The sequence below is a fragment of the Parasteatoda tepidariorum genome, chromosome 2 (assembly GCF_982258835.1).
Source record: "Parasteatoda tepidariorum strain Cologne lab strain chromosome 2, Ptep-v5.0, whole genome shotgun sequence".
In the NCBI taxonomy this organism is placed as follows: domain Eukaryota; kingdom Metazoa; phylum Arthropoda; class Arachnida; order Araneae; family Theridiidae; genus Parasteatoda; species Parasteatoda tepidariorum.
In genome coordinates this window covers 27,073,273-27,145,361 of record NC_141756.1, presented here as the reverse complement: position 1 = coordinate 27,145,361, position 72,089 = coordinate 27,073,273, and the positions used below count along the sequence as shown (strand labels likewise).

The following is a 72,089-nucleotide window of genomic DNA, read 5'->3' as shown; positions in this document are numbered from 1 at the left end:
GTAACAGTTGAAAACTCAGAGCAGTTAAAAAATAGCATATTATTCTCGCGAAAATCATCATTTCATATTATGACGGAGCCTTCGAAAAACAGCCTTAATATCGTTTGTGATGGATGGTGAATAATTATAGCAAAAATCAAATATTTAAAATTTACTTCATCTTCTTCCAGTCATTTAAATCCTACAACCTATGCAAACCAAATCTTGCTTAGTTTGAAATTGAATCGGAAAAAAGCATAAAACAGCTATTTTTTTCACCATCCATTTTACGGTTCCCTTCTTCGCAATGTTATTCTCGGGAGGTATCAAGGCTGCAGGCGATATGTGACACCTCACCCCTTCGTGTCACATATCACAAGGCGACGCGAACTTTACAACGGATTCTCATTAAAAAGAAGGAATAACCACCACAACGAATGAAGAAAAGTATAATAAAAAAAAAATCGTCTGCGGTAATTGCATAGAAGGGAACGACTAGCAACTCAACTCCACTCACTTTCTTTTCCACGTGAGTATGATTCATGTTCTCCTATAGTTAATTGACTGATTTAATGGCTATCTAGAGATTTTTTTTTTTCTCCCTTCATTTCTTTCAGAGCGAAGAGTAATGATGGATTTCGATAACTTTATAAAGATTTTGCCCGGCTAGCGAGAGCTAATAAGAAACTAAAGTTATTAGCTTACAAAAAGAAGGTAACTCTATATTTTCAATGGGAACCCTAATTATAGATTGATTGAATTTTCAGTAAAAGTATCTGATTGAATTTCCAGTAAGATTGAGTAGAAATAAAAACAAATTATTTTTAACAGAATGAAGAAAAAAGTTTCTTTTACATGTTGTATTGCTAAGGCGTTTCTTGGGTTTTTAATGTAACAAAATAATTATTTTAAGCAAACATCAAAGGTTTAAAAGAACAAAATTTGAGCAATAATTTATAAAATTTTTCGCAAGATTCATGATGACTCAAGGTATAGAACTGTTACCTATAAATCGGTTGATCCAGATTCGAATCCCAGCGATGGTTCTTCGATTCGAATTCTGCACCTGGCTCGCACCATCCACAGTGCTGACGTAAAATATCCTCAGTGGTCATTTTTTAACCTTCGTGTTATCGAACAGTGAAAAGTGTTCGTGATTTTTATCTTCGTATAACGGAAATTCAGGTTAGTTACATCGAAAAATCTCCACCAAGACAATATGCCTCGCTGCTTGATCCAGGAATTCCTTTGTCTTCTGAGATGGTTTCAAAAGTATAAGACCACGAAATTGAATATTGATAATCGTAAACTCAAAATTGGTTCGACATTCAACGCTGGTTATAAAAATAAAATAAAAATATGAAATTTTACTCAACAATTAAAAAAACTCTAGGAAACTAACTACTATGAGAATAAATTCTTAAAGATATAAAAGAAATATACCTAACCACGTCTTAATTTTTCAAAAACAATTTCTGTAGAAATTTTAAAAGCCCTGAAATCAATTACAAAGTTACTAAAACAAATTCTGGTTTAACTCTTTTAGTTTAAAGCGTAAAATTTAAATACCTAAATCAGAACTATAGAAAAACGCTATAAAAATTAGAAATGCAAAGAAAAGGTATTTTAAATTTTATTTAGGCTTTCAAGATTTAAAAAAAAAAGTAAATAACTAAATTAATTAAACACAAAAATCTCTTTCAAAGCTCTTGGAAAAAATCTGGATGCCAAAAAAAATTTTAATCATAAAATTTCAGTAAAAAAATACTTAGTTACTTGAAAGGCCTCCTTTTTAACATACTTAAAAATATAGGCTTGGACATTTTTATTTTATTATACAATTCAAGCCTCTGCTGTCCCACTTAGAGTTCCAGTTAAAATTTAAGTGCTCCAGCTAGTCTGAAAATATTCAAAATGTTTATTAAAACTGAATTTCCAATGGCTGTAGTATTGTGATAAATTTTGCTTGTAGCTGTCAGGAAACGACTGAAGCGTGCTTTGTCCACAGGTACAAAAAAATTGTTCATTCACGATTTAATTGCTCTAGCTAACTGAAAAGTGGGCGAAATTTCGATTCAAAATTCCATTCTACCGTCACACACTTATAAAAGAGAATTTTCTATACTTCACTTTAAAATTATAATATCTTTTATTATTCAACAAAGGATAATACTTGTGAAGCACGCTCATTCAAAAATAAATCTATTTTTATTTAATTTTGTAGCAAACTTTCCTTCAAATAACATGTTTCTTTTAAGTATAGAGTCGTTTTTATTAAAAAAATACTTACATTTGTTTTCCCATTTCTATTGCAATATGAAAAAACGCTTCAATTTCTTACAGAATAATAATATTTATTTTTACAATACCCAGGCATCTTGTCAAAATATTTTCACTTACACCATTACAATACCTCTCCACACAATAGAAATGAAATAGGAATTTCAACATGAAAATAAAATCAGCAGCAAGGCTAGGCTGCCTATGTAAATGTCATATCAGCTTATCATCCCAGGCCATTCGCCTAATCCGTGATTCGCTCTGCTAAAAAAAGGCATCCTTAATCCCTTTTTAGTGGCTTATCCTCAAACCCAAACTAAGCGAGATCCTTTTGTGGAAAAGGGAGAAAAATTTTGATGTTTTCAACAACCCTCCTTCAGCATTTGTGGAGGCGCTTTACAAGAGTCAAATTAGAAAAGACTAATCTTTTATTCCAATAGATGCGATCGGGGAGTACTTATAGAATACTTAAGCTTTATGGGGTAGTTCGTAAAGTAAGAAAGTTTTAAATGAGTTAACTCAGTATTTAATATTTAATGAAAAAGGTGCTTTGAAAGTTTCCAATTTATATAAAGCTTTTTTTTTTTTTGAAGTTTTGTCATTATACACAGATTGCCTTATTTAATGAAACTCAATTCACTCGAATTATTAACTCTCAAATTCAAAACCAGCTCCAGTTACTGATTTTTATCGGGTTTATTTTAAATTTAAATTGAATCTTTTTCAAATTATTAAAAGTAAATGTAAGTTGCAAAATAAAAAGCCCAAACACATTTTATAACTTTGGCACAATTTACAATCTTTGTAAATCTACACTTGGGCACCTGCAACTCGGAAAGAAGACTGTTGAAATCAGCTGGTTCTGTATAAAAAAGAAGGCGCGTGTTAACGTTGCAGTTATTAGGTTTGGTTTATTATAACGATTAATTGGCTTTCGGATAAGATTTAATTGGTTATCTGCAAGTGACGTCATGAACAAATATTACGATTCAGTAACCAATCAGGTGTGACACCAACGTGTGACGTAACTTAAAGTTGCCCAATTATCCCTATGATATTTTTCAATCAACCAGTAATTACAATTAAAATATTTAAAACAGTAAGACATGATACATCTCACTCAGAAAAATAGTCACGCAACTTTTATCCTTATTTAGTTGATAATATAATCATGAAACATAAAAATTCGACACAGAAATCTAAATAGCTATGTTTATTTTTATATAATTGAAGGTTTTTCGAAACTGTTTTTAACTAAGAGTATTGGAATATAATTTGGTTTTTCCTTTAATTACTGAATCACTAGGCAACGTTGCATCAATATTACTCCTACAAAATGTTAATTGAGAAAAAAGTCAAAACACTGTAAATAACTTTTGCCCAAATTATTGGATTTTAACCATCAAATTACAATCCTCGTGGATCAGCAACCTTACAGTCTTATTAATTAACAATCAACAGCAGTTGCATTGAAAATAACTGAAACAATGAAACACGCATGCAAAACAATACTGGATTAAAAGTTGTTGAATTCATCGAACCATAATATCATTTAAAATTGAATTTTACAAGTTGAATTAAACTATTAAACTTTTTGAACTTTATTAAATGATACTATACGAATGGAACAAAAATATAGCTCATTTTAATACCCTATTATAGTTGCAGCAACTTGGCACGATTAGGAAAATTATGGCGAGGGTGCTAATATTACATCTAAACGTTGAGCCTATTTTTCTAAAAGTGTTAACACTTAACTCTTATATTTGTTTTCTAGATATTTTTCTAGATTTGTTTTCTAGTTTTCTAGAAATGCATTAGGTGCAAAAAAAAAAACAAAGTTTACATGCATATTTATATATGCATTTGACTTTTAAATTTATAGTTTTTTTAAAAATAAACTTAGTGCTTCTTATAATTTACGCATCACTAAATGAAGCAAAAGAAACATTCATTGCTTATAATAGTTAGTTAAAAAAATTGAAGTAAAATGGCAATTAATAACATTTGCTCAAATTATTGAACTTTCTCCCATTAGCTTACAGTTATTATGTATACAGACAAGTAAACCTTCGCTCTGTTAAGTGACAAGAAACTAAAACTGCATTTAAAATGTTCTAAACAATGGCACGTTTTATAGTACACACATAACGTTTCACAGTTAAAAGTTTTGGTTCCATTTGAGAAATAATATCATTTAAATTTGCTGCAATATTACTCGGTGTCAAATTGAACCAAATTATCATATTTCCTGAATTTGATTACTCGGTACTGTGGTACGACTTCGCCTAAATTAGGGTTTATTTTAACACTCTAATAAGTTGGTGGTTGCATGATAGTTATTATCCAGGTTATAAGACTGCTAATTATGGTTTTCAGAAACTTTGCATGATAATTATGGTTCAGGTTGCAGCAACTTTGATAATTATAATTCAGAATACAGCAACTTTTCATGGTAATTATGGTTCAGGTTGTTATAATTTTGCATGACAATTATAGTTTATGTTACAGCAACTTTGATAATTATAATTCAGATTGCCGCAATTTTTCATGATAATTATGGTTCGGATTACTCATATTACGATTCAACATTGAGGCGACTTTTTTGACAATATAAACAAGTCGATTTTAGGTTTGTTTCGAAGATAAAAAAAAAACACATTAAACATAAAAATAAAGCTAATTTGTTTAACTGCTTTTGCATTTAAATCAAAGATCTGTTTAAAACTTATTTTAATTAATAGATTTTAAAATAAATTAAAAACTTTTTTTTCTATTTGCGCATTACAAGATGACGTCACATCAACGTCATTACTTTAATATGTATGTAGTATACCTCCTCGATTTATTCAAGCAAAAAACTAAATAAACTGAAAAATATTAACTTTCAACACCGATCGAAGACTTGAAATGGAAGTGAAGCACACACTTTCGAATGACCCCAAGGCATTATTAGAAAATGTCGTCTTGCTATTGGTCTTCCACAAGAGCGTTTCAGCGCTTTTTATTTCACTTCGAAATAAGAAATAACGGGCGCAAGTTAAAAATAACAATAGTCAAGAACCCTCAGGGAACATTTTAACTTTTAGATATTTTACGAACGAATCGTAAAGTTAACTTTTCGTTTTGCGAACGAAATTATTGTATGCCTCCAGAGGTTTAGAAAAGATGAGTATTCTGAAAGTTCCACTTCTGTTTTGATTGAATTTGTCGTTTTTTGTTTATTTATTTCCGCTTGATAGATCTCGAAAAAAACTTTTTGTGAAAGAACAAAAAGCTAATAAAATATAACGTTCATATTTTGGTTTTTAGAAGTAAACAGACAAATTGAAAACTCGAAATTGAATTGGGATTAAAATTTTTATGGAGTAACGTATAAAAATGCATGAGTAAAAAAAATTTATTTTATGCGGCATTAAAAATAAAGTCTTTTTCTCAATAACTTTTTGTTTCTATAAATGTTAAATTATTTTTCAAGAAAAAAATTATAAGTACCCTTTAAAGGGCCCTACAAGAAATTAAACTATTTTTCGTGTGAACATAACCTATACAAATAACAGTTCATTTATTTGCCCTGCCATCATCACTACAGCTCGGTAGTGTGTTGGAATTTCGAAATAAAAAGACTTAATGAAGGTGAGTGCATTCCAATTTGTTCCATTTATTTCAAACCAGTTAAGTTTTGAATTTGCTTTGTATTTATAATTTGTCGTTGGAGACTTTATGAACTAAAGTCTCAAAGTGCTAAATATGTGTGCTAAAGTGCCCAAAGTGCTAAATATTTCAAAACGAAAGTTAAGGACACTCAACATGGTATTTAAAACTAATCTTATTTAATGATATGAGTTAAACTCCAGTCATGTGAAAGAAATATAAAGTGATAAAGTAGGGAACAGATATTCCTGATTTTTGGTTCAAGATTTACCTATTTTTAATCAGTTCTCTCTATATCATTTTGAAAAATTGTGCAAAGTGACAATATAAGGAAAAGCCATAGTTTTGTTTGAATTAAAACGTTTTGAATCTCTAAAAAAGTACTCAAATGCTGCATTATCTGAGCTCATTAAAATCTGAGAAATGTTTATTGATTTTGATAATTTTCAACTAGGTGAATAATTTCTCGCCATATTTTTACGTGATTTCTCTGTTTTGATGTCTAAACCGTTATAATTTAAAATTATTGTCTTTCACTTTTTTTAAGGGAATAAAAATACGTTTTTACCCATTGGAAAAAAAGGGTTTCGTTTCGGGTTTGATGGCGTGCGCACCTTATTTGGACGTCATCACACTTTTCAACTGTGTGCAAGAGTAATAGTTAACAGTGCGCATGCGTCGTCATTGCATGCGTTGCTATGGCGACCGCTGCTGATTGATAATTTTCTTTTGAATTCAACCCAAAAAAATTAAACTAGACTTCACATTAAATTATACAGAAAAAAAAATCGACAACAACCATTTTGCCAATGGGGAACCTGTGATCGCCGGCAGCCGTTGTCTAATTTTTTTCTCCTATCTTAACTTTTATAATATTTCGCTTTTATGATATACATTATATTTTATTTTTTCCATTTTCTTCAGTGAAAGAGCATTCAAGAATATTCTTAAATAAGATTGACAGGCATACTCTGCAATCCATTGACTTTTATTTCAAGAAATAAGAACTGGTATCATTCACAAGTTGCGCTACTCCATTCCGCAAATCATGGGTTGACAGTACTCCTTTTATTAAAAAAAAATTTCCATGTCCATTCTAATTTGTGGTCACAATTTCAAGTCTGAAACACACCCTATACGAATGTCAACTCAGAAAAAAGAAAAACTACAAATTCTTAATCCCGTCCGTTCATTCAAATAAGATTAGGACAGGAGGACCCGCATGATTCGTCACTGGCGATCGGATCTGAATCATTGAGTTTCGGGATCTGAATTGTCCTCGCTACGCCTTTCACTCCCAGTGATTCGTTATCAAATGAACCCCCCCTTTTCCCATTCTTCACGCATCATTTCATCCCCTCCCTCTATCCCACCCAAGACTCATTGCCATTTACTATCAATCATACCCGAAAATTTGACGACTCCACCCCACATAAAATCTGACTTTGACTCAAGGGAAAAACTGGATCAGAAAATTTCATTTTCTCTCTCACTTTCCTTCTTTTTTAATGAGATTGAGAGGTGATTCGACAAATTGGAGAAGAGTTTGGTGAAAAGGGACAAAGATTCGGTATTTATTGCTCAAATATTTGATAGAGGGGTGATTGGTTGCATGTTTATTAATTGTATGCGTGTGTGTGGATATTGCTACTTGTGGAATCTGAGCACTTTGCTTCGGATTTTTTATTCTTTTGTTTAGTTTAGGTTAGTCTTCGTTTATTTTTTAATGGAAAAAAATATATAGACTGAATTTTCTTCAACATTTTTCTTTTATTATGTTTATTGAGGATGGTAGATCCAAAAGTGAAGTTCATGTTGAGTACGTTTCTAGCTAATTATAAATACTTATTGGATCGTGCACTATTAAAAATTTTCGTTTTTGGTAAACCAGCGATTCCCAATAGGTGTTCCGTGGAAACCTAAAGTGTCGGGGGAGGGTTGCTAGGCATCAGAAAGTTCGAATGTTTTTGACCCATAATGATTTCTGTTCCCCTCTCAATGAGGTAGCCCAGGTTTGGATCCCAGAGGGGGCTGGTTGATACAAATTCTGCTCCAGGTTCTCACCACATTTCTGAGAGAAAATTTCCTCAGGGGTAGACAGAGCATTGAGTAGAATCCTCTTTCCAGTTGACCTATCAGTGAGAGGTTTCGGGATTTTCCTCTCAGTGTGACGCAAAAGCGAATTAGTTCCATCGAAAAGTTCTCCACGAGGACTAGTTTTTCCCAATGCTTGATCAAAGAGTTCCCTTGTCTTCTGGATTGAGTTCAGAATTACATGGCTACAGAGTTAAGCATTGATATCCGAGAACTCAAAATTGGGCCCTTTGTTCAACGCCGGTTATATATACATGTAGACCCAGAAAAATATGTAGTTAAAAAATATCTATAAAATGTAAAGCATAGACACAACAATCCTAACTAAGGGAACTTTTCACTATGTCACGCAAAATAACATACATATGTAACTAGCTTAGAGAAACAATATAAAAAGCACAAATAAGCATTCAATTTCAGTACCTAAAGTGAAATAATTTAGCGAAATAACGTATAATACCCGCATAAACGATTTGAGAAATTTTGTTGTAAGAACAAGGTATGCATGGAGAGAGACACATAATACTCGCATAGGCAAATTCGACAAAATGTATAATACGAGCATAAACAAATGGAAAGGTTTTGTGGTAAGAACAAGGTATGCTTGGAGCGAGGCGTCTAATACTCGAATAAACAAATTGAAAAAAATGTATATTACTCGCAAAAACAAAGGGAGAGGTTTTGTTGTAAGAATAAGTTATGCTTGGAGAGAGACTAATACTCTCATAAACAAAGTGAGAGTTTTTGTTGTAAGAATAAGTTATGCTTGGAGAGAGACTAATACTCTCATAAACAAATTGAGAGGTTTTGTTGTAAGAATAAGTTATACTTGGAGTTAAGAAAACTCATCTCGTGAATTAAAAAAAGAATTAATATAAAAAAGAACTTTTCAGAATGCTATTGCATAAAGTTAATGACAAAACATGTATAATTATCTAAAAAAGGATAATTTAAAGAAAAGATGCTTTAAAAATAGGAGAAAGTGGAAAAGAAATTCTATCGGAAAGTTAAATCCCAGTCATTTTAGTTTTTTTTTTTTTTTTTTTTTTTTTCTTATGAAAAACAGTAGAATATTCCGAAGTAAAACTCTAATGCTGCACACAAACTACATGTAATTCCATCAAAGAAATCATTTCAAAAAAGTACTGATTTGGAATTGTATTGTATCAAAAAAATCTTTGAATGTGACTGAAACATTTTTCAAATTTCAGAAACGTTAATTTATGTCGTCAACGGTCATCACAGCATTTTTTTTTTTTTCATTTTTGCTATTTATGTAGACGTGCATTATTTTTACCCTTCAAGTGGAATAATAATTAATTTCCATATAAATTAATTATCACTCAAAGAAGATTTTGATTAAGATACACCTGCATGATCTAAAAAAATTCCACTAATCTAATCGTCTAAGAAGTAAGACTTTTTTTTTGTTTAGCGATAACTAAGGTTTATATTTGGCTGTGACGCATAGTTCTGCTTGGCGTGGTATTATTCCTGAGTACCTCCCACCCTGTGTATCTTATAGATTGATCACGAATGTGGTACATGAAGAAGGATGTACCCGCAATCCGAAAGGCTTGTTGTTTTTTCTTACCTCATTTTTCTTTCTTCGGTCATTTGACAAACACAGCCATAACAATCAGGCATGGATGACACACGATAAGAGCTTACAAGAAAATACCAAGGTTCTGATAATTTTTTTCTTCTTTTTTTTTCCCTTCTTTTTTTTGTTGAAGTAATTAAATAAAGAAATGTTTCAAAAGATTTTCTACGCTTTTCCTTATAATTAATAGCAGTAAAACATCTTCATTCAAATAAAGTGGAGTATACTAAGGGAAATTGTCACCAAGGATATTTTTTACTTTTTTATTATATTATATTATATTATATTATATTATATTATATTATATTATATTATATTATATTATATTATATTATATTATATTATATTATATTATATTATATTATATTATATTATATTATATTATATTATATTATATTATATTATATTATATTATATTATATCATATTATATTATATTATATTATCCCTTACAGAAGTTTAAGGTATTTTTGAGGTTTATTTGAGGTTGTTTCGAGGTTGATGGAAATCTACTTTAGAGCAACCCAACTAGGGGAAGTTGCTTTTGAGGTGTACGGATTATGTTTTCTACAATTCAAGCAAGTGCGTATATTTGAGGAGTGAATAATTTCACCCGTCTAAAAAATATTTTTGAGTTAATATGAGGATGATTTTGTGAGTGTAAATGAGGTTGAAATTCAGTTTTGTCAATGAGGTGCTTTTTTTTATGCAAAACATAACCTCAATTTCCATCTCAGATGTATTTTTTTTTTTTTTACATTTCATCTGTCAATCTCAGAACAGACTCAAAAACATAATGTAAGGAATATTATTTTTGTAAGGAATATTATATTATATCCAATATTTATATTATATTTATTTTCTTACTACATATTATTTTTTGACTGGCACTGAAAATCTGATCTAATTTGTACTTGCAGCTATGAAAGCGCAACTCTATAGCCTTGTATTTTGAATTTAACCTAGAAGACAGGGGAACTGTCAGATGAAGTATTTGGAACAAACACACCTTCGTAAAGGAATTTTCGACAACTTGCATTTGCGCTTTATGGAAAAGAAAATGACAAAGACTTCGCACCGTTAGCCCGATGTCAAAAGGATTCTAACTTATAATCTAACTACCACTAGAGATATTTTACATCAGTAATGTGGAGAAAGTGTGAGTTGGTATCAAGATTCAAACCTGAATCTCCTCATTGCTTAGTAAAATAGACTTTCGGTGACTAAGTGGTTTTGATATTTAATTATATAAAAGGATGCATTCTAGATTTTAAGAAAAGTGCAAGACTTTTTTTTACATAGTTTGACAGATGATAGGGTTTCGTGAATCTGACAATCTTCTATGAATGTCGTGGTGAAAGAGGAGTTGGTCAATAAAGTATTATTGGAGAAAAAAAGCTTTTTCTTCATATATTTATTTAAAAAAATTCATTTATTTTTAAATTATGTAGCCTTTTTTTTCTAGAGTATTCTAACAATTATTAAAGTTTGTCGATCGTTACTTTTTATTAAAATCCAAATTGCCTATGGTGAAAAAATTATGCATTTGTATCAAATTTTTGTAAAGTTTTTCATTTAATCAGAATAGATTTAAAGCCCAATTTCTTATCATATTCATATATTTTTGAAGCATTTTTCAAATATACAGCCAACACCTTCTTGGAAGAGAGAAGGCCTCAGTACGAATCAATTTAGTAGAATGTTATACTGCGAACATAAACTACGCAGTTGAGGAAAATAAGAATAATGTCATTACGTAAGGGTTAAAAAGCTGAGCAGTAGGAGAAAATACAAAGGATGTCAACGCGTTTGAACAGCTAAAGGATCAAATTTCTTGTTTATGGTAACCCTTGCTGATGCCTTCGCTCTTTTAGGAGATATTGCTACAGCGGAAACAGTTGCATAGTAAGCACTTTAATTGGTCAAAAAAAATATTATATAATATTATATTTATCTCCAACAAAAGACCTTTACAATTGGCATAATTTTCAAAATTTTGAAATTTTAGCCCTTTAAAGAAGACTTTTTACTAAACGTATTTTTAAAAACGAAAGTCATTTTAAATTTATTTTATTTTATTTTACACGACTACGGAGTTTTTAAGGAGTGAGACTAAATTGTAAAAGAATGAAGCAGCATATAACCGCCAATGTGCACCGAAAAACTAAAACTTTTTTAAAAACTAACTTCAGGAAGATGCAGTGTACCGGCTGCGCAAAAAACCTCAAATTTAAAGTCGAGCATTTTAGATAATATGAAAACAATTCAGTTCTCTATTGTGGATTTACTTTCAATCGGATCGGTTGGGACAGCTATGAATATTAATGTGCCCTTTAGAAAATATATGAGGAGGAAAAAAAAATCGAAACATTATTTCTTAAGTGATGACTTAATGTTGTCTAGTACAATGGTTCCCAATCAGTCACCGGAACCTTAAATGATTACGTTTCTTTTGGTGAAACCCTGGCTTTATAAACGAAATTTCATTAGTAGCTCTGAAGATACTGACAAAAAAATAAATACAGCTTTAAAAAAACCTGCTATTATAAGCGTTAAAAATAATAACGCAATACTTTTATTTTGGTTTTAATTATTTTATTTTTAACTGAAAGAATTATAATATTTATAATTTTCCATAAATGCAATTATTACTGGTCAAAAAACTCCCAACTCTCAAAACCTCAGTGATCATGCCATAGAACCCAGGGTTCGGCGAAACACTCGTAAAGACCGATGGTCCAAAAAATGTTTCATTAGTATTTGTAAATATACCAACAAAATAAATGCAATTTTTAAAAAAAACTGTCATTATAAACATTGAGAACAAAAACGCAATTTTTTTATCCTGGTATTAATTATTTTATTTTAAACTGAAAAGCTCAATGAGAAATACTTAAGGAATTTTTTATTTAGGCTCACTTTTTTAAACGTATTAAATACATAATTATTAAAAAATATATTTTTTGTTACTTTTCATTCATTGGCATTAAATAAATAATATCTTTTAAGTAACAGTAAGTAAATCATGGATTATTGATTGAATATAAATGCAATTTTTAATGGTTAAAAAAACTCCTAACTCTCAGAACCCTAGTGATCATGCCATGAAACCCCAGGATACCAAGGAACACCTTTAAAGACAGCTGGTCTATCATATGGGATGCATCTTAAGGGAATATATATGAGACATGGCACCGAATGGACAGAGAACTAAGCATAAAATTATTTAAAAGATAAAAAATAAAAAAAATTACTTCACAAATTAGATGCTCGAAAATTTTTGTTAATGCAAAAAATCGCTAATTAAAAAACTATATATCCTTTTAAAAAAACAAGGAGATTATTTCACAAGTGTGTTAACCTAATTAGCACAGTCCTTTTAAATTAGCAGAAGTCGTCAAAACATTATCGTCAGAGGACATTTTTTGCTCGCATCTCAGCTTGTTTTTTTTTTTCCACTTAAAAAACTAATTCGAAGGTTGAAGCTTTTAGGAAATTTTTAAACAGAATAAGAACAAGGTTCCTTTGATGGACTCTAAGTGGATGACTTCGCAATCTTTCAATTTCTGATTCTTCCTTTCTCGCCAAAATGTGTCGTTGAAAAAAGAACAAAAGGAACAAAAAGACATGCGGCTTGTAAAGTTCCATTCTATAAAGCCTCCCAAGTGCAAAACGCCACTTCCCTGTCTTTAAGTGAATTAAATGAAAGTGGATTTTCTGCTCAGACGATTTTCTCAGTCGAACATTCTTTCTTTTCATTCTGAACCCACCTTATACGTGGGTGGACAACCCCTTCTCTTCTCGCTCCTTTTTACAAGAATTTTATATCCCTTTTACGCCAATTTCCGCACTTCCTCTAACTTGGAACAAAAGAAAAGGTTTTAGAACCACTCGACAAGCCTATTTTTGAAGTGCTTCTTACCTTTTTTTCCTTTTTCAGTATTCTTTTGTTCTTTTCCTGGAACAAAGAAAGGAAGTTCCCTTAAAATCCGATCAAAAAAGAAAATTCCAGTTATTTCATTGATACGAATTTTCCTGTCCAAGTTTTATTTCATCGACGACGGACTTTCAGTCACCGGAAGCTTCTGTTGAAGTTCCGTTTCAAAAATTGCTGTTATCAATTAGATAGGCAACAAAGATTTCTTTTAGCTATTGTTGTTGATTCAACAAGAAAATGTTGACGCCTTTTAACAAGCCTTCATTCTAATTTAATAATGGTAGCTATTTAGAAAGCAAGAAACTTTTAATGAAGTAATGATTATAAATAATTACATGTAATAAATAAATTTAAATCAAGCCTAGTTGTTGAAAATATTTTTTTTAATGTTTAACTATTCATCAGAAATGAAAATAAATATTGAAAAAAATTGTGCACAAAATTTACTTCTCGTGCATATAAATTGGGTACTTGCTAATCGAGAAGAAGTAAAGTGAATATACTCAACCATGCGATTTAAATCAGACTTAATTGGATACCAGTAAGCGATTTTGCGTGTGTGTTTCGAACCTGATTGGCTTCTAAATCAACAAATACAACGATTTACAGACGATGACGTCATTTGCAGGTATCCAATTATATTAATTATATACATTGCTTTGAATTAAAAAAGTATGTCAGCAATAAATATTTTCAAATAAAATTACTTCTTATAAGTGTGAAACTTTTAAAAATAAGATTGTACTAAGTCATAATTAATTGTCACAGTACGAAGCTATAAATTTTTCATCGTGTTGAACTATAGTATCAATTTAATTTCCTGTTTTATCAATATGCTATTATTCCACCGCTTAAGCTTGTTGTTGTTGTTAATTATCTCCAAAGGTCTGACGGCGTCAGACCAGATCCATAAATTCGTTGACGAGTAAAAAATCGGAAACAAGGTGAGGAGAAGTGTCAATTTCTTCCCGAAGAAGTCCCAAGCAGCTTAAAATATGTTCAGCTGAAGCCTGGTGTTGGTGGCATTTTGGGCAAAGAGGGTAGGATTTTAAACCCTGAGAAAAAGTAAGACACAAGTAGCATAAGCTTAAGGGACCATTGTTAAAAGCTAAGGGCAATTAAAGGTACTGTCAATTTGACGTCCAAGATGGTGTTTGTTCACAAGACGTGCATTTGTCAAATATGAGTGTTTCTTATCGAATTTAATTAACAAACTGTTCATAGCCAAAAAATTATCATTCCTTTTTAATGAGTCTTGGTGGCTCAGGGGATAGAGCTTTCGCCTACCAATAAAGTGAACAGGGTTCGAACCCCGACAATGTCTGGTTGATTCGAATTTTACACCCGGTTCTTGCCGACCACAATACTAATGTAAAATATCCTCAGTTGCTGATGGATCATGAGTTAGATTCCTCTTGCCATGAGGGTAACCGTGGAGGTTTTAATGGTTTTCCTCTCCATGTAATGCAAATGTGTGTTAGTTAAATCAAAAAGTACTCGCCGAAGACTAATTTGCCCCAATGCTTGATCCAGGGAATTATCTTCTGGATCGGGTTCAAAATTACAAGGCAACAGAGTTGAATATTAATAGTCGTAAACCCGAAAAATTAACTCAGCTGTTCAACGACGGTTATAAAGTAAAATAAAATCCTCTTTAATGAACGATTAAAAAAGAGATTGTTGTTGATTATTTGGCAAACTTTTCATGATTTCTCTAGGAATGACTGATTATTTTTTATGTGAGGAGCGTATATTATTTATCCGTATGATACCAACATGCTGTTACTTTTCACAGGTACTTTTGAAATGCATTCTTTATTAACGCATACCGAAAAAAGTATTTAATATATGTTATTCTAAATTAAAAAATAGCTGACAAATTGTGCATTTTTCTTTCATACCCAGTTCCCAAAAAGGGGTATGTTTTCAAATCTTTTTGAATTGTAAAAGGAATTTATATTTTTTGGTACTTTTCAATCTGAGTAAGGGGTATTTCCTTGCTCTAAAACTATAGTGAGACTGCCACAAATTTTGATCATATCCTTAAAAAATCCATCGTTGTTATCTAAATCTGTGAGAAAAAATTCGATAAAAAAAGCTTCAAATTTTATTTTATGACATTTCTGCTCATCAACAGAAGGGAAGGAGTGAATATAAAATAAAGTTTTGCCTAAACGTAGTCATGATAAGATTTTTTTTATGTTTTTAAAACAAATTGCTGCCATTTTTTAAAATCCAAAACTGTTAGTTCGTTACAGTGGAATTGCCCCATAGCACTGTAGTGTCACAACTGACAGAAAAAACGTCGCGAGTTCTACAAATTTATTTCAAAACTTAATACACAAATTCCTAAAAGGAAAAAAAGTAACTATCACTTTAACAACTCAGAAAAGATAAGGAAAAGGAACATCATAGATCGTGCTTTAATCGATCAAGTTATCAAGGCATAGCTCAAGAAAATTTTTAATAAAATCTGCTCCGAGCTCTGTTTTATTAAAATATGCTCGTTACGTAACAGTACGAAATCAGAAAGAGAAAACATGCATAAAATTAAGAAATTCAATTGGCTTATTAATTGTATGAAAATATATTATATGAAAAACTAATTATTACTTCTCATTTTTCTTAGTCACACTGGCGAAATAATTTTAGGTATTCGACTGGTTTCGACCCATTTTTTTTCTAGAAGAGGCTTACATAAAATTTTAATTTTATTTTTTTAAGCAAGGGTCTTAAAATTATAAACTTAAAGTAAAGTTTCAAAATTAATTATAAATTTTTCCTTTAATTCTAACTGCTCTACAAGAAATCGTAGATCATAAATTTCAAAATATTTTCTTTTCTATATTAATAATGTGATTACCTGTGTTTTGAACTACACTCTAAAAAGGAAATTCCAAAAAAAAAATGAAATAGAACTAAATATATTGTTTAATATTGAAATTTTAAAGAAAAAGTCTAAATTTTCTTACTTAAAGCTTGATAAAAAGTAACAAATTCAAGCTTTAACCATAGCTTTTTGTTCAAAATTTCGCTACTATTATACAAAATCTATATACAAAATTATTTTTTATATGTATATATATATATCATGTGATGTGTGCTATCGTAAAGATTTCTCAAAATCAACGTTCTTCAGAAAATGCATTTAAAATGCAATGCAAGAAAATTCCAAGATCAAAAAAATGAATCATTGCGGAAATTTATTTCTGAAAAGGAAATTTTTATTTTAAAAAAATATAATTTACACAAATAAAAAAATTTTTAAATATACTTAAAGCACAACAAAAAAAAATTTATTTCATTTTCGGGAGTTTACTTTTGTCTTTGGTTCCGTCTGTCAGCATGTGAAAAAACTACTATTACTTCATTTCTAAAAAATGGAGATCGAAAATTTAAAAGGTTTCTGAAAGCTATTGAACTAAAGTTTAATTATGAATAATAAACAAATCAATACTTCTAAGGGTGCTCATCCTTGAGTTCCCTTGTCCTCTGGATTGGGTTCAAAATTACAAGGCTTAGGAGTTGATCATTGGAAGTCGTAAACTCAATTTCAGATCGGCTGTTCAACGAAGGTTATAAAATAAAATATGCTTAATAAAAAAAATCAAGATTTTCGTCAAAATTGCCGATTATCACCCAATCGGATATTTAAACAAAAAAAAAACGAAATATTTGAAGTTCAGCAAGGATGACGAAGAATTGAGTAGAATAGAATCAAGATAAAAATATGCAAGAACAAGCAATTTCAGAATATAAATAGAATTCCTGAGAACAATGTAGTGTCTCCGGGCGGGCTAGCATCATCGTGGAAAAAGACAGGGCTTTCTGGGAAGAGGGGAGGGGAAAGTCTGCCGGATTCGCAAGGACCCGGACTTCCTATCTGAGAGTGACGTTCGGCGGTCGCGTGCCACAACAAAGAACACTGTCTCGGTCGGATGGTCAGGCACAGGGGAGCACCTTCCTCCTCCTCTCTGTCTATTAATAAGGGACGTGATTTTTGCCCCTTTACATTCACCGGACTTCTCTCCCCCCTGTTTGATTGGGGGTGAGATCATCAAGTTCCATGCGCGATGAGTGGTGTAAAAATGATATTGTACCAGAATGCTGTAAAAAAGTGCATTCCTGGCATTTTGCACTTGATACTCTTCGGTGAGTTGGAATAGCACTCATAAATAACCACTGAGTATCACTTACTCGAACGCTTTTTGATAAATTCGAAATTCGATTAACTCTTCTAAAACTGCCTCAACGCATTTAGGTTTACATTTTGTTTTGTAGTTGAGTTGATATTAAAATTAGCTTAAAGTTCCTGTTTTTAAAATTAATAATAAATGTTTCTATGATTCAAGATTTATCTAAAATCTCCCAAAGACGAAATTAAGTTAAATTATTTAATTCAAATATTTTACTGTTTTTTCGAGTTTTTGAGGCAAAAATCTAATAATTATTGTCAACATTCATTTTATTTCAGAAACGATTTTTCTTTAAACTAATGCAAATTAAATTAATCTTATGTCATGAACCTTTTAATTTCGATTTTATTTTATTTTTTAACCGTTGTAGAGCAGACCTTTCAATTCTGAGTTTACGACTATCAATGATCAACTCGTTAGCCTTGCAATTTTGAATCCAACCCAGAAGACAAATAATTATTGGATCAAGCATTGGAACAAACTAGTTTTCATAAGGAACTTGTTTTATTTTCCTTACATGGAAAGGAATACCACAGAAACTTCCCACGGTTAGCCTGGAGACGAACCAGGGTCATTTGATTGGGTGGCGAATGCTCAATCCCCTGGGACACCGCGGTTCTTTTTTTAATTATTTATTTCTTTATGACCGTTGTTGAACAGCCGACCCAGTTTCGTTTACGACTACTAATGCTCAACTCCATAGCCTTGTAATTTTGAACCAATCCAGAAGACAAGGAAACTCCTAGACCAGTACCCCCAGAGGCATGATTTGTTATGGGAACAGAAAACTTTGTGACTCGCCAGATTTAACGTGCATCAGTCACCGTTCGCTACACGAGGAGTCTTCTGCCAACGGGGATCGAACCTACGACTTCTAGGACATGGGCCCAGTGCCCTACCAACCAGGCTATCCCTAATTTACTTTTTATTATAAAGTTTTCATTAAAATTTAAAATATCTTTTTCCAACAAAACTAAAAGTTTCACAAATGAAGGAGCCAAAATTTCAAAATATTTATTTTCACAATTATTACGCATATCGCAATAAATGATGCATGAAGTTAAAGAAAAATATACCATGTTACTTTTCAGTTACATTTGTTTGATGTGGGTTCGACTATAGATTGTATTAATATCTTGTTCTTTGGTGAATTTTAAATTAAAATTTTTTCATTGTTTATTTTTGTTTAATAAATTTTATTGCTATATTTCATGTTTTATCCATATAGTAGAATAAAAATACTAAACAAAAAATATGAAATAAAAAATATAATAAAATAATACTTTTATTTCGTCAATCAGAAAATTTTAAGAAAAAGTAGCAATAAATAAAAAAGTTTAAAAAATGCCCTTTAAAGTAGACAAAAAAGAGGAATTGATTTCATTTTAGTCACACTTACAACAAAAAACGCGGGGTGCACCAACATGGTGATAAATTTCTCTCACCCAAAAATTACCCATACGTATTCCGAACTGCGATGTGCTTTACCCATATCATTTTAAATGGGACAAAATATATATATTATGTATATTCTCCTTAGTCCAATTGAAGTTTTTAAAATTTTTATTCCTTACTTTTCAAATTCCAGTACCATTTGGTAAACTCTAATAGCTAGAATTATGTGTTAGTAGTAAAAAGTACAACTTCATACAAAGTTCGTTGTTTTAACAGCAATTTTCAAACTAATAATGGTTAAGTTAACATGGTTTTTCGAAGCACAGTTGCTAAAGAATATATCAGCAGTTTAAGTGCCTTACACTTGAAACAAAACTATGATTTTAAACTATATATATCATCTAACTATATAGAATTATCTGGGCTTTAGACACCTCCTAGAAGAAAGAAATCCTCAGCATGAATCATTTTAATAATCCGACGTGATGAACATAAACTGGGCAGAGGATAAAAATTAAGAAAGATGTCATTAGATTCGGTCTACTAAAGGATCAAATTTCTTGTTTATGTTAACCCGTGCTGAGGCCCTCCGTTTTCTAGGAGGTATTGCTTTAGAACGGAAAACTAACTTAAATATTTTGGAAGTGAATAAACTTTTTTAAAATTACCCATTTGGCGACTTTTTTCTACCTTAAAGAAAATTATCAAAATCACTACCTTATTCTCAGTTTTTGAAAATTTTTATAAGCCCAGATAATGCAGCAATGCAGTAAATTTTTAAATATTAAAAAGAAAGACCACAAATGTTTTTCATTTCCAGAAAACTTCGTTTTACTGAATATTGACGTTTTTCACCATTTTCAGAATAAGCATAGAGAGCGCTAGAATGTTATTAGCAAAAATGCATCATTTCATATGTCTGATATTTTTTTCAAGGACATGCAAAGAAAGTACTATTTAACTCAAAACCATTTTTCAGTTTTTATTTAAGAGGAATTATCGTAATTTCTGAACATTGGTCAGGATCATTGTATGGGCAGCAATCTGGGAACTCCCCGGGGCCTTTCTTTGTGTAGCCACAGGTAATTGATCCAACACAACTGAAAAAGAAAAAAATATATATATGTATTTCCAAGTAATAGCATAGCATAACCTACTTTAGGATATTTTACTAAAAGAAATTGTTTTATATCAAAAAGTGAACATATGGAGCGCGTGCCACAAAGTGGCACACGACAGATACTTCAAAAGTGTACGAGAAATATATATATGTAATTGTATATAATACGAAAAAAACACAACTACTGCCAATTCGAAAATTTTACTAGCAGTAACATTTAACTTTTAGTTTAATTGATAAACTGAGTTTGAAATATGCTTACTAAATACATAAACTCAGATAAAACAACAAAATGAATTATTTCAGAAAGAACTAAACTAATACAATTCCAACCTGGCGAGCAGCCGACTTATAACAACACTTCTTTTTATGTTTATTTGTTGCTAAAAGTCGGTTTAACAGAAAATGCCATTTACTGGTTAAATTTAGTAGGAATAACAAAACTTGTGACGTAGGTTATAGTATATCCAATTACTTTTATTCGCTAACATATTTTGAAGACATTACTTCGCACGATCTGTCTGGTCCCACAGTGAAAGAATAAACTGTTCATTGTACATTAGGATTCGATGAATTTATTCTCAAAATGTGGGATCAGTGATATCCAATGAAATACGTATTTCGTAGGATCTCTCTGGTCCCACATTTCAAGAATAAACTCATCAAATCTCAATGCATAATAAATTCGTGATCGCAACGAACTATAGGGGGCGTTGTCGTATGAAACGAATTCCTGCGATTTCCATATGAACAGTCATTCAGTTGCTCTGGAGATGTCTTTAATATAACGTGTAGCATTGTAACGTTCCTTCTTTATTGTGGCTTATTAAATTTAAAAAAGAAAAAGTTTGATATTCTTTCTTATGCAAGCGAAAACAAAATGGTATCTCCTTTTTTAGAGAAGAAACATCCAAAACACATGGGAGAAATATTTGTGAATAATCAGAAAAAAATATGTATCTTCTTATTAGAGTTAAAACCAAATGCCTGAGAAATAGTTTTACTAAATTTAATGATATAACATGAAAGGCCTATTTAAACTTTGCATTCCATAGTTTTAAGAATTATATTACTTCAAACATTAAAATAAGCAAAAAGTATACATAAGCTCATAATTTTATATCATTTAACTTTGCAAAAAAAGTTTTTTGACAACAATTTTTATCAAAAAATTTTAATTCTCAATAAAATTATTATTTAGAAACTAAAAAACGAAAAATGGAGAATGCTAACGAAGCAAACAAAAAAAAACAGTTCTAAAAATTCCACTCATTAAAATAAAAAACTTTCATGTTTTTTTCTTAAATTCATAATCGAACTTAGAAAATCGTCCTATAAAAAATTATCATCAAATAAGAAAGAAGAATTATTTACAATTAAAATTTTTTATTATGAAAATTATTACACTTACCTGCTTTATAAATCCGGGGTAATTTCAAAATTATCTGTTCCTCGCTTGATTACTTTAAGATGACATACCGCACAATAAAATTTTTTAATTGCAAGATCTCGATATGAATTTCAAGTATGTAACTTAAAAACAGAACAGCAGAATTCTAGTTGAAATTTATCACTCTCAAAATTAAAAAATACTTACCAAGAAAAAGATAAAAATTTATTAATAATCTACATAAATGATAATATTTCAAGTAACTCGGATGATTCTTTATTGTTTTTTTCCTAAATTAAATACATAGATTCAGAAATATATACTATTCTATAACTATTACAGTTTTGCACATACTGAAATCACATTTATTATCTATGACAATTTAAAAATATCTAGCATTAACTACATAAGTATAAATTTCAACTAACTTTTTATTACAAAGGGTGACAGCTTTATAGTATTTTATCTGAAATTGACAATAAACTGAAACGTTTTTTAAAATAATATTTATTCGATTTCGATTAGAAAAAAGTTACCAACCAAAAAGCAAGAATGTAATTCTATAGCTCAAAATCAAAGTATTGTGATTTAAAAAAAATTTTTTTTGAAGAATTACTAAGTACTACCACTGGCAAACTAAGAAATAGAAATTAATGAATCACAGTCTTACCCTTTAGTTACCACTGTTAGATGAGGCACAGATATCTCTTTTTCATATTTTTCGGATGATCAAATTGCTAGCAAAAATACATTTTGGGATTTTTTTATTATCAAAAACTGTCTAATAGTTACTTAAAGAATTTGATTTGTACTAAAACATATCAATATAAATTTATCAATAATTGTTTTTGTAAATTAAATAAATTTCAGTGATGAATTACTTTTTCTTTTAGATCTAAATAACTGCAAATTTGAAAAATTAATGTTTGGAAGTGAGCCTTGTTTAGAAGATTTTACCTATAAAGCAGAAAAAGACACTAGTGTTTCATACTGTATTTCATAACCACAAATTATTAAAATGCTGAATATGATATTTTCCACTTATTTTTGCCTTAATTAATACAAAATATTGAAAAAGTATGAATTATTTTTAATACAATTTCTGCATCAAAGAGTAAACTATTACCTTAATATAAAAAGTTAACCACCTCTGGTTTATATTCAGTTCAAATCATTTTGCTTGCAATAAAATAAAAATTGTTCTTAATTATTATATACTCACCGATTTATATGTATATTAGCATTTCCATTGCTTTTGTAAGGAGCGTGGCAGAAAGCTTGCCTGCAATCATTGGGGCTGTTGGCATATCCACCTGCTTCGATTTTTCCAAACTCTTCAGTTATGCAGTGACCTGAAAGTCAAATCGTCTGTAAGCGAGTTCTTCCCGAGAATACAACTTATCAAATTATACTGTTACAAATTTGTAAATGATTATATAACTTTGTTCACATATTCTTTTTTATATGGCTAAATATCTCAAACGGACATTAAATCATTAGGTTAATCAAAAAAATTGCTTAAAAAATTGCGTCACTCTAACTTAATTTAGGAAGTAAATAACGTTTCATGATATATGAATATCCTCATGAAACTGAAGCATAAGAGATAATACTTGATTCATTGGCTTAAGCAAATATGCAGATGGAAATGAAAGTCGGTAAATTTCAAGCTCTCAAAAATATGCGCACATTCTCAAGACTTTCCAGACGTGAATGAAGAAAAAAAAATTACATGAAATATAAAATGTAAAATTACCAACAAAAAATTGGAAAAACAGGTGTGAGAAACAAAACTGAAAAAACAGGTAGGTTAAACTAACCAGTGAAGGAACACTTAAGCTTCGCTTTCCTTTTAAAAAATCATATTAATTTAAAAATTCGTAATTTTAGCTAAATGACAGTATCAACATATTTGTTACTAATTGCAAATTATGTAAAAAAATTGCAGAAAACTAACAAAATATTGTTTTAAAGTTTTTGAGGTTCAAATAACAAGTAGTAAGAAGACCAAGTGAAGGAACAGCTCTTACCAGTGAAGAAACACAAAATTTCCCAGTAAAGGAACACTTAATTTTGGCTATTTTTTAATGCTCTTTATGAATTTATAAGTCATACAAATATTTAAAAACAAGCCTATTCTTGAAATTATGACATATAAATACTTGGAAAATGTTAACTTTATTTTGTAATCATGAACTGAAAATTAAAGTGTCAACATATTAACACATACTGTTCATTCACTGTGAAATCTATGCCAGGAACATGCCTGTTCCCTCACTGGTTAAAAATTGTTTTTCGTATTTTTAACATACTTTTGATGCGGAACATCACTAAAGGTACAAGAGAATTAAAGTTTATCTTTTATTTTCATTAACTTAGAAAACAACCCAGTAAAGGAACACTTGTTCTTTCACTGGTTTTTCATCGTTTGGTGATCAGTGAATAAACACCCCCTTATCTCAGTACTTTATTATGCTATGATGCTTAAAAAAAATAAAACATAACTTCAATAACTATATTTTGAATTCTCTTTTTCACAGTGAGAAAAATAAAACTATTACATGCAATTAATTCCACTTCAAACATATAAATACAAACACTCGCCTTATAATTTTTTCAAAGAAACAAGGTGTTGCAGAGCTAATAACAAATTCAAAAAATTTTCCAGAGAAGTCTATTCGACCAGGTAATCCAAAACATTGCTAGATGACTTCCTATTGTTTGGCAGTAACCTATTGCTACCAATCAGTCTAAAGAAAAACTTTCAAATTCTTATTTTTAATCAATATATATGAAATGTTCCTTCACTGGGTAGCTTTCCTTAACTGGTTGGTTTACCCTAGTCGAGATTGAAGCAAAAATAAAATGAAAAACAGAACATGAAAAACCGTTCTGAACGAAATGAACGAATCAGGGTAAAATGCATTTCCACTCTCTAATATGAGGAACTAATGTCGTTAATAAAGGATTAAGCTTTTATATGAATGGAGCAAGATTCTGGGTCATCAAGATTAGCTGATGTGGCTGGTGGGGAAATAATTTTGGCATTGTCGACAGTTAATTTATGCCCAAGATTCCAACTATGTGTAGCAACTGAAGATTTATCGTATTGTTGATAAAGGACGTAACTATCGTGTTCCAATTTTTAAATCTAAATTTTAAAGCGTGTCTTCTTTGTCTGATGAACCAAGGTCACGCTGGCAAGGTATGGGACAACAATCACAGCTAATTCCAAAACTGATGGGATCTGTGAAAGACTTAAATTTAATTTTGCTTACGTGACTAAAAAAATGACTTTAAAACCAAAAATTGAAAGGATACTAGAAATTTTTTAACAAACTAAGGATAAAAACGATAAAGTAGCCAGTTCCCTTTAAAGATTCGAAGATGAGAGGCGTTCAGCAAAAGCTAAATCAGTTGATTACTGTTGCTTTTTGGTATTTTCAAATGTGAAAGTAAAACGTCTTTTGTTGAAAATTAAATTTCTATATTCGGATGTTAAAGTGCGTTAAAATTAACTAGTACTTCTGAATATTTCAGAAAATGACTTCAAGTTTAAAAATACCTGAAAATTTCGAAAAATACCCAAAAATTAAAACAAAAAATGTTCCAAAACCTGAAAGAAAGTGCTCTAAAAAACTAATTTAAAAAATGCTTCAAAAATTTTTTTTAAAAATGCGGAGAAAAAAAAACCAAATGTTATCAAAATCTGAGCCATAGTGATTAGTATTCTTTTGTTCAATATTGTTTAAGTACATCTATATATATATTAGTGTTGCTGTTATAACATACATACCATCTTCAAACTTGACTTGTTTAGCTTGCGTGAATGCTCGCTCACTAGCACTATATACTGAAGAAATTAATCCAAGAAAAAACAGAATCATCCATTTAAGAAACATTTCTGAAACCATACACTATAATTAGTGATTCAGAATTTCCAAATATTAATTGCAGCACTAATTTATAATTAATTTGTAATTAATTTAAGAAAGCTAAAATAAAAACAATAGAAGATGAAATTAAAAAACGAAGATGGAGCTGGCTCGGACATATCCTTAGAAGGCCCAAAGAAAAAATTACATCTGTTGCGCTTACATGGGCTCCTGATGGTAAAAGAACAAGAGGAAGACCCAGACTTACCATCCAGCGCATGTTTTTGGGCGAATTAAAAGAATGTGGAATATCTGCCTGGGAGGAAGCAAGATCTATTATTGCTAGAGACAGGAGGCGTTGGAGGGATATGCTAGAGGCCTTAAGTGCCCAAAGGCACGTAGAGGATAAGTAAGTAAGTAAGTATAATTAATTTACAATTGTTTTTTTAATTAATTTATAATTAATTTACAATTGTTTTTTAATTAATTTATAATTAATTTACAACTGTTTTTTAATTAATTTATAATTAATTTATAATTTATTTGTCATTAATTTATAATTATTTTATAATTTATTTGTCATTAATTTATAATTAATTTATAATTTATGAATTCACTGTGAGAATTAGTGAATCAGTGCTTCTCAAAAAAAAATTTAACAAACGAAAAAGCGGAAAAGTATTATACTATTTGGTGCTTTAAAATTTCAGGGAACAATTCATCGACAAAATTAATGTAATACAATTCTGAAATGAGCATATATTCAGTATTGCGCATTTATCTGCTTATACAGGGTGTCTCAGTTAAGCGTTTCAGAACTTCTAAGAGGGGTAGGGGGCATCCTGACGACTCGAAATCCTTTAGCAATGTGGGGTCGGAAATGCTTTCCTGAAGCAGTGACGTACACAGAAGCACCATAAAGAAAAGAGACCCGTAAGTGAAAAATGGCCTCCTCAGTCACCCGACCTATCATGTCTTGATTTCTGGAGTCATATGAAAACACTACTTTATGACACCCCTGTTGATAATGCTGGTTGCAAGAATCGCAGTAGCTGCCTGCGAGATATGCCTGGAGTATTGCAGAATGTTCGAATGTCCTTGAACCGGAGATGTGAGGTGTACATTGTAGCCGGTGGCAGAAACTTCGAACACTTACTTTGACCCATGTACCATATAATTTTTTCAATGTATTATTATAGCGATTTTTCACTTACGGGTCTCTTTTCTTTATGGTGCTTCTGTGTACGTCACTGCTTCAGGAAAGCATTTCCGACCCCACATTACTAAAGGATTTCGAGTCGTCAGGATGCCCCTTACCCCTCTTAGAAGTTCTGAAACACTTAACTGAGACACCCTGTAGATGTTAAAAAAATCCTAGTCTTCGCTTAATTTAAGCAAAGGAGTTTTTTAGCTGTAACCGAATCAGCTCTTGTCAGTTAAAACAAATTTAAAAGTAAGTTTTTAAAATTCTAAACCGGATCATTACATAGATATAAGTTCTTAATGGTAAAACATTTAAAAGCTTTTTAAGTTATTTTCTTCACAGAATTTTCATTCGAATGAATCAAATCCTTTTCATTTCATTTTCTTATTTTATTACACTCGTTGAACCCAATTTAGGGTTTTCGACTACCAATGATCACCTCCGCAGCTTTGTAATTTTGAACCCAATCCAGAAGACAAGAAAACTCGTTGGAAAATTCATATCGATCAACCATCGGTGAGATTCAAACGCGTTCATCGCATTGGAAGGCGAACACTCTATCATTGAACCACCTGTTGCTCATGCTGATTATATTATGAAATTTAAAAAACGAAATTGTTGAATTCCAAGAGTAACAGAAGGGAAATCACACAAGTATTTTATGTTACTTCAGAGTACGATGCTCAATTAATTAGCATAAAATAATTAAAGAGCTTCATAATTAAATTGCAATTTAATTAAAAGTACTTGTAACAGGAGGGCAAATAAAATCTCACATTTTTGACATCCGCTGTTTTTTATGCTAAATTCCTTGATTTGGACCATCCTAAACTTTACCAGTAGATTTTTTTAAATTATCACATTTCAAGGTAAAATAAATTATTATAAGACTTTTAAAATTCCTATCCCCTTTTTTACATCCGAATAATGCATCATAACAGAGAGGACATGGAATGTAACAAAGGGGACGTCTTACAAATTTGACAAGAAGTTAAAGGGGAATATCAGTGTAGAGCGTGACACTTTGGTTATTAAAAGTTGGAGTTGGCAGCACTGCTATGATTGAAAAACATGCTACATCTTTGTAGTTATATTTGAAAGTTTTTATTTTACCAGACCCTGTTTAAGTGCATTGTTTGTTTCTCTTACAGTTTCAGTTATTTGGGCAACAAAATTAACTACCCAATTTTTTTCCTTGAACTTTATACACTTGCAAAACTATCTATAGCAACATCAAAAGAATCCCATTGTTTTAAATGGTGTACATTAAATATGTCGGGTCCCAAAGTCCTCCAAGCTTCCAAATCAAATCTAGGTCCTCTTAAGGTACTCATCGAGGAGTTCCCTTGTCGTTTGGACTTCAAAATTACAAGGCTACGGAATTGAACACTGGTAGCCGCAAACTCAAGTTTCGGTCAGCTGTTCAACGATGGTTATAAAACTAAAAGTCAAATGAGCGATTGTCGCAAGTCGCTATATTTCGTAATTCTATGTAATTATTAGGCATACAACTGTGATTTTAATAGAAAATTCACATTATCGTCAATAACACATACACATCTCATATGGTGTTTTACCTACGCATGAAAGATGGATAGGTCCTAGTACAGCGTTGCCAATTTTTATGTTTGGATGTATCTGCTTTGATACTGCTTCCATCAAGGTGCAGATTTGACTTAGTGAACTTTTGAAAATTTTCTTTGACAATCATGCACTCTGCTCTACCAGAAGTCGGGTAAGAAAGTTTATCAGATGAGTAGAAATTTATTACAGGTTTTTGTTGTTTTGTTTCATCAGAAACTTTGTTATTAGGTTATTTCTTTTGTTTTGGTAGTAAGGTTACAGAGTATGCATAGAACAGTGCAACATTTTTTTGAAGATACAGGTAATGAACAGTTTGCTTTTTTTAAAAGGTTTCCCCAATGCCTAAGGAATAAAGAGAATATCCTTCCTGAATTTCTACAGTTTGTATCAGTGCCTTTTTATTTTTCCTTTGTCTTCCTTTTTCTCAATTTATCTATCTCCTGTTAAGGTTTTTTTTTTCAAAATACTTCTGTTGTCATAAATTTTCGTTTCATATTCTTTGTTATCTTCTTACAAATATCTTTTTTTTAACATTCCGGTTCTATATTCTCCTATTCTTTCAGCTGCTGTTTTCCCCATATTTATTACTCACTTTAAAAAACTTTTAACAATAAACTAAACACGCTATTAACTAAAACTGGAACAGCTTTGTATTAAAAGCGTGCTCTAATATAGGAGGAACTGGTTTAAACTAGTTGAATCGAGATGCATTAGCACTTGTTTACATTCCTAGGGTTTCTTTTTAATGGTCAACCTATCTATTTTGTATGACTGAGGGGACATTTAGTTTTATCCTCTCTGTTTCATACCCCTGTTATATGAGGAACTTTAAAATTTTTAATTTTTTTTCAAAAACATAACATGATTGTACTAATATACTTTATTGTAAAAACCAAATATTAAGTTAAAAAGTTTTTTTTGTAATGAATAAAATAAATTTGAAAGAATAATTGTAACAGAGGAGACAGTAAATATTTGAGATAATTTCGAACTTAAAAAATAGGAAGAAAAATTTTTGATGGTAATTAATCACTACACAATTAGACTCAGAAACAATTTATTTTGCAACATAAATCAAACTATATGTAAAATTCTAATATTTTTAATAACTTATTCTTCTTTAAAATATACAGTTTTTTTAGTAGAATAAGTCAAAATCATGAATGCTCTCTATTTATGATAAATTTTACTATAATCATGCATAACTCCAGAAGGAAAACTTTGAATTCACGAATTACAACAAATTTTCTTTAAAATGATACTAAATTCAAGGATATTGCTTAAAATTTAAAAATTCACTACTGGTTTCATTTAACATGGAATTCAACAATTAATAAAAAAATGCCAAATTTTAAACCTGAAATCTAAATTGGCGAATAAAAAAGGTCTCTTAAGGAGCAACAACAAATTATATTGGACAAATGCTGTTCTCAAGAAAGAAAATTTCTCTCATTAAGGACAGTTCAATATTAAAAGCTAATTTAATTTTAAAAAACTAAAGACAAAAGCAAACTTTTTACCTATTTTCGATGAAGTTTACAAACAGAGTTTTGCGCGAAGAATATAAAGATTATCCTCCAAACGCCACAAGTGCAAATAAGTTTTATCTTTTTCCCTATTTCTGCAGGATTTATATCTTCAACTAAAGCGTCGTAAAAATGTTTGTTCATAAAAAAAAATAGTCTGCACAAATAATACGAACTAATATGAAACCTCTTAGATCTGATCCATTTATCAAACAATTAAGTCCAATAAGAAATAACATAACACAGAGTGTAGACGCAATTGAAATGTTTCAAATAAAAATATAATTGAAATTTCTTCACTTATATTTTTATTAGTTCACTTTATTTCATATCATAATATCTTATATATCTCCAACTTTCATTGTAGAATCGAATCAAGTTTTCAGTTAAAGTTCAAATGTATAGTGTAATCAATTTAAAATTGTTAACAAAGAAATATCAGTTCACTATTATAATTTTCATTTGAGATCATTTGCAACTAGTTTTGAAACCTATATCTTTAGGATGGTTAAAAAAAACATAAATAGAAAACTATATGGTTTTTTTAAACCATTTACAACTAGCATAGTTCCAAAACAGTAAAAACAAAATTTAATTGGACATTGGAGATAGTTTAGCAGCATTATAGTGCTGCCATCTTTGAGTGAATCACAGTATCGTACTCAAATAGTTCAGGGTCACAAATTGAAGAGGACACTAGAAACTCTTCGTGAGTTGAAGGAAACGGGGATGATAATGTGGTGTGAGCGTTGAACTCAAACCTCCGTTCTGTCGGTTATGAGATGAACTGATTAGCCCTTTTCGCTATAATATGCACCCATTTCCACGAAACTAATTCCTTCATTAGGTGGGCCTAAGAGGTACGATAAAACTCTCGTTGCTTAACTGTATTAGGATAAAGCAGTTAATAAACGGTTTTTCTCACAGTTAACAATTTGAATAGCATCTTATTTATGATTGTTTGACTGTTTTTTTTTTAATATGGCAGCCATAATAACCATTAGCCATGATATGGTTAATGATTATCATGGCTAACATATTAAAAAAAAAAGAACATTTTTTCCGGTTTCCATATGATAACCATTTATTCCGAAAAATTTCTAACAATGTAATCAAGTTCAGAAATGCTTAAATTTGCTCGAAAATATAGCTTAACTTAGCTTATTAAGTTTACAGCAAATATGTATGTGCCTAACCCACAAAAAAATGGTCATGATAATGAAAACGCAGTGGCGTAGCGAGGGGTGGGCAAGGGGGGGCATTATGCCCCGGGCGCTACTCACAAAGGGGAGCCAAATGGTCCGCAAAACAAAAAATTGCTGGATAATTTTTTTTTATTATAATTGATTTCTGGAAAATATATTTTAAATTAGTGCCAGTAATTTATAATAGTAATAATAAATGTTAATTCATAAATATTATTCATAATATTTAATTCATATTAAATATATTTCAATATTTAATTCACGTCCTTGTCATCGCGCTCTGCTTAGAATAAAAATGAAATGTTATTAAATGTTGTATATAAGTTTAATGTTAGCATAAATTATATTGTTTATTTCACTATGTTATTACCTTTCAAGTTCAAGGCATTCTGGGTAAGTAATAAATCAAATAAGATTACTTACTACATCTATTCGACGATTCTATTATTAAGTGAATAGAGTATGAAAAAATTTGTTAACAGGAAAATTTGTTGTTCTCATATTTGCCACCACAAATGAATTAATTCATCTTCTGGCGTCCCGCAGAGGACTGATCGTTAAGACACGGTTCCCAGTAGATCACCGAAGTCAAGCATCACTGGCTGCGGTCAGTGTGCGGGTGGGTGATCCACTTGGATCAGTTTGTGCAGGGACCGAGGATGTGCGGTATTAGTCCTCGTTAAACTGTGCTACCGTAAAGTGCTCGACTTCGCGTGCAGGTCGTTGGGCTGCCGAAGCGGGGGTGCCATCCCCTCCGCAGAGGATCAAAATTGTGATGGCATGTTTTCGGATCATCCTCAGGGATGTTTCCCAGACCGTCGCCAATAGCCCATTGTGCAGCTATAATGAGACGTAAATGAACTACAACAACAACATCATCTTCTGGCATCTACAGTTCGAAATCAACTAATAAACGATATCAAACGAAATAAATATTATGGACTTTTGTTTGATTCAACTCCTGATATCTCTCATCGAGAACAAATGTCCCAAGTCGCTAGGTATGTAGATCCTGATTTTATCAATAAAAAAGTTTCCATCAAAGAATCTTTTTTGAGTTTTATTGAAATACATGCTAAAGATGCAGCCTCGATCGAAAATACAATTTTAGAGAAATTAAATTACGATGAAATTTCATTAACAAACTGCAGATCACAATGTTGCGATAATGCTGCCGTGATGGCAGGTCACACATCTAAAATGCGATGGAGCGCCACCGGAGCGGTTATCGTTATCATCTATGGGCTATAGAATATAAAAGAACTAATAGAAAAATTAGCAGAGCACACTACCACTACAAGTGACAACAGAAGTGAAGCTACAATTCTGTTGCAAAATATACTAACCTTTAGTTTTGTAACATTAGTTCATTTCTGGTACGAAATCTTAAGAAGGATTGATCGTGCGCAGCTCAGCTTACAAGATCCTAGAATGAATTTTAGAGAAGTGTTCCATGATCTTGAATCATTAGCGACTGAACTAGCCGAAATTTGAGACGAGCTCTGTAAAGAGGCAATAGAAAAAGCAGAGTCTCTTTGTGATTGTTGTTGTTGTTAATTTACGTCGCACTAGAGCTGCACAATGGGCTATTGGCGACGGTCTGGGAAACATCCCGGAGGATGATCCGAAGACATGCCATCACAATTTTGATCCTCTGCGGAGGGGATGGCACCCCCGCTTCGGTAGTCTCTTTGTGAAAAATGGGATATGGATACAACAATACGTGCCTGGAGAATTGGCTATGGTGGTCATTCAGCAGAAAGTGAAATTTCCCCGCGTTATGGAAAGCACTTTTGGTCGTCTCCAACAAGAAATGTGTAAACGATTAAGTGACTTTCATTTCAAATTTGGATTTCTACTAGACGTTGAAAATTTATTAAACAAGGATAATGTTGATAACGACATTGAAAAAAAATTGTAAAAATCCGGGTGAATTTTATAATACAGATTTCAATGTAATAGAACTTTTTATCAAAATATATGACAGCAAAATGTTACTCCGCAGTAGAAAAGAAATTAAACCTAAAACTCCATTAGAATTTCTTACTTTTATAATCAATCTCGAATGGAGAAGATGTTTTTCCAAATCTGAGAGCGGCATTTCAAATACTCCTGAGTGTCTCAGTACCAATTGCTAGCTGCGAACGTTCATTCAGCAAATTAAAATTAATTTTGACAGATCGCCTAAGTGACCTAGCATTTCTTCATCAAAAACACGGAAAATTTAGACATTATAGATTATTAAATATATGTATCTCCTTAGAGATAATAAATATTTATTTTTTATTGTTTTAAAACTGCGTGTTTCTAAAATATTTCTTTATAAATATGCAAAATAAATAATAGATATCTTTTGAACTAATTCTAGATGATCATATACATTTCAAAATCTAGTCTTGTTCTCTCAACTACATTTTTTGTCTCAAATTTAAAGCCTAGCTTGAGTCTATGACTTTATTTATTTTACTTTGTTTATTTATTTATTTGCGAGTATATTTTACATATAATATTATATGGTTTTCGAATGGGGGGGGCGCTAAAAGGGTATTGTGCCCCGGGCGCGAGTTAAGCTCGCTACGCCACTGTGAAAACGTAAACTTACTTAAGTATGTTAGAAATTTTACATTTTAAGCCTAAAAGTATTTCATATTTTAATGAAAACGGATGGAATTTTTAACAATAACAAAAGACTGTTCCAAGAATCCTCATGTTTCATGTGGTCCCATGTAGGACAAATAATTCTGCTATTCACTAAGCTTACGTATATAATCCAACTACTATTATTGAGAGTTTTTACTAGAAGAAACGTGCTCACTAATCTTCGTTACCAAGGGCAAGCATATTTAATTTAACTCTTAATTATTATCACCCCCTCAGCACAAAGTTATATTTGTATCAACGCAGAAAACTTTCTTTGAGGGTAAGTTTTGGTACTTAATAATTAAAAATAGTTTATTAAGATACTTTGAATTACAAACACAAAAAGATATTAAATATTTTAATTAAAGTTATTTATCGTTGCTGGTGGGGTGATTTTTTGCTGCGAGAGAAACATTTATTTAAAACTACATCAACAACATCATTTGAATTTGAGGAATTTAATACAAATAAACTATTAATAAATTTATAGAAAAATAATATTCTTTAAAATATGTAAATAGCAATAGTAACTATGCCCTTTTTGATTTAACGATGTGAACTCCATTCACTAAATCATAATTGGTTTTATTTGAGAAAAGAATGCTTCAATATTTCATTAATTCAGTTTAAATGGATAAGTTGCTGTTTTCATGGAAAATATTTTTGTAAATGATACATACGATTAAAAAACTTAATCAAAGGATGTTCATAGTTTTAGATGTTCATAGTTTTAAAAAAAATAGCAATTTGTTTTATTAATCTATATAATTTTATTATGTTCTTTTTTTAATTTTTGTGAAATAAATATAATATTTGGAGCAGATTTTTTTCCTCTTTTACTTAAATTAATTTAAAAAAAAGGAATAAGAAAATAAGAATCACTGAATGTGTTATTCGAATGTTTAAGGAGTTAGCATAAAGCATGTAGCATATAGATATTGAGTTTGTTACTTAACAAAATTTAACACAATTTACTTCCTTTAGGATTAAAAATTTTAAATCATTTCAGTAATAAATATTTAGAATTTGTTTTATAAATATTTTTAGATTTTTAGTGCTATATTTATTGAATTTATACATTAATTTCTTTTTCAGAAGAAGAAATAACGTAGAAAAATCACAAAATCGTCTAGAAAAAAATAAGGGAAACCCCTTAAATATGCAAAATATCTGTAAAAGAGATAGGAAGAAACTAAGTAAACAGGAAAAGGGTAAAAAAAACTGAAGCGGCTAATAAGAAAGAACGATTGTAGCTACAAAAGCAGAATGAGAGGCAAAGAAAATTAATATTGTTGCCTTTGGATATTATTACTGTATCATTAATATGTTAATTTTTAAAAAAATTTGCTTGTCTAACATCTAAACATGCGGGTAACATCTAACCTCTAAACATTGCTTATCTAAACATGCGGGAGTGTCATGATTCATTGGTAATTCAAGTCACACTCTCAACGAAAACTTTGAATATTTTCTACACACTGATAGAAATTTCTGGGAAAAAATGGTTGAATAACAATTTATTTAGTTGTTATTTTAACATATTCAAACAAAACAGTCAAATAACTATAAACTGTTAACTGTGAGAAAAACCGTTTATTAACTGCTTTCACCAAAGCAGTCGAACGTTAGGAATTTTACAGCACCAACTAGTCCCACCTAATGAATTAGTTCGTTGCAGCTAAGTACATAATTATAACAGAGAGGACTAATCTATCTCATGACCGATATAACGAGAGTTCGAATCCTAGTGTTGACACCCCACTATTTCCTCTATTTCCTTTAACACGTGAAGAGTTTTCTATGTCCCGCGCTCCCCAATTTGTGATTTGTCTTTGTATATTTCCAGACTATATAATTTCAGAAAGAAAAAAGAATTAAAAGAAAAAGTAGAAAATATTTAAGTTATCCTTAATATTATGAAAGTATTAATCAATAAAAAAAAAGTCGCGTTTAAGATCTGAACTCAGTATTTCGACATTGAAAGCTGCGGTAACATTAGAGTTGCAGTCACCAAGATGGCGGTATGTCGCTACTTAATCTAAGTATCTAGGGCTTTAGGTTTTACTACCATACTACATGTAAACGGTTTCCAAACTGTAAAGTTAAAAAATGTTCTTACTGTAAACTTAAAGGTTAAATGAATTGACAGACTTTAGAATGAAAATTCTTACAGTGCACTAGCAAGCAATTAGAATGTAATTGAATTTTTTCATTGAATACTTAGTTAAATATTATTGCCTAACATAAAAAAGTACAATTCACATACTTGTTATAATTCCAAAAATTTTGAGTCTTGTACTGAAAAAAAGTGTCTTTCTTATGTCACACCCGCAACGAGTGGAAATTATTTTTGTAAAAAATAAAGGAAATTTCTAGCTGGTCTTGGTCTATAATATTTATAACTTGATGAGAACACAAAAATTTCGTTTTGACATCCACATGTCCTTTTCTCATGTCGTCCATTTGTCTCAATAAAGGTCATGTTTATAATTGATGAACCACATAAATATAGATCATTATGTTATTAGTATTATAAATATACCCTTATATTAATGTGGGTGCAATAAGAATGATAATAAATGAAAATATATTTGCCTTCGAAACTCAGATATTCTCGAATATCAACATACGCTTGTTCTCATTAAATTGCATGTTAAGAAATAGAAATATAAAAATAAAATAAAATATGGAACTTTTAACCTTAACTAAAGTTTTTAGAATTTCAGTAGGGGAGAGTGGGGTCAATTGTAACAGGGTACGATTGTAACAGAGCAAAAATTTCGAGTGTTGGGTTCTAGATTTAGTTCCTAGGTGGCGCACAAGGTGTATTTGATAAATCTACATGTACACCCCTGCTGGCAACCATTTTTATGTACTTTTGAAAGAGTTACATCACGAAAGATATTTTCAAGCTACGTAAGTACTTTTATTGGTATTAGAATATTATATTGTAACAAAGTAATTTTGTTTAAACATATAAAAATTATTAACCGAATATGTAAGTGGACACCTTAATTAACATTTCAAAAGAAAAAGATTAGTTTTGTTAATTAACTAGCATTGTTTTTAACAAATGAAGCTGAAATGGCGTCTTGGGGACGATTGTAACAATAAGTAAAGGGACGATTGTAACAGCTGAAAATAAATAATCTTATGTTTACAAACCATTACTTAACTCTTTAAGAACCACCAATAGTTTCCCATATCATTTATATTAAGCTGAATGCGCATTATTTTATTTGTCACCTTTCACAGCATAAATTAAAATTTTTAACTCCTTAAAGTTAAAAGTTTAACCCTTTAGGTCTCTGCTCGTTATTTTTTTTTACTCCTAAAATATCACTACTATTTTGATCAATAAAAAAATATATCACAACTATGATAATATGTATAATTAACTATGTTTTATTTGAATTTATGTACTGTTGCAATTGACCCCTTAAGTGGGGACAATTGTAACAAGTGCACGACTGTCAAAAACTGTTAATAACTAACATAATAACATTTAAAATAAGGTATTTATTATATTTTTTCTAGTAGAGGATAGTCTACTTTACTCGTCTGTCAATTAATACTAATAATATATTGGATTTTTTGTTAGTTAAGAATAGTTAAGTAAAAAATGTTACAATTGACCCCACTCTCCCCTACCTTTTTCAAAATATTTTTAAAAAATAATTTGTTTTTTTTTTTTGGAAAATTGTAGGTTTTAAACGTTTTGAAATTCGTGAAATCATTTTTAAAGAGCATAATATTAAATTAAATAATATTTGCATCAGTTCGCTCTTATCCATAGTATCCAGTAATAATACTTAAAATGGTTTAATTTGCACGATAATGAAGTTCAAATTGACACTCGATTAATCAGCAAATTTGAGATACATTATTAATTAAAAATATTTTCGCAGTGATCACACTAGATATTGTATATATGGAAATCAAGCATTTAGTAGTGAATTCATCAAAACAATTTTATCAGTGCTTTCTGAGATAAAAAGTTGCAGTGTTGTGCCACAATATCAGTACTTCAAGCCTTAATGTTGTGTGAGGTTACTACACTCTTAATAAAGTGTAAATTTAACCACTTTTTCTTTAAAGCTTAGCATATACCATGATAACAAGTTTAAAATATTTTAGTTTGCAAGATGACATGGTTCAGCTTAGGTCTTATGGCTGCACCAATTTTATATGGCATGACGGTTAAACGAGTTTGAAAATTTCTGATAAAGTAGTACAAGGCGGATGATAAATATTTGGGAGGAAAGCTCAGTAATAAATCAGATAATCTTTTTATCAGCTCACTCTGAGATCAGTCTAATACTGTACCATAAAGGCCGGGCTAGTCTGGTCGGTAGGACGGTGAGTCCATGTCCAAGAGTTCGTAGGTTCGATCCCTGTCGATCGAAGACTCCCTGTGTAGTAAATGGTGACTGGTGCACGTTAAACCAGTCGAGACCCAAAGTCCTCCATGTTCCCATAACAAATCAATACCTCTGGGAGTACTGATCCAGGAGTTTCATTGTCTTTTGGATTGGTTCAAAATCACAAGGCTAAGAAATTGAACATAACATTATAAGCCTGAAACATTGGGTCGGCTGTTCGAAGGCAGTTATATAATAATTCCCATACTATTGGAACTTTAAACTTTACATTTGTACGCTGCAAACTTGGTAAAGTGTAAAATTTAAGCGTGCTCTCCTTAAAGTTGACCTCAGTACCACGTAATCAAGTTTAAAATTGCTTGATTTGAACGATAACATGGTTCAAGTTAGTACTATCTTAAATTTTCACCAAACTTATAGGATATGATGGTTAAACGAGTTTAAAAAGTTCTAATAATGTAGTTGATGGCTGGATTTGGAAATCTCGTTTATAGAGCAGAGTAATATATTCGATAATTTTTTTATTAGCACACTCTGAGATCAGTCAAATATTGAACCATAATATTGGCTCTTTCAACCTTATTTTTGTGTGCTGCTACTTTGCTAGAGTGTAAATTTTAACAGTGTTCTTTTCAAAGTTGGCTTTAGTACCATGTAACCAAGTTTGAAAAGACTTGATTTGAACGATAATATTGTTCAGCTTGATGTCTTAAAGTCTTAAAGTTACTAAAAATTCGTTTGATATAACGGTTGAATGAACTTGAGAAATTTTTGAAGCGTATAGTGCGCCAAAAAAGGACCTCCCTGAATAACTTTTAATCTAACGATCTGATTTTTACGTTCTAGTACTCAATCTTAATGGTTTGAGAGGGTGACATCAAATATGCTAATTGGTGCAGATGATATTTTAAGTTACGAAATAAGTAAAAAAGACAGATTTTTTTTACGGATTCGGATTTTTGACCCTCTAAATACATGGGGTAGCTGCAATTCGCAAAATGTGGCCCCCATGAATTGGTCAGAAGAGCGATCTAAAGTTTGGACCAACTAATGTTAATTTAATTTTTCGCGTATTTCGCTACATCTCGAAAACTTTTCAAGCAAAACGAAAAATCTTTACACACAATTAGAAAATTCGTTTATATAAAGATAAATCCATGCAAGAAATAAATTTTAGTAAACATTTATCATTATTTTATTATGTATTATTATTTTATTAATTTTTATTATTTTATTTAGTAATAGTAGAAAAATTTTGAATTGTAAGGTATACAATTTTTTTGATTATTTTTAAGTATCCAATTTTACATGGCAAAATACAAAATTTTGCTATATAATCAGCATCAAAAATCGAATTTTAACCATACAACTTTTTTAAAATCCGATATCTCAGGAATTACTAATAAGCCAATATAACCGATTTTGCTCAAATTTTTTTATTTTGCCATGTAAAATTAGATACTTTAAAATGATGTAAGAGAAATTTTATACCAAGCAATTCAAAATTTTTCTTCTCTTACTAAATAAGGTGACAAAAAAGAATAAATATTTACTAAAATTTATTTTTTACATGGTTTACCCTTGAATAAGCGAATTTTAGAATTGCGAGCGAAGATTCTTTATTTCACTTTAAAATGTTCAAGATATACCTTTAACACGCAAAAATAACTAATACGCAAAATATAAATTCGCAATGTAACACACAAAAAAGGAAATTAAAATTAGAGTGTCCAAAATTTTGATCGCTCTCCTGTCCAAGCTATGGGGACCATATGTCCAAGATAGCTGTTTTTGGGGGGTCAGATATTTTAGGGTCAGATACTTTATTGTTTTTACGCTGCTGAAATCGGTTTGAAGTTGTTTACGTTCGTGTATCAATTGGCTAACATTGTGATGCAATACGTTAAAAATGAATACAAATGTGAAGCATATAAAAAATCTACTGAATGAAAACCCATGACATGTATGTTTAAATATAAAAGTGTTGCATATAAACTTGTGCAAAAGATGTAATTAATGAAAAGCTACATAGGCTCTAATAATTTGGCCAGAGATTATATATATATATATATATATATATATATATATATATATATATGTATATATATATATATATATATATATATATATATATATATACATATATATATATATATATATATATATATATATATATATATATACATATATATATATATATATATATATATATATATATATATATATATATATATATATATATATATATATATATATATATTACTCTTGAATCAAAAACGATGTCTTTAAACTATATATATCAACTAACTGTGTAGAAATATCTGGGCTTTAGAGCGGACAAATAACTGAAATATTTCAAAAGTTAATAAACTCTTACAAAAATTTTGAAATCGCCAGTTTGGCGACATTTTTCTACCTAGAAGGAAATTATCAAAATAACTGCCTTACCAGTTTTTATAAGTTTTTATGAGCCCAGATAATGCTGCATAATAGTGAGTTTTAAATATTAAAAAGCTAGATCACAAACGCTTTTCATTTCCAAGAAACTGTGCCTTTCTTCATTTTGACGTTTTGCACCATTTTCTGAATAAGCATAGATAGCACTTGTTTTAGATAAGCAAAATTTGTCCTAACAGTCATGAGTAACTGTTCAAACTCAAAGTAGTTCAACTGTTCAAACATCATTTCATAAGACGACGAAGCCATCAAAAAACAACCTTAATGAAAAGAAGCAATAATTAATCAATCGATCTAGTCTGATATTTTTCTTAGAGAAATGGAAACAAAGTACAATTTCCTTCAAAATCATTTTTAGTTTTTATTTAAGAGGAACTATTGTCCTTTCTGAACATTGGTCAGGATCATTACGTGGGCAACAATCTGGGAACTCACCGGGTCCTTTCTTTGTAAAGCCGCAAGTAATTGATCCAACACAGCTGAAAAAGGAAAAAATATATATTTTCAAGTAATAGCATAATGTAACTTACTTTATGATATTTTTCTAAAAAAAAATTTTCTTACATAAAAAAAGGCGAACATATGGAAAGCGTGCCACAAAGTGGCACACGATAGATGCGCAAAAGGTGTACCAGAAATATATATTAAATTGTGTATAATATGAGAAAAAAAACATTACTACTCTCACTTCGAAAATTTTACTAGAAATGACATTTACTTTTAGTTAAATTAATAAACTGACTTTTAAATATGCTTACTAAATGCATAGACTTAGATAATACAACAAAATGAATTATTTCAGAACGAACTAGACTAATACAATTCCAACCTGGCGGGCAGCCGACTTATAACAATACACTTCGTGTAATGCTTATTCGTTGCTAGAAGTCAGGTTCGCAGGAAATGCCGTTTACTGTGACGTTTTATCACCTTAATACAAGAAAGACTTTTTTTGGAAGGTTAGCAAAATATATATTCACCATAGCTGTTCTATTTTTCCACCAGACTGTTGCCATCCAACATACGAGTATAAGAAATAATTTATAATCATCTTGTTTAAAAGATTTTTTATCGATTAAGAATAATACTACAACTGGTTAAATTTAGTAGGAATAACAGAACCTGTGGCTTAGGCTACAGTATACACAATTACTTTTATTCGCTAAAATTTTTTGAAGGCATTATTTCGCCAGATATCTCTGGTCCCACAGTTAAAGAATAAACTGCTCGGTGTGTATTGAGATGAATTTATTGTCAAAATGTGAGAATAGAGAGATCGAAACAACGAAATATATATTTCGTAGAATCTCTCTGGGCCCATATTTCAAGAATAAACTCATCAAATCTCAATGCATAATGAACTTAAAGCGAACAAAAATTGTAAAAGAAATATCGTTTTCAAATTATTAAACAGCAACGGTAACTATAGCAACGCATGCGAATTTCGACTCGGGAGCCCGGTTTGGTCCTGAATAGACAGCTAAAAAAACGACATATCCAGCAATAGCGTACTATAATAGGGGAATTCAGAAAAAAGTACGATTTTCTGTGCCATTATGACATTTTCCAGATTTTAAAATTGACTATGGTATCCTTTTCACTAATTTCAGTTTATTTTTTTTCACAAAGGGTACCTGTTTTATGATATTTTATCTGAAATTGGCAATAAACTGAAACGCATCTTAAAATAATGTGTATTCGATTTCGATTAGAAGAAAGCTAACCAAAAAGCAAAAATATAATTCCATAGTTTAAAATTAAAGAGCTAGGATTTAATTGTTTTTTAAAAGAAGAACTACTAAGCACTATCACGGTCACACTAAGAAATAAAGAAATTAACGAACCTTTGACGCAAATGGAACACCGGTATCTCTTTTAAGCATTTTTTCTGGTGCTCAAATTAGAAACGAAAATAGATTTTGGTATTTTTTTATTATAAAAAACCGTCAAATAGTTAGAAAAAAATCTGTTAAATTATTGCAATTAGATATGTACTAAAGTATAAAATCCTAGAAAAAACTCGAAGAAAATTTTTTTTATTCATTTTCAAAAGCGTATTAATAATTAATTTTGTGAATTACAGAAATTTCAATTATAATTTTTTTTTTCTTTCAGATATAAATAACTACAAATAAGTGCAAATTTCAAAAATTTTTGTTTGGAAGTGAGCTGTGTTTAGAAGATTTCACCTTTAAAGCAGAAAAATACACTGGTTTCATAACCATAAATTACTAAAAGGTTAAATATGATATCTTTCACTTATTTTGACTTTAATTAATACAAAATATTTGAAAAAGTGCGAAAAATTTGTTGAATAAAAATTCTGCATCAAAGGGTTAACTGGCGCTTTAATCGAAAAAAGTTATCTACCTCTGGTTTATTTTCGGTTCAAATTATTTTGATTGCAATAAAATAGAAATAGGTTTTTTCGCATATTACTAATGCATATTACAAGTATTATATACTCACTGATTTATATGTATTGCACCATCTTTAGTATATTTGTTCGGAGGGTGGCAGAAAGCTTGCCTGCATTCATTGGGGTTGTTGGCATACCCACCTGCTTCGATCTTGCCGAACTCTTCGGTTATGCAGTGACCTGAATGTTAAACAAATCTTCTGTAAGCGAGTTCTTCCCGAGAATGCAACTTATCAAATTATACTGTTACAATATTGTAAATGATTGTATAACTTTGAAAATATTCCTTTTTATATTCGCTAAATATCTCAAACGGACATTAAATCATTAGGTTAATCAGAAAAATTGCTTAAAAATTGCCTAATTCTAACGTAATTTAGGGGGGAAATAACACCTCATGATGTTTAAATAACCTCATGAAACTGCAGCATAAGAGATAATACTTGAATGATTGGTTAAACAAATATGCAGGAGGAGAAGGAAGGCTGCATGTTTCAAGCTCTCAAAAATAGGTACACATTCTCAAGACTTTCCAGGCGTGAATGAGAAAAAAGCAAAAATGATTTAAAATATAATATGTAAAATTACCAACAATATAGTGGAAAAACAGAAGTGAGAAACGAAACTAAGAAAACTGTAGTAGCCGAGATTGAAGCAAAAATTAGATGAAAAACATAACAGGGAAAACCATTCTGAGCGAAAGGCCCGAATCAGGTTAAAATGCTTTCAGAATATTCACAAAATGACTTCATATTTGAAAGTATCAAAAAATTTCCAAAAAAAAACAAGAAATTAAAACAAAATTTCCAAAAATATGCAGAAGTTAAAAAAGATGCTCCAAAGCCTAATAAAAAATGCTCTACAAAATTAATTTTAAAAATTCAAAAAAAAAGTTCAGTAATGCGAAAAAAGTTATCAAAATCTCAACCGCAGTGATTAGTATTCATTTGTTCAAAATTGATAAATATATATACATTAATATTACTGAGATAGCATACATACCATCTTCAAACTTGACCTGTTTACGAATCGTCCATGCTCGCTCATTAGCACTATATACCGAACAAATTAATCCAAGAAAGAACAGAATCATCCATTTAAGAAACATTTCTGAAACCATACACAATAATTAGTGATTTAGAATTTTCAAACATTAATTGCAGTACTAATTTATAATTAATTCATAATTAATTTATAATTAATTTATAATTAATTTATAATTAATTTATAATTAATTTATAGTTAATTTATAATTAATTTATAATTAATGAATTCACTTCGAGAATTAGTGAATCAGAGCTTTTCGAAAAAATAAGTCGAACAAACAAAGAAGCCGAAAAGTACTATACCATATGGCGCTTTAAAATTTCAGGGAACAATTCATAGACAAAATTAATGTAATACAATTCGAAATGAGCGTATAGAAGTATACTTAACTATTACACATTTATATGTTTATAGATATTAAAAAAATTCTTATTCTTCGCGAAATTTACGCAAAGTAATTTTTCAGCTACATCCGCATCAGCTCTTGCAAGTTAAAATAAATTTAAAAGTAAATTTTTAAAATTCTAAACCAGATCATTAAATGGATATAAGTTTTTGATGGTAAAACCCTAAAAATTTATATTCTTCATAGAACACTATTTTTCATTCAAATGAAGCAAATATTTTCGTTTCGCACCTTTTTCAAAAGTATACTGCTACAAAATAGTACTCATTATATTTCTTATTTTAACACACTCGTTGAACAATTTCTTTTGGGTTTGAGAACTCCGTAGCCTTGTAATTTTGAACCCAATCCAGAACACAAGGAAAATCGCGGGAGAATTCATTTCGAATAACCATCGGTGGGATTCGAACCTGGTTCATCTCATTGGAAAACGAAAACTCTATCCCTTGAGCAACCACGGCTCATGCTCATTATATTATGATATTTAAAAAAACAAAATTAATAAAAAATACAAAGGCCAAATTTTTCATCCGAAATCCAAATTGGCGAATGAAAAAAGCCTCTTAAAGCGCAAGAACAAATTATATTGGACAAATACTGTCTAAAGAAATTTTTTTTCTCTCATTAAGGAGAGTTTTACATTAAAAACTAATTTAATTTTAAGAAACTAAAGACAAAATCAACACTTTTACCTATTTTCGATGAAGTTTACAAACAGAGTTTTCCCTGAGAATAAAAAGATTATCTTCCAAATGCCACGAGTGCAAATAAGTTTTATCTTTTTCCCTATTTCTGTAGGATTTATATCTTCAACTAAAGCGTTGTAAAAATGTTCATAAAAAGTAATAGTGGTTTGTGCAAATAAGACGAACTAATATGAGGCCTCTTAGATCTAATATTTTTATCAAACAATTAAGTACTGTAATAAATAGCATAACACAGAGTGTAGACATGATTGAAATATTTCAAATAAAAAGATAATTAAAATTTCTTTAATTATATTTTAATCAGAACACTTTATTTCATACCATAATATCTTGATCTCCAACTTTCATAAGGTGCAGAATTGAATCAAGTTTTCGGTAAAGTTCAAATATATAGTGTAATCAATTTAAAATTCTTAACAAAGAAATATCAGTTCACTATTAAAATTTTCATTTGAAACCGTTTGCAGCTAATTTATAAACCTCCACCGTACAACCATTTACGACTAGCGTAGGTAGTTCCAAAACTATGAAAAAGAAATTTAATTAGACATAGGAGATAGTTAAGCAGCTTCATAGTGCTGCCATCTTTTAGTGAATGAGAGTATCGAATTCTAAAAGTTCAGAATCAGAAATTGAAGAATACAGGACACTCTTCATGTGTTGAAGGAAAATAATATGGTGTCAGAGCTGAACTCTCGAACCTCCGTTCCGTCGGTCATAAGATGGACTGATTAGCCCTTTTCGCTATAATATGTACCCGTTTGCAAGAAACTAAGTGGCTTCAATAGGTAGGAAGAATATGTACGATAAAACTCTCGTTGTTTAACTGCATTAGGAGAAAGTTGTTATTGGTTATTGCAATTACATAAATTTTCAGGCTTGTGTGCTCAAAATAGGCTTATGAGAATCCCAGTGATGGCCGGTTTATTTGAATTCCACACCTGCTCGCTCGGATCAGGGTGCTAATAGAAAATATCCCTTGTGGTAGACGGATTATGGGTCAGAGTTCTCTAGCTGGCAGGCTTACCGTGGGAGATTTCCGTGGTTTTTCTCTCCTTATGACCTCAAATGTGGGTTAGTTCCATCGAAAATACAACCACGAAAGCAAATTTCTCCCAATACTTGATCCAGGATTTTCCTTGTCTTCTGGATTGGGTTCAAAATTGCAATGCTACAGAGGAGAAAATTAGTGGACGCAAACCCCCAAAAAATTGGGTTCAGCGACATTTTAAAAAAGCAAATTTCCATACTACTTTGACTTCACTTTTGAGTGCTGCAAGCTTGGTAAAGTGTAAAATCAAAGAGTGTTCTTATTAAAATTGACCTTAGTACCATGTAATCAAGTTTAAAATGGTTTGATTTTGGTTGAATGAAAATTTTGATCGCTCTCCCGACCGAACTATGGGTACCATATTTCCAAGATTGAGGATTTTGGGGGGTCAGAAATCAAAGGGTCAGATATTTTGGGGGTCAGAAATCAAATCCGATGAAAAAAGGGTATGTTTATTCGGAGAAAGTACGTTTTTGTGTCTGATTTTATAACTTGAAATATCATCTGCATTATTTAATTAACATATTTGTGGTCACTTCTTTGAGCCGTTAAGATTGAATCCTAGAACATGAAGATCCGATCGCAAGATCTAAAGTTACTCAGAGTGGTTCTTTTTTCTTTTTAATTAGCAGAACTAAATTTGTCAGTTTCAATAATTGACAAATCATCCTTTCTTGATCTACTTAAATTTAAATTTACTAGTTTTTAAAATATAATTTACGAGTATATGACTACTCCAAATATATCTTCCCTCTCTATGTAACTCAGCCTTCAGAAAAGTATGTCCGGAAGGGGACAACGCCATTTTTATTTAAATTTTGTATGTAAATTGTTGATGAATAACTTTTTTACTCGACAATGAATTATAAAGTTAAGGGAGACGCAAGTTTGCTGCTTAGGAAAAAAAAATTAAATTACTAAGGGAATGTTATTCTAATATTTCAACAGTTTTCTTCTGACAAAAATATATCAATACAATTCTGCAATCTGCAATTTTTTTTAAAAAAGTAATGTAGTATTACACTTCTGCTAAGCGAATGAATTTGTTTGTTTTTTTCCTGTTGCATGAGATTTTTTAACTGATCTTGGATATTTTTACGTGGCTCTAGTCTTAAACGAGGATAAAATTTTAACTTAATTCAACAAGCAACTTTTAAAAATATCCATGAGCGCGAAGATTCGTTTATGACTTTTGCGAGTGCTGTATTGAGGCGAGCGTAGGGTTGCCTCTGAGTGAGGGTTACTAGATAAGGCGGTGAAACAGTTGACAAATAAAACCGCTGCGAGTGGAGGTGCCCGCGAGTCGACAATGTGTAAAGTCGCTTCCGGGTCATCAGGATTAGCTGATGTGACTGGTGGGGAAATAATTTTGTCGAAAGTTAATTTATTACCCAAGATTCTAACTATGTGTAGCAATAGATGATTTATCGCATTATTAATACCGAACATATTCATCGTGTTTCAATTTTTAAGTCTAAATTTTAAAGCGTGCCTCGTTAGTCTGATGAACCCAGGCCACGCTAGCAAGGTATGGAATAAAAATCCTAGTGATTTTCAAAACTTTTGCTAACATGACTAAGCAAATTAACTTTAAAGCAAAACTTGAGAGAATAATGGCAATTTCTTTACAATCTAGAGAAACAAATGGTAAAATCATTTCATTTTAAAGAAGAGAGGATTTCAGTAGAAGCTGAATCAGCTGATCATTGTTGCTTTTTGGTATTTTTAAATGTGAAACAAGAGCATCTTTTATTTTTTTAAATTAAATTTCTATATTCTCATGTTAAAGTACACAAAAATTAAGTAACATTCATGAATAATTCGAAAAATGCCCGCAAGTTTAAAAATACATGAAAATTTCCATAAGCGAAAAAAACAACACTCCAAAACCTAAAAAAATGCTCTAAAAATTAATTTCAAGAATATGTTTTAAAAATACAAAAAAAAGTCCAGAAATGTGAGAAAAAAATTATCAAAATCTGACCTTCAATGATTAGTATTCATTTGTTCAAAATTGATAAATATATATACATTAATGTTACTGTTATCGAATACTTATTATCTTCAAACTTGACCTGTTTAATAAACATATAGTGTCCCTCAAAAGCACTATATACCGAACATATTAATCCGAGGAAAAACAGAATCAACTATTTAAGAAACATTTCTGAAACCATACACAATAATTAGTGATTTAGATTTTTTAAGCATTAATTGCAGTACTAATTTATAATTAATTTATAATTAATTTATAATTAATTTATAAATTAATTTATAATTAATTTATAATTAATTTATAATTAAGGAATTCACGTCTAGAAGTGAATCAGCGCCTTTCGAAAAAAAATTCGAATAAACAAAAAAGCGGAAAGGTATTATACCATTTGGTGCTTTGAAATTTCAGGGAGCAATTCATATACAAAATTAATGTAATACAATTCTGAAATGAGCATATAGAAACATACTTAACTATTACAAATTTATCTGTTTATAAATATTAAAAAAATTCTTCGTATTCGCGTAATTTGCGCAAAGTAATTTATCAGCTGCAACCAAATCAGCTCTTGTCAGTTAAAACAAATTTAAAAGTAAATTTTCAAAATTCTAAATCAGATCATTACATAGATATAAGTTTTTGATGGTAAATTCTTAGAAGCTTTAAAAGTTATTTTCTTCATAGAATACTATTTCTCATCCAAATGAAGCAAGTCCTTTTCATTTCCCACCTTTTTCAAAAGTATTCGGCTATAAAATAATACTCATTATATATTTTATTTTATCACAGTCGTTGAACAGCTGACCCAATTTAGGGTTTGAGAACTCCGTAGCCTTGTAATTTTGAACCCAATCCGGAACAAGTTAAAGAAAAGTTGTGGGAGAATTCATATCGATCAACCATCGGCGGGATTCGAACCCGGTTCACCTCATTGGAAAACGAAAACTCTATCCCTTAAGCAACCACGGTTCATGCTCATTATATTATGATATTTAAAAAAACGAAGTCAATAAAAAATACAAAGGCCAAATTTTTAATCCGAAATCCAAATTGACGAATAAAGAAGACCTCGTAAAGAGAGACAACAAATTATATTGGACAAATACTGTTCTCAGGAAATTTTTTTTCTCTCATTAGGGATAGTTTAATATTAAAAACTAATTTAATTTCAAAAATCTAAGGACAAAATCAACACTTTTACCTATTTTTGATGAAGTTTACAAGTGCCCTGAGAATAAAAAGATTATCTTCCAAACGCCACGAATGTAAAAAAGTTTTATTTTTTTTCCCCATTTCTGTAAGATTTATATCTTACAGAAAGGTCAGAGCGTCGTAAAAATGTTCATAAAAAAATAATAGTGGTTTGTACAAATAAGATGAACTAATATGAAGCCTTTTAGATTTAATCAATTTATCAAACAATTAAGTTCAATAAGAAATAACATAACACAGAGAGAATAAAAAAATAATTAAAATTATAATAATTATAATTATAATAATTATATTATAATAATAATTATTATAATTATTATTTTATAATAATTATTTTATAATAATTATATTATAATAATAAATATTATAATATTTATTTTATAATAATTATATTTTTAGCAGAACACCTTATTTCATACCATTATATATTATATATCTTCAAATTTCATTATAGAAATGAATCAAGTTTTCAGTAAAAAATTCAAATATTTAGTGTAATCAAATTAAAATTGTTAACAAAGAAATATCAGTTCACTATTAGAATTTTCATTTGAAACCGTTTGCAACTAGTTTTAAAACCTATACCTTTAGGATGGTTAATAAAAAAAAACATGAATAGAAAATTATATGGTTTTTTAATCATTTACATTTAGCATCGTTCCAAAATTGCAAAAAAGAAATTTCATTGGACATTGGAGGTAGTTTAGCAGCATTATAGTGCTACCATCTTTGAGTGAATGAGAGTATCGTATTCCAATAGTTCAGGGTCACAAATTGAAGAGGACACTAGAAACTCTTCATGTGTTGAAGGAAACGGGGATGATAATGTGTCAGGGCTGAACTCAAACCTCCGTTCTGTCGGTTATTAGCCCTTTTCGCTATAATATGTACCAATTTGTAAGATACTAAATGGCTTCATTCAGTGGGCCTAATAAGTAATTGCCATTGTATCCAGTAATAAAATCTAAAATGGTTTAATTTGCACAATAGCGTGGTTCGTGGTTCAATAGCTATATTAATCAGCAAATTTGAATTATATTATTAATTAGAAAACTTTTAACAGTGTTCGCGGTAGATATTGAATATATAGAACATTTAGTAGTGAATTCATCAACATTTTTTTTATTGGTGCTTTCTGAGATAAAAAGTTTTAATGTTGAGTCATAATATCAGTACTCCAAACCTTAATGTTGTGTGAGGTTGCTACACTTTTGATAAAGTGTATATTTAAACACTTTTTTTCTTTAAACTTAACAAATATCATGATAACAAGTTTAAAATGTTTTAATTTGCAAGAGGGCTTTTTGGATGATATGGTGGTTAAACGAGTTTAAAAATTTCTGATAAGGTAGCACGATTTTAAATATTTGGAAATCACGTTCATAGAGCTAAGTAATAAATCCGATAATATTTTTATCAGCACACTCTGAGATCAATTTAATATTGTACAGTCCGCAAAAAAAAAAAAACGAATCACCCTGAATAACTTTCGTTCTAATGATCGGATTTTCGCGAACTAAGTGTCAATCTTAATGGTTCCTGGGGGTGACCTCAAATATGCTAATTAATTAGTGCTAGCTATTAATTAATATACTAAATCAGACACAAAAACGTACTTTCTCTGAATAAACATATAATTTTTTTTACATATTTGGAATCTAGACACTTGAATTAGGGGGGGTAGACAAAATTTTAAAAAAATTGGATCGTAAATTGGGTTGCAATAAACGTTTATATATTTGGCGATAGTCCAGAAAACCGCCAAAAAAAGTCGCCTGCGCAAATGAATATTTTAAGATAACCCATTGACTAATTCAAAAGAGGAACGCTTAATTTTACTAGGTTGCTAGGCAACCATGCTATGATTGTAAAAGAAATTGAAATAATGTTTTGTGATTGCTCAGAGAGGTTTAATTCATTCTTAATAGAAAATATCTCGAAGTTTCTAGACAATAGACAATTTTTAAGCTGATTTCTGTCTAAAAAGCAAAAACAAATATTTTTTAATGTCCTTTGAAAAGAAAATTTGAATCGATTTATAAATTATTTATGATTTTCTAAGTTTTTAGAATTTAAATACATTAACTTTTTATCTGATATTGCTTAGATTTTGCTGTTTTTGCTAAATTTTTTCGAGGATTTCATACTAAAATCAAATTAACATAACTTATTACAGCTATATACAAAATTTTAGGGATGATCATTTTTACAGCTTTAACCCCTTGGGGACGGGTGACTCATGAAAGCATTCGTACAAAATCAGAATTAGGATGTAAATAAATAAAAAACAGTAGCTTAAATACAGGCGTTGCTAATTTCACAGACTTACTTTGCCTTGAATTTAATTATTGTTAGTTTAATCATATATATAATCAATGTTAGTTCAAAGTATAACTAAATAATTTTATTTTGAAGTAAGTAGTGGTGAATTAAATAAATCAAACAATTGTAACCCCGCCCACAAATAAACTGCTAAAGAATTACTTTGATTACCAGTTTTATCTTTTTACCCTGGTTGATACTGTTTCATGCTGTCACGTATTTGTGACAGTCGGCGCGAAAGGGTTAATCGAGTCTTGCAGGCAAGAAAGCTTGAAGAAAAAAAAAGTGCTTAAAAAATATATATATATATAGATTGTATAGTAATTCTAATGCACCACAAGGTTTTCTGTAATTTACGATATTTCTTTTTTCTATAACTCAAGGAATTGCTGAATGTTTAGTGGCATTTTAAAGACATTGAAATTATGTTATGTTTAAGAATAAGATATTGAAAAAATATGTTGCATATTGTATGATTCGTTGTTTATAAAATCGCTTCATTCTGCTAGATATTTGGGTTACTTGGTTTTCTTTGGATAAAGATGATTAGCAAATAGCATCCTCGTGTCTCGATGCATTATGAGACTTACGTTCGCAAATTAACCTTACAATGTCGCACAGCATATTCTTCAATTACGATAAGCTACATTTACCACCAAATACTGCTATTATGATTATTTATGTTTTCTTATATATATCTGATACTCTCCTTTTAAACAGAGCTAGTAAGATCCTTAAGATACTGAAATGGAGCCCAAAAACTAAAAAGATAAAATATTTAATTTCATTAACTCAAAATATCCGGTCTCAAAATTTAAATTTTTAAGTTAAATGTAACTTTTACAATATTGATGCTCTTACGTTTTCAAAGACCACATGAATCCTGTTAAAATATTTAAATGCATATGTTTACTTTAACGAGTGTAAAATCCTTATCAAAATAATGATCAAGAACCAAATGTAAAACAGTATAATTGACGATAAAAACTCAACTGGCTTCAAAACATATGAAGAGGGAAGTAAAAGTCGACATGCTTCGAGCGTTCAAATATAATCGCCCATTCTCAAGACTTGTCAGGCTTGATTAACTTGTGACTTTCATTATTGGACGCTCAAAACCTGTCTACTTTTATTGTTATCGATTATTTTTTTAAATCAATGAAGTTTTCATATTTTCGATTCAGTTTCTTGGGATTATCCCTTTAGTTACACAACATATTAAACTATTTCACTTGATATTAAAATAAGTTTTGAAAAGGTATACTTTATGTATCGATGCCAAAGTTTATTCTACATATATTTTAGGGTATGCTTTCAGAATATTTTGATCCAGTTTATTTTTACCCTTATTTGCTTAAAATTATTAAATAATTTGCTTAAAATAAATTATTCAAGCTACATGATTTAATGCATTTATAGTATAATAGTAAACGAGACTTCCATCACATATTCTTAACCTTAATACCGCTATCATTAAATAAATGGAGTAAGCTTACATAAATAATAAAATCTAATTTTTTCCCCGTTTTAATTTTCAAGGAATAATATGTTTCGATCAAACAGATTTCATTCTGGAAATAGCGAAATTATTGAGTAGGTCCCTTGGAGCAATATCATTCTTATCCTCTTTTGACGAAATATAGGAAAAATTAGTTTTCACAGTTTCTGTAAAAAGTATGTTAGTCTACTTGCCACGTTTTTTTAAAAAAAAAATTTTTATTAAAATAAGTTCGGAAATTGTGTATTTTTTATAGCATTTTTTTTAAAAATCAGATGACTCTAAAATTGGCACAGCTTCGGAATCAATTTTCAATTTTTCAATTTTTGGTATTTCTAGCTTAACAAAATAAGGCATTTTCCTGATAACAAATTATACTACAATAATATCTTGGAAATCATGCGCTAAAGTAAAAAATTAAACGAAATAGTTTAGTATATTATCAGGAAAAAAATCTACTTGTATCATAAAGAAAGAGTAAAAGATATAATGAAATAATTAGTGAATCACACGTGATCAGATAATTAAAAATTTTATTTCACAACTAAGATGTTAGGACGACATTTAAGATACTGAGATATTTTAAGACGCTTAAAAATTTGGCTGCGTATTCGACAGCTTTTTATGATCTGTATCTTTATTCTCTTTGTAGTGACTTATAAAACATCAAAACCAATTTAGATAATCTATGTTGAAGTCACGAGAAACAAAAAAAAGACAATCAATAATTTATACTCTTTTTTCAAAAAAAAATAGTATACTTAGTAAACAATCAGCTGTTTTGCATTAAATAATTTTAAACAGCGGAATGTTTTTAGTTTCTTAACAAGGTTTTATTCTTAGCTAGCAGACAATAATTCTTTTTAAGAAAGCTTGACTATAATTTAGAAAGGAACTTTACTTAGACCTAACCTAAGAAAACCGAAGAAAATCTAAATTAAGGAACTAATAAAATTGATTAGTATATTAATGAAGAACTAATAAACGTAAAAGGGTAAAGAATAAGATTCTTAAAAATGTCAAAATTTACTTAAATAATTGGTAAAATAGTTCTGCGAAACACTTGTGAAACACTTCCGGAAATTTCTTTTAAGATTAAGACGATATAGGGTAAACCAACCAGTGATGAAACACACCAGTAAAGGAACATTTCATAGATATTTTTTAAAAATAAGATTTTAAACGTTTTAATTTAGACTGATTGGTAACAGTAGCTTACTACCTAACAATAGGAAATCATCTAACAACGCATTGAGTTACCTGGTCTTAGAGTCTTCTCTGGAAAAAGTTTTGAATTTGTTAGTATCTGTTCAACGCATTGTTTCTTTGACACAATTATAAGGTCAGTGGTGGTAGTTATCAGTTTAAAGTACAATTAATTGCATATCATAAAGCTTTTTTTCTCATTGGGAAAAAGATAATTCAAAATATGGTTACTGAAGTTACGTTTTATTTATTTCAAGCATCATAACATTAGCAAGTACTGAGATTAGGGTGTGCTTAATAACTGGATTACCTAACGATGAAAAACCAATGAATAAACAAGTGTTCCTTTATTAGGATTTTTTCAAGTTAATGAAAATAAAAGAAAAATTTTAATTTTTCTGTACTTTTAGTCATATTATACATCAAAATTATGTTGAAAGTACAAAAAACAACTTCTAACCAGTGAAGGAACAGGCATGTTTCTTCACTGCGAATAGATTTCCCAGTGAATGAACAGTATGTGTGAAATATGATTTTACATGGATAATTAGTAGCTCTGCGATATAGAGGACACCTAAAATTCAGTTAAATGTTGCATGAATAGTTCCCATAAAAATTTCATTTCAAAATGCAAATTTAATTGCTAAATTTATTTAAAGAATTATAATAATAATTTATTACTTATTTATCGTTATAAATGTAGTGATTAGTTATTACATCATACCTTAGACACCTTAATAAGCTATGTTTACTGACTAAATATAATAATAAAAGCTTGATTAATAATAATAAAAGCCTTTGTGCTAATAATTAGCTAATTTATTAATCCAGACGGAAACTGGTAGGAAAAATCCATTTAAAAACCATCATGCAGGTGAAAAATGGGTGAAGTTTTTTTTAAGGCGACATCCACCGATAACTCAGTGCAATGCGAAGATAATTTCAAAAGGCAAAACTTCCCTTAGAGAATAATATTCGAAATACTGGTTTTAAGAACTTTAGATGAATCTTTAGGAGAGAAGTAGCCCTGGCATCCTTTTAGAAAGTGATAGCATTTACAATGCGAACGAAACAAGAGTTTAATACTGCCCTTAAACGGGAAAAATCCTTGGCCCTAAAAATTATAAGGATTTATATTCTTAAGTTCCTAGGAAAGAAAAATTACCTCCATTGGTAGTTTTTCCTCACTGAAGAATTCTTTGAGATATTACAGAATCAGTCCCTGCTATATATTTCATTGGAAAAAGCGATTCATGAAATGAAACAATGACCGCAGCAACATTTTACAAATATATTGCAAATGCTTCTACACATGGCTTATTAAAAATGCTATCAAATTCCCTATTTTGCTTGTTTTGGATAGATATAAATCTCATATCAATTTGAAACTGAGCAAGTTATGTTGATCAAAACAAATTTTCTGGTTTAGTTTTCTACCTAATTCAGGGAAATCTTCCGTTAGATCTTAAAAGAATTGTAAAGCAATGTATCGAGAAAATTTTGCATCCATTTTTAAATAAGATTTTGAGACATCAACTGATGAAGTAAAATGCTTTTATGAAATGCGATATTTTTCCATTCGATGTAAAAAACGTTGACTTTGACAAATGCATGCAAAACAGACACCAAGAGTTAATGAGCAAGATATCTTATCAACAAAATACATGCTTCGAGAGTAACGATGCACTATTTCTTCAGAAGCTTGAGAAGGAAATCTCACAAGTTATGTTGCAAATTTTTAAAGGAGCATTGACGACAGAAAAGTTTAATCTCCCAAATATCCAATAGCCTGTGCTTTTCTTAATATTGAAGAATTTATTTCAAAAAGAACATTTGGTTAATCAAATTTTGGCACTGAAGCTGATACAACTAACATTGATAATGAAAGTATCTTGAAAACTGATTTTGATATAAGTCCTCTTGAGGCATTGTTAGTTGCAAAAACAATAGGTTCCATAAGTAAATGGTAAATACTGCTGAAGACCCACTAGATATAAGTCAATGTTATTGAAAAACAAAATAAAAAAATAAAAAATAGTCACATTAAATAAGCATAATCTGGTGTATAATCATATTATATCAGAAGATCATATCATATCTTATTTTATAAAACTAGACATTCCTTGAATAAAGTGTTTTTAATTCAAAATGTTTTATTCAAATTTCTTTACTAAATTGCAAATAAATTATTAAGCGATTCAAAAGGAAACATTGTATTTTATAGTTAAAAAGAAATAAAAATTAAAAGATTAGCAAACGATTATTAACGAAAAAAATATGAATGAAATTTTACACTACGCGCGCGAAGTCAAGTTCCTCGCAAGTTTATCACATTTTAATATTAATCGCCCCATTTAATCATTTCTTTATTGTCGCCAAATTATTTTTTTAAAAATAATTAATTTTAATTTTTCTCAGCTTCTAATAAATAAAAACAATTGAAACTTTAGATTTTTCAATTGAAAAATATGTAGATTAATATGGTATAAAAAAATTCATACCTTATAATTCAAAATTTTTTCATCCTCAATTTAATTAAATAATAAAAATTAATTAATAATTATTAAAAATTATTTTTTTCATGAAATTATCTTTGGGTAAATGAGTTTTATGAGTATGTGCAATTTTCCTTAAATTGCTTTGTTAGTTTTAAAAATATGACTAAAAACGTAAAAAGGGAAATTAACATTAAGGGGTACGAACTTTGGATCACTCTCCTGACCAAACTACGGGGACCATATTTCCCAGATTGCGGCTACCCCCTATATTTTGAAGGTTAAAAATCCAAATATGTAAAAAAAAATGTATGTTTATTCAGAGAAAGTACGTTTTTGTGTCCGATTTCGTAACTTAATTACTAGTTAGCACTAGTTAATTAGCATATTTGAGGTCACCCCCAGGAACCATTAAGATTGACACTTAGTTCGTGAAAATCCGATCATTAGAACGAAAGTTATTCAGGGTGATTCGTTTTTTTTTTTTGCGGACTGTACAATGAACAGTGGTGGCACAAGGGATAGAGTGCTCGTCTGAATAATAGTTTCGTTTATTCAAAGATACATTCATGTAAAAATAAATTTTAGTAAATATTTATTATTATTTTATTATTATTATTATTTTATTATTATTATTATTTTATTATTATTATTATTTTATTATTATTATTATTTTATTATTATTATTATTTTATTATTATTATTTTATTATTATTATTTTATTATTATTATTATTATTTTATTATTATTATTATTATTTTAATAATTTTTATTATTTTACTTTTTTATTAATTTCCATTATTTTATTTAGTAATAGTCGAAACAATTTAGAGTTGTAAGGTATACAATTTTTTACATTATTTTAAAGTATCCAATTGTTCATGGCAAAAATACAAAATTTCTAAAAACTACTAAATACAAAAATCGGCAAAATAGTTTCTGAAAAAGGAAATTTAGAATATACGACTTTTTTGGAATTCGATTTCTCAGAAGTTATTAATAAACCAATCTAACCAATTCTGCCTGATTTCCTAACTTGAAATAACATCTGCATAAATTAATTAACATACTTGAGATCACCCCCCCCCCTGAGTCATTAAGATTGATCCCTAGAGCATGAAGATCCGATCATAAGATCAAAAGTTATTCCGAATGGTCCGGGTTTTTTTTTTTTTTTTTTTTTTTTTTGCTCATTGAACACTGCGGATATTGTATATTCAGAAATTAAGCTTACAGAACTAAATTTTGTCAGTTTGAATAATTGACAAATCATCCTAAATTTTAAATTTAATAGTTTTCAAAATATAATTTACAAGTATATGACAACTCCAAATATATCTTCCCTCGCTATGTGGTTCAGCTTTCTGAAAAGTGTGAACGGAGAGGGAAAACGCCATTTTTATTCAAATTTTTTATATAAACTGTTGCTGGATAACTTTTTTACTCGACAATGAATTATGAAATAGCGTGAGATGCAAGTTTGTTGCATACAAAAAAAATGAAAATTACTAAAGGAATGTTATTCCAGCATTTCAACAATTCCGCAATCAGAATTTTTTTTTAAAAAAAATAATGTAATATTACACCCGTGTTAAGTGGAAATCAGAATAAATTGCTCTGGGAAACAGATTAATTTGTTGTTGTTTTTTTCTGTTGCATGAGATTTTTTAACCGATCTTGGATATTTTCACATGGCTAATTTCAAATCTGTAATCGGTTTCTCTCGTAAGCAACATTTTTTGAATGACATTTTCAGGCTATTTTTGTCGAAGCATATATTTCGATTAAGGAGACCATTCACTCTTTTAAAAGAAACAACTATCTAACTTTGCAAGAGCATTGGATTTGATTGAACCACTGAAAAATGGCCCTAAACAAATCAAATGCGAGTTAAAGAATCTTTTTTTTTTCGCCGAAGAAAAAAATCGTCTACACGAAACAATACTTATTATTCTTTTATCATTTTCTTTAAATACGTGCAGAAAGACGTATGTTTGTTATGATTTTTAGATATCATTTTTATTAATTCTTATTAACAAAACAATATTTTTTTATTCAATAAGTTGCGTCGTTTCAAGAGTTGGTGAAGTTGATATGTTTTCGCAATGGGCGCTTGGCATCCATTTTGTTTGCACTTAGATACAAACATACTCATCCTAACAATCCGTAAGAATAAGAGTTTCTTCTCAATTTGCAATATAGTATAGTTTCAAAACGTTATATACAACAGAGGGTCACATAAATATAATGACAAAATTCTAGGGGAGTTGGGGCACATCATCAGGACTAAAACAGCTCAAAAACCCATGACCGGAAAATTCATCATACGCCACTTGAGGCGCCTCCCTATTATGAATTGTTTCTTCGTGTGTTTTCTGGACAGTTCATAAAAGGTAAACGAATATAACAACATACGGCGACATTTCAAGGCATTTGTTAATAAGCTCTTTTAAGCCAGATCGTGTATCCGTTTTCCTCTTCAAGTTTGTCGCAACATTTATGCTGCCCCTTGTTAAATATAACGTTTTTATAAACTTGCACATTTCGACAAAAATTTAACTTGAAATGTCATTTAAAATAAAAATCTGTAGCTCTAGAAACAAATTTAATTTCAGATTTAATATCTCCATATCCGAATTAGGCAAGATCAAGTACTCTATAAATACAATAAAAATTTGTCCTTCAGTGTAATTAATGAATAAAAAACAAACTTTCCAAAAAATTCTATTTATTTTTTGAAGTCTCTATATGAACCATATCACTTAAGAGGTACTTCACTCAATTCTCTACAGTTATCAGGATCATTATATGGACAGCAGTCAGGAAAGTGACCTGGGCCTTTTTTTGTAAAACCACAAGTAATCTCTGCAGCACAACTATAAAAAAAAAAGAATCAGATAATAAGAACGCTTAATATAAATTAATTTTCTGACTGTTAAATGCTAAAAACCTTTCGAGATATAGGATAAAACTAATACTTGACACTGGCAATGGAATGATTAAAAAATTGTCTCACAATCGGCTGCCGATCGCCATTTTCCTCGCCGAAATCTGAAGATTACTTTATATCAATCTTGTTTTTAATTTCAATTTTTTAAAATGATACTATTCTTTTTTTAAAGTATCCACTATTATATATATATATATATATATATATATATATATATATATATATATATATATATATATATATATATATATATATATATATATATATATATATATATATATATATATATATATATATATATATATATATATATATATGTAATACAAAAAGTAAATACTTTTGTATTAATAAAAGAATTAAATCTCTTTCGTTTTCATAAAATGTCTTTGTTAAAGAATAAGCGTAGAGAGATTCTATTTTGGGAATTCAAGGCTGAAAACATACCATTGAAATATAAATAGATTTATATTTCAAAGGAAGAGTTATTTTTAGAATCGTTCCCTTTTACAATTCCATATAAGGAAGCAGAAATGATTTTCCTTAATGCGTAAGGTTACAAGGAATGTACGAATGTGCCTTTTTACTTCAAATCTATGTTGGTATAAAACGTAAGAACGCATAGTTTTGCGTGTCCTTTTCATCATAATGTGAAAAACGTTGAAGGAAGGATGGCGATTTTCCACCCGTACTACTTGTACCTCGTCGCGCCTGAAAAGCTGATGTAGGAAGAACGATGGCTGGAGATTGTCCCCTGAAACCAGTGAAAGTATCCCATCCGATGACCCTACAATTCCATAGTGCCTATAAGTTGGAAGAAACATCATCCAAAGTAGTGATTCGACACCGAGTGATCCTACAATTCTTACTACTCAAGTTGAAATAAAAAGTGAATGTGCGCGAATCTTAATCATGAATATTCATGAATTGCTACGATTTAAGTGCGCGAAAGAAAAAAAAAAGTGATATTTTTTTTTCTCTTGTCAACGAAAAATGGATGAAGGTCAAAAGAAAAGTGACAAATGAAAAGGATTGACTGTAGATATATTTTTTTTTTACTCTCTCATTCTTATTTTCTTTCTCAATGTTGTGATTAAACATTTTAGTAATATTAGATATGAGTAGTAACCTAAATATTTTATTTTGAATAATGGAATAGTATATTATTAATGATTAGATTGCATTTCTAGTGTTTATATTGTTTTTTGTTTTTAAAATTATGATATAGTACTGTATTTATCGTGCATTTTGAAATGTTTTTGAAGAAAAAAATATATAAATGTGATTCAAACGTCAATTAAATTAGTGACGGCAAACTAAATTAAGTTTTTTTTTTAAACTTTTGTTTCCAAATGATTTTTTAGATTTAACCACATGAAAATTTAAATTGTTCAGAACTTTCTTTTGAACTTAAAAATGAAGAGTTATCAAATAAGCTTAAAGAAAGTGTAATACTTCTTTTACTTTTTCGGACTTGGTCAAAACTAAATATTCCTATTTTAAAAAAATGTGAAACCCAAACAAACGGACAGTTAACACTTAAACAAATTTGTGAGACTCCCTTATTACGATAGGCGAAATTCTTTAAATCAGTTAAGTTTTTTATACTTGATACTGATTTACCATATGCTTTAGTAGGGTTATAGACTTGCAGGGATTTTTGTTTGTTTATTGATTGTGTCGGGCCAGTTGTTATTCTATTTGGTAAGAGACTGATCATCTCTGCTATTTCTAAAAGTGACAACTTATCTTTGCACATTAAACAGCAGAATTCTCAAAATGTTAAGGTTAAAAATGGTGAAAAAGATGTTTTAAAAAAAGTAAACATCGAAAAAAGAAAAGAAGGATGTTTCAATAAAAGTAAGCATCGAAAAAATGAATGTTAAGGATGTTTCAGTAAAAGTAAACATCAAAAAATAGAAAGAAAGAATGTCCAAAAAGTTCAAATGATTCGAAGATAGATCTAGGTAATGGATGCGTTCATTATCAGGTTAATATCGACGAAAAAATATGTAAAGGGTAATAATAACAAAAACAAAAAATAAAAGGAAAAATAGGAAAAAGAAAGAATGACCAAGAAACTGATTACAAAAACAAAATAACTAAAAAGAAATTTAAGTAAACAAAATTTTGAAAAAATGCATGTATCAAAGCTTAGGAAATATTTTTAACCACACAGAATCTTAAATTCTGATTGAATGACACTTGTTGTCCAGTTCGTTTTGCATAAAAAATTTTTATGTTTTTGTGTGAAAAATTTTTTTGAAAATTTTAGTAGAATAGTTTATAAACATGTTTCATTTTTCTTTCTGTTTAGTTGTCTAAACAGATGAAGTGCATTATCATGTTGTTATTTTTGTCATTGTAAATAATTTTTTTCTTCTTTACATAAGTGAAAAAATGTTGTTTGTAGTAGGGAAAAAGGAACAGTCGTACCAACCTAAAAATTTTTAATTTAAAGTATTCTAAATTTTTTTATTTTGGCTTACCAAAACTTTTTTTGGGGGGGATGTAATACAAAAAGTAAATACTTTTGTATTAATAAAAGAATTAAATCTCTTTCGTTTTCATAAATTGTCTTTGTTAAAGAATAAGCGTAGAGAGATTCTATTTTGGGAATTCAAGGCTGAAAACATACCATTGAAATATAAATAGATTTATATTTCAAAGGAAGAGTTATTTTTAGAATCATTCCCTTTTTCAATTCCATATAAGGAAGCAGAAATGATTTTCCTTCATGCGTAAGTTTACAAGGAATGTACGAATGTGCCTTTTTACTTCAAATCTATGTTGGTATAAAACGTAAGAACGCATAGTTTTGCGTGTCCTTTTCATCTTGATGTGATCCCGATAAGCTGTACCGGGATTGTCCGGAGTCTTGCCCACTCCCCCTCCTTTGCAGGAGTGGGGACGTGAACTGTTAGCAATACCAGCCTACATTTAATAAACCTGTTTAGAACGTCTGATGGCTTAAGACTGCAATTATTTCAAGCTAAATACACCACTGATAACAGGGTTGGAGCCCTGTTATTACATATATATATATATATATATATATATATATATATATATATATATATATATATATATCCTCAAAAATCCTCAGAATACGCTTATAACGAAATAAATAGTTCAAAATTGCATTTACTGATTTTGAAACAGATTATTTAAAAACATTGTTGGCAAACATTCGTTCAAAGTTAAATGTTAATGATTATATTAATAATGATTAAACTTAAATCTGCCTTAAAACTAAAAAAAATTAAAAGTTCAAGTTACAGATTAAATATTGTACAATCCAAAACATTATCTTTGCTCCCTATCAAGATAATGGAATAAAACTTTTTTTTCATCAGTCTAATAATAAAACAGCTTTTCTTTTTCTTTCACTTTGAATCTGTTTTATTAATTTGATTCCGTTAATTAAATTAAAACTAATTTCTGTTAATCAAATTAACAGATTCTGATTCTGTTAATTTGCTTACTATCAAAATGAATATTATGAGGATCCACTACACTGTAAAATACTGCGGTAAAAAAAATACTGGCACTCAGAGTGCCGTTACTTTTTAAAGTAAAATCCATTTTTACCAGAACATGTCAAGGAACACAAAATCTGTTATACCGTAACTTTTACAGAAACAATTACCGTAAAATTCATATTAGTGAATCACTCTAGTTAAATAAATATTACTGTTATACTTACCCTAGATTATTGTATGGTAAAAATAGATTTTACTATAAAATTAATTTTACAGATGATGCATCTAAAGTACCGGTACTTTATAAAGTCATTTGACTCGGAATTGTTTTTACAGCATACAGTTAGTACTAGTTGTTGAAAGGATGAAAGAAAAGATTCAAGCTAACTGAACGCGACTGTTTAAAGAACGAGATCTGAGGAATTTCGTAAAACCGGTGAAAATAGGCGAGAGTGCTAAAAATATCTTGCTCTGTTTTTATTTGAATTAGAATATGTTCGCCTCTTTTTTATTCTATTCTTACCAACTTATATAATTTTTTTATATAAAATCCGTCTTAATTCATCATACATCATTATCTACTAGCCGCTTGGGCAAAATGACGACATTGATATCAGAATTGTGTGGTCAGAACTCAGGGAAACAATTCACGAAACTGGTTGCAGAATATCATCATCAGTGTAAAAATTCTGAGAAATGGAAACCGAATCCCAGAAGTTATCACTTTAGGTATGTGGTGAACATATTAGGCACTTGTAATTTTTTTGTTTTTTTGATAGATAAACATGACTAAATTTGATATTTGGTTTTGGTATTTAGTATTGGATTGAAATTTAATTCCACCACAGTGGTTAAAATATAGCTAGGCCAGTAGTGTATAGTTCTCAGGGAGAGAGATGTGTAGCTTGCGATGTTTAGTCACATTACCAATTTAAGACAAGTCTTGGAGTCCGCCAAAAAATATAAGTAGTGACTTTAAGGTTACACTAATTGTTACTTTAAGGTATGTTTATTTCACATTAGAATAGTATAAATTCATTCAGTTATTATAGATACTTAAGAACAGCGAGGAAAGCCAATTTGGCATCATTAGCAGTAGAATCAGGTTCAATCACCTCAGCAGAATTGGCAGTTTTGCAATTGAATGCGCTAACTACGGAAACTGAAATATTTGAAGAAGAAAGTGTGGAAGACTTGCCATATACTATTATGTTTTTTTTAATTTTATAACCGGTGTTGAACAGCCGCCCCAATTCTGAGTTTACGACCATCAATGTTCAACTCCGCTGCCTTGTAATTTCAAACCCAACCCAGAAGACAAGGGAGTTCCTGAAGCATTAGGGCACACTAGCCTTCGTGGAGAACTTTTTGATGGAACTTATCCACATTTGCGGTACATGGAGAGGAGAAAATATGAAAATCTCTCTGGTTTAGCCCGACGGCAAGAGGCTTCTAACCCATAATCCATCTAACACCGAGGACATTTTACGTTAGAACTGTGGCTGGTCCGAGCCGGGAGCAGAATTTGTAACAACCAGTCGCAGCTGGCATTCGAGCAGGGTCACCTCATTAAAAGGCGAACGACGTTCTTTCCCTTGAATAATTATAAGTAAAAGACTATGAAAAGGATGCAAACGTCGTCAGATAGAAATACAAATAGAATTAAAAGTCAAATTTAAAATCGAGAACAAGCGTCAAGCACAATCAGCTTTACCCGCACAAATTGTGACGGGTCTTTACAAATATACTTACTCATTTATATGAATTGAAGCAATTAGACCATCATCTTCGTCAGGGGGATAACAGAAGGCTTGTTTGCACTCACTGTCATTGTTAGCATACCCTCCTGGTTCAATTTTACCAAACTCTTTGGTTACGCATTGACCTGAAAGTTCACGAACATATATGTAAGCGAGTTTTCTATCAATAATTCAACTAATAAAATACTGATTTATACTTTATATCTTGCCTCTGATTGATAATAAGTTTTCATACTCTATATACCATAACATATGTATAATATAGGACTGAATGAAGCATAATCACTTATGCACGGATGAAAAGGAGAATGGAGAGTAGTTAGAAAATTTACTAATGCACAAAATTAGAGATGAGTTTTTCGTCTCTGGTTGGAAAGTTTTTTTATTCTGGTGCAACCCCTTGAAAATGTTCGATTGTAGTCAATCGTTTCATTACATATATTACAATAAAAAAGATGATACTTAAAAAAAGTATCTTCTTAAAAAATTTACAAAGCGAAGAGTTATAAACTTCTCTTCTTTTCCATTAATAAAGGAGGTAAAACTTGTGCTGAGGTCTATAAATGATCAATTTTTTTGAGAAATTTGTTTTCCTTAATTTCAAAACTATAGTTTTGATCACGCCAATCCTAACAGTGCATACATTGTTAGGATTTTCATACTAAAGCTGCAGTAAATTAACCGGCAGTAGTCTGTTCATTCATTTAGCCGTAATACAGTAAAGGTAAAGAACTTTTTTTACCTTTACTGTATTGAACCGTTTGCAACAAATATGGATAAAAAAACATGAATACGAACGGTTTTTCAACTATTTACATTTTACACACTACGTTTTAAAACCATAAAAAGCAAATTTAACTGGACATGGTAGTAAGGTTTTTAGCTAGGTAATGGACGTTGGAGAAAGCAAGACTCAAATCCGAGAGAGCAGGACGCCGAGAACTCTTCAAGTCTTGAAGATAACGGAGGAAATATTGTTGTGCCAACGCTGGGAATCGAACACCAGATCTGTCGGTCATGAGACTGATAGATTAGCCATCTCTGCTATATTATGTACGCAGTTACAAGGAACTGAGAGGCTGCATTCGATGGGCTTGGTTAGTGCGATAAAATCCTGGTTGTTTAACCGTATGAGATGAATGAAGGCAGTTAAAAAACGGGGTTTTTTTCACAGTTAACAATTTGATTACCATCTCATTTATGGTTATTTGACTGTTCCTGTTCCATTTGACTGAATATGATAAAATAGCAGTTAAATAAACTGTTATTTAACCATGTTTTTCCGAGATATTTCTTACAGCGTATTTAATATAATATCTAAATCTTTAGAAAAATGAATATAAATAATTTTTAAGACCACAATTAATGAAATAAGATTTTATCAAGAACAAAATAAGAAGACTGACATATATGATTCATAATTTAATACATACCATCTTCAAACTTGACTTCTTCGTATCTACTAAAGGCACGCTCAGAAGCTCCATTTACCAAACAGATCAATCCAAAGAAAAACAGTATCATCCACTTAAGAGACATTGCTGAAATTATAAAATATTTATTTATTTGACACCAGTAACAATGTTACTCGGTTTTCAAATAAGATTTTTGTAAGGGAGGAAAAGTCTTCCTTATTTTTTTCAGAATCGTAAATGGAGTAAGAAAAAAGTTGAATAGGGAATAAAATTCTTCAATCTGTTAGTCCTTTGAAGCAGATGCGGCACCGGTGACCCTTCTATAAATTTTTCTGACGCTCTAGTTACGAGCAAAAATTTATTTTGACAATTTTTAATTATGAAAAAACAGTCTAATACTTTCTAAAATGAATTATCGTATTTATATTTGAACTGAAATAAAAGATCCAAAAAAATAGTTTGAAAAAAAAATTTTATCCACATTTAAAAATTTATCAACAATTGATTTTGTAAATTAAAGAAATTTCTGAGATAAATAACTGTTTCTCTTAGAAGTAAAGAGCTTCAATAAGTGCAAATTTGAATGAACTTGAATCAGCCAAATGCTTTCCATTCTGTTCGATGCCGTTTTGCAATCATTCTAATAACTTCACGCTCCCAGGCTTATCGAACTTCTGGTCCTTATGAGCAAAAAATTCTACCAAGTGAGATTTGCGAACTTCACTATAACTGAAATTTTCCCCATTTAAAAAGTTTTATAAACTTCGAAATAAATGCAATGGTGCTAGGTCAAGGATATATGGAAGATCACTAATCGTAAAGGAATCGTGTTCCACCACAACAATGCCACTCTTCACACACTGGCAATATTGTCGAAGCTTAGTAGGGAAGTGATGCCACATTCCTCATAAAGACCAGTCATTTCTCCATTGGATTATCACTTATATCGAAATTTTAAATAGTAAAAATTTCGGAAATAATGATGACCTAAAAGAAACTTGCTGATAACGACCTAAAGTTCAAATAACGTGGAATCGTGGAGTTTCTAGCAAGCTGGAAATAGGGTATCGAACTGAATGCAAGATATTTGACTGATTGAAATTGATTTTTTGTATAGTAAAAATTTGGTTTTTTTTCACGCTGAAAAGCCGAAAGTAACTTTTCTTCCAATCCAATGTTCAGTTGTCACAAAATTATGTCATGGAAAATTTTACTTCAATGATTTTACTATAACCTATAATCACCGTCGTTGAACAGCTCCAAGTTTTATTTTATTACTACTGATGTTCAACTCTTTAACCTTATAGTTTTGAACCCAATACGGAAGACGAGGGAACTCCTGGATCAAGTATTGGGAGAAATTTGCCTGCGTTGAGATCTTTTTGATGGAACTAACCCGCATTTGTGTTACATGGTAAGAAAAACTTCGAAAACGTCCCACGGTTAGCCTGACGGCAAGGGGACTCTAACCCATGACTACCACCGAGGATATTTTACGTCAACACTATAGTCGGTGCAAGCCGGATGGTAAAGGGTTCCTTACCATAGCTCATGAATTGTGACATTCCGTCCTTTAATCGTTACCTAGCACAGATTTGAATTTCACAGACTAAAACGCAGAACTTCATTTAACACGCCCAAGTAAATGTATATTTAATTTTTTGAATTGGAAATGGTAAAAAAAAAAATGAATTTGAAACATACTAAAAGTTGGATAAGTATAAAATGTGTGGAGTTGAATCAGTAAATATTGGTGTAGTTAAAACTGAAAAAGTTGGTGTATCTGAATCTGAAAATAAGTAAAAGTTTGCTGAATGGAACTTGAAGGGTGAAATTGAAACTAAACATTGGTAAAAGTTCGTTACATTAGTAATAATACATTACAAAACATTATTAATAATAAATTGAAAAAATAGTAAAAGTTGGTGTGATTTTAAAGAATAGTAAACTTTTATGAAGCTGAAAATAAATGGAGATGTAGAATTCTAGCTCGTTTTACATTTATACTAATCCACTTAAAATTCTAGCAACATTCTATTTTTAAGGATGAACATTTAAAAATAAATTCAATTTTCTTATTACAGAGATTTTTTCACAAAGGCTTTAAAAAGTATGAAGACTCTGTTTTATAAAATATATAAAAGGCAACTGCTACTTACTTCTGTTAATGTTTAGCGATGTCTGGAAGCTAAAAGAATTGTGTGTCAAATAAGTATTATTTTTCTCTGTCTCTCTCGGTTAAAATTTATGACAGTGACGATAAAATAAATATTTGCACCACAAATAATATAAATTTGTTTGAAGTATCCAAACTATGTTAACTTTTATTTATTTCTATTCCATTCTGCATTGAAAAAAAGGGAAAATATCTTGACAGAAATGGGAAAAGAATATCACTTCAGAATGTCTTACATCGGTAAAATTTATATGAGAAAAATATTTTTAAGAGTTAATTCTCCAAACCCATCCTTAGAAGAAATACAGATACTTTACATTAAATCGGAACGTATAATAAAAAAGATGAAACTGACAAAATTCAAAATTTGTATAAAATCAACCCAATCAATCAGCTTCAATCTTCAGCTTCTCAGTAGAAATCAGCTTGTGATTAATGAAATTTAAAAAAAGAAATTTGTACTTTTAAATTTTTAACTTCTTAAAAGCTCTACGGCGTAATATGCTTTAATTTTAAATATTTTCATTTTATGCTACATAGTTTAAAATTATTGTTTCCACCATAATTAAATTAAATTACAAAAAGAAAAAACGAAAAAAATATTTTTGCCATAGCATTAGTTCTGAGCTAAATATGCAAAAAATGTGATAAGAATAAAGAATCCAAAGCGAATCTAAACTTTTAACGATTGTCTTAACTAAATTATTTCGACGCTATTTTCCAGGTTGTGACCGTATTTTGAGAATCAAGAAACCGAGTTTGGCAAAAAAAGATACATTTATTTACGAACAGTAAGTTTTTATGTCTGGTTATGTAATTTAAATGTCATCTGTATTAGTCAATAAGCATATTTACGATCAATTTCTTGAACCATTAAAATTGTTTGTTAAAAACCTGATCACAATATTAAAAGTTGATCAGGCAAATCTTTCTTCCTATTTTATATTCTTTTTATTTTATTTATTTTTGCGCATTGTATTTTACTTGCAATATTAAACGAAACTTACTGTACGAACGTAGTTTTCAGATTTATGACACATAACGCATGAGATAAAATGAAACTATGAAAGTTGATAAAATAAAACTATAAAGATTAATTCTATAAGAATTTTATGTGTAAGAATTTTTTCCTAATATAAGAAAAAGAACATTTTTATGACATTGGTATCACATAAAATCACTGTTTTTATAAAGCCTTTTATTTGTTGATACAAACTTTTATTGGAACATATGAACAACAGTAATATTTTCAGAATCTTTTTAATGCAATTTAAGCTTATCTTCTGTATATAAACCCTTTTATCATTAACAAAAAAATAGAAAGTTATAAATTACTCTGAGAGATAATATTTTTTATATTACTATTTTATGCTACAAAAAGTTAGATTGATTTCCCCTAAAAGTTATTGACATAATCAGTTGATCAAATAAAATATTGCTCTAATAACATTTTTCTGGAAATGTCAACAACCTAGTTAATCAAAAAACTATTTTTTATTATATGTTTTTTTGTTTCCTTTAGTAATTTCAGCTATTTGCTAACTTTTCAGTATCTTAAATTATCCAATATTTTATTTAATCAAGTGATTATTTCACATTTTTGAACATTGTTTTATCGTATTTATTTATTAAATATACTGAGTAATATTTTTCTTTCTTCTTTAATTCAATTCTTTTTTATCGGCTTTATTTTATTAAATAGTGAAGTTCTGTTCTTGAAAGAAAAAAAAAGTTCTTCTTCAAGCATATTTTATTTCATTTATCAGCTAATAGCCGTTTCACATACTGGCTTTACGAAGTTAATTTATTCGCATTTGCTGTCAAATGGTTTCGAATCACTATGTTTATCTTTTAATACAATTATAAATTATATTTTTGGGTTATTATATGCATATGTTATACGTAAATGTTTTTCCGTATACATCTTCCCAAAGTAAAGCACAGCCACATCAGCCCATTGTGTACCAGGGTGTTAATAGAGATTAAGTTTCTGCAATTTTGAGACCAACAAAATTTATAGTTAATATAATTAGCATTACTGCCAGACCTCCATTTCTTCCCAGACAAGTTGGTACTCATCGTACTGAAGCTTGGTGGGCTTTAATCCCCCACCAGAGATCGAACCCCAGTTCTCCACAATCGCAGCTCAATGTCTTACCACTGAGTCATCACAGCTCACATATTCACCAAAACACTTCAAAATGCAGCGCTATGATAAGTCACGTTTTCAACGTGTTTAGGAAAGCTTTTTTGATGAAATGCACCACAGTTCCCAAACTCACCATCAAACTAGGCCCAATTTTTCAGGACCTCTTTCTTTTTTTGACCATGCTGGAAACGCAACGTAATTTTGTCTCGATTCGATGAAGTGGACAGCACCCGAGCTGATGTCCTTCTAAATTGGTAACAAAAACAGTAACTATAAAAATTAATTTTAAAAATAAAAACATAATTAATGCATCACATACTTGAAATACTTATACGTAAGTACTTTATTTTATTTAATAAGAGAGTGCTATTGATAATATATATTTTTTTAAATATTTATCTTACAAGTAGATATATAAAAAAAGGGAGAAATTACTACCCATATTGAAAATATTGTGTATTTGTTCAATGCGATGAGTTCGTTCTTCATTGCATAACTTTTTAAGAAGAGGGATAAAGCTTGCTACAAGCATTTTTTTTCGACATTTATTTTTGAGTGATAATTATTATTAGTAAAAAACTACAGGTAATAAAATAAGTTGAAAGTGTGGAAATGTTTTAATGCTGCTGAATTGTTAAAGTTTTACAGAAATTTAATAGACAAGCACTTAATCAGAACTAACTTCCGTTTAACAAGTTTTTGTAACAATTTACAACAATTTACTAGTCAATTTAAGTATAACGAAATGTAACACATGTTTATTCTGCATTAGACTGTTTTCAGTTCATCATAGTCAATTTTTTCGAATTTTATAAATATTTATCAAATTTCCCGACATTCTTCGATAAATCTAGGAAGACCAAAACTTGTGAACATTTTTAATTTTTCTAAAAATCTTAAGACAATCAAATAATTGTTTCTTACTTAAAATAAAAACAAAAATATATTGCATCATAACAATATTTCATAATCATGAACACATAACAACATTCTATTCATGACATTGCTTATGTAAATTTTAACATCTTTCTATAATCCTCTAACAGCGAAACAAAGATATTAAACGTCAAACCCCGTTATAACGTGCATCAATCGCTGTACCCGGAACCCTCAGGAGGTGTTAATGGAGCTCTATTCTCCTCTTTATAAGATGCTAGCTGCCTCTTTGATAAAATTTTCACGACATTACTTATCCCCATACCCTTTAACTGAGAATAATACCGAAAGCCTAGGGGGCATTAAAATTTTATCTACCACGTCCCCCCTCCCTTTTCCTAAACC

General features: G+C 29.9%; 2 protein-coding genes and 1 long non-coding RNA gene across 5 annotated transcripts; all 3 read right to left on the bottom strand.

The window, feature by feature from the left end:
- Window positions 1-20,093: 20,093 nt before the first annotated feature.
- Window positions 20,094-29,986, bottom strand: LOC139424807 (uncharacterized). Its single transcript, XM_071177309.2, has 4 exons — window positions 29,831-29,986; window positions 25,444-25,551; window positions 22,870-22,999; window positions 20,094-20,237 (listed from the first exon to the last, which is right to left on the bottom strand). Exons 2-4 carry the CDS (start codon window positions 25,547-25,549, stop codon window positions 20,120-20,122), a joined length of 354 nt encoding a protein of 117 aa, XP_071033410.2. The 5' UTR covers window positions 25,550-25,551; window positions 29,831-29,986; the 3' UTR covers window positions 20,094-20,119.
- Window positions 29,987-40,856: 10,870 nt separating this feature from the next.
- On the bottom strand, window positions 40,857-49,369 carry LOC107436260 (U-scoloptoxin(16)-Er11a). 3 transcript variants are annotated; one of them, XR_006225754.3, is made up of 4 exons: window positions 49,348-49,369; window positions 43,942-44,049; window positions 42,990-43,119; window positions 40,857-40,999 (listed from the first exon to the last, which is right to left on the bottom strand). It is a non-coding gene; the product is annotated as a U-scoloptoxin(16)-Er11a (long non-coding RNA). The 3 variants fall into 3 exon arrangements; XR_006225755.3 differs by lacking the exon at window positions 49,348-49,369 and adding an exon at window positions 45,421-45,600; XR_006225753.3 differs by lacking the exon at window positions 49,348-49,369 and adding an exon at window positions 45,085-45,216.
- Window positions 49,370-59,587: 10,218 nt separating this feature from the next.
- LOC107436251 (uncharacterized) lies at window positions 59,588-68,753 on the bottom strand. Its single transcript, XM_016047889.5, has 4 exons — window positions 68,643-68,753; window positions 66,502-66,609; window positions 65,061-65,193; window positions 59,588-59,755 (listed from the first exon to the last, which is right to left on the bottom strand). The coding sequence occupies exons 2-4, from the start codon at window positions 66,605-66,607 to the stop codon at window positions 59,638-59,640; spliced, it is 357 nt and encodes a 118-aa protein (XP_015903375.3). The 5' UTR covers window positions 66,608-66,609; window positions 68,643-68,753; the 3' UTR covers window positions 59,588-59,637.
- Window positions 68,754-72,089: the final 3,336 nt, after the last annotated feature.

Excerpts from the sequence above, each read along its gene's own strand:
- LOC139424807 (XM_071177309.2), bottom strand. The coding sequence starts at position 25,549 with ATGTTTCTTAAATGGATGATTCTGTTTTTTCTTGGATTAATTTCTTCA. Across the intron at positions 23,000-25,443 it reads ACAAGTCAAGTTTGAAGATG|GTCACTGCATAACTGAAGAG; the intron begins GTATGTATGTTA and ends TTTGACTTTCAG. Across the intron at positions 20,238-22,869 it reads GCTAATATACATATAAATCG|TTGTGTTGGATCAATTACCT; the intron begins GTGAGTATATAA and ends TTTCTTTTTCAG.
- LOC107436251 (XM_016047889.5), bottom strand. The coding sequence starts at position 66,607 with ATGTCTCTTAAGTGGATGATACTGTTTTTCTTTGGATTGATCTGTTTG. Across the intron at positions 65,194-66,501 it reads AGAAGTCAAGTTTGAAGATG|GTCAATGCGTAACCAAAGAG; the intron begins GTATGTATTAAA and ends GTGAACTTTCAG. Across the intron at positions 59,756-65,060 it reads GCTTCAATTCATATAAATGA|TTGTGCTGCAGAGATTACTT; the intron begins GTAAGTATATTT and ends TTTTTTTTATAG.